The sequence below is a fragment of the Trachurus japonicus genome, chromosome 8, assembly GCF_045865225.1.
Source record: "Trachurus japonicus isolate A0001 chromosome 8, Traja_1.0".
Taxonomy (NCBI): domain Eukaryota; kingdom Metazoa; phylum Chordata; class Actinopteri; order Carangiformes; family Carangidae; genus Trachurus; species Trachurus japonicus.
In genome coordinates, this window is record NC_140914.1 from 31123066 (window position 1) to 31195154 (window position 72089).

At 43.7% G+C, this 72089-nt stretch overlaps 3 protein-coding genes across 3 annotated transcripts in view; all 3 read left to right on the top strand.

The window, feature by feature from the left end:
• Positions 1-503: 503 nt before the first annotated feature.
• On the top strand, positions 504-34940 carry trpm4a (transient receptor potential cation channel, subfamily M, member 4a). The gene is made up of 28 exons (XM_085785166.1): positions 504-627; positions 10074-10135; positions 11466-11643; positions 13019-13199; positions 14345-14514; positions 15617-15794; positions 17079-17143; positions 17940-18176; positions 19386-19488; positions 20057-20175; positions 21451-21753; positions 22582-22683; positions 24195-24323; positions 24421-24550; positions 25466-25611; positions 26392-26504; positions 26636-26743; positions 26834-26880; positions 27886-28118; positions 29335-29450; positions 30390-30522; positions 30627-30801; positions 30907-31072; positions 31383-31564; positions 31683-31815; positions 32890-32962; positions 33273-33366; positions 34742-34940. Exons 1-28 carry the CDS (start codon positions 553-555, stop codon positions 34765-34767), a joined length of 3777 nt encoding a protein of 1258 aa, XP_085641292.1. The 5' UTR covers positions 504-552; the 3' UTR covers positions 34768-34940.
• Positions 34941-51672: 16732 nt separating this feature from the next.
• Positions 51673-58583, top strand: LOC146983736 (uncharacterized). Its single transcript, XM_085785167.1, has 6 exons — positions 51673-52517; positions 56467-56606; positions 56847-56915; positions 58047-58098; positions 58196-58232; positions 58313-58583. The coding sequence occupies exons 1-6, from the start codon at positions 52043-52045 to the stop codon at positions 58356-58358; spliced, it is 819 nt and encodes a 272-aa protein (XP_085641293.1). The 5' UTR covers positions 51673-52042; the 3' UTR covers positions 58359-58583.
• Positions 58584-62765: 4182 nt separating this feature from the next.
• Positions 62766-72089, top strand: part of abcc1 (ATP binding cassette subfamily C member 1 (ABCC1 blood group)) — a 33421-nt gene continuing 24097 nt past the window's right edge. The window contains exons 1-9 of the mRNA XM_085785169.1: positions 62766-62907; positions 64262-64438; positions 64550-64678; positions 66865-67002; positions 67145-67270; positions 67490-67551; positions 69431-69562; positions 69668-69895; positions 71733-71910. Of these exons, the coding sequence (XP_085641295.1) occupies positions 62860-62907; positions 64262-64438; positions 64550-64678; positions 66865-67002; positions 67145-67270; positions 67490-67551; positions 69431-69562; positions 69668-69895; positions 71733-71910 (1218 nt within the window). The 5' untranslated portion in view covers positions 62766-62859. The remainder of the gene's footprint in view (positions 62908-64261; positions 64439-64549; positions 64679-66864; positions 67003-67144; positions 67271-67489; positions 67552-69430; positions 69563-69667; positions 69896-71732; positions 71911-72089) is intronic.

Sequence of the window (72089 nt, forward strand, 5' to 3'; positions counted from 1 at the left end):
AGAGGAACTATGAGTTCCAATAGGGAAGTCTGGGGTAAGTTGAGCATAGGGGCAAGTTGTGAGGTAGGTTGTAACAGTGGCACTCCTTGCATTTGACATCAAATAGTGAATTCTTGTTTTAGAAGTTTAAGGCACTGCTATTTGTAGTGGACAAATGAGGGTATTCTGTGTCAAAATGTGAGAGCCCTACCATGAACACTATGCAATTTATAGAAAATTGGCCGCTCAGGTTGCAGCGGCCAATTTTCTACCACTTCAACGAGTTTAGAAATATTATTTTAAGGTCGAAAAAAAAAAGTTAGACTTTTGGAAACAAAACTCAAGTTTAAGTTCAGTTTAACTATTTGTATATTTAAATCATTATATGAACCTGAAGTCCAAATTTATGAAAAAGTATAGGCTATGCAGTGAGAATATAAGTTGTTGCTATAGGCATATTCGGCGCCATACATGACGACACGCAGCTGAGGAGCACGCGCCTGTGTGCGCGGCGCGCGGGGCGGAGCAGCAGGACGCACAGCGCAGCCGGACCCGGCGGAGCAGAAGGAGAGGATGCAGCACAGGATGAAGGAGCTGGAGAGAGACGGAGGGGGAGGAAAGGCTGGAAGTACGAAAGAGAGGGACCAGGTACGAGTCTGTCAACGACCGGGACACAAACACACAAACAAACACACACACAAACAAACACACACACACCACACAGACACGGGGTTTCTCTGTGAGAGGAGGGAGCAGGGAGAAAGTGTCCCTCGGTTTGCTGCAGAACTGATGAGAAGGAGACAGCGCTGCGTGTTTAGATCAGCCGTTGTGTTCGTGATATTAAATGTACACAACTCCGTTTAAAGTTTTCCTCCGATGTGCGCGTGCTGCAGAGAAGCGCGAGCTCCTGTATCTGGTTAAACACAGATGTTGTTGTACCAGCTGAGACTTGTAAAGTGCCTGGGGCCAGCGGTGCGGTATGAAGTTCAGCCTGACTGAAGGACTTGATGGGAGCATTGTGTTCCTGTGCACACAAAGTCAAGTCAAACCGTAGAAATAAAGGCACAGTCCGTGTGTTTCCTGCTGCACAGTGGAGCAGACTGTCAGATTGGAGCTGATAGAATGAATCCACATTATCAGCTTGATGGGGACTTGTTTGGTGTTTACATCAGGGATGTTTGGTGTTTGACCGGGTCATAGTTTGGGGAAAACATGTTGGGTGCCCAAGCTGCTTCTGTTGTGGAAACAGCGAGACAGCTACAGGACCGACGCACTCGTCAACCTCCAGGATACAACTTTAGAATCTGAACCAGACCAAAGTGAGAGAAACAGTAGCACGCTGCTGGTCTTGTTGTGTATCATATGCTGCTGTATAGATAACATCACTGAGAGTAACTACAACTACAGTGGAATGTGTCTAGATCTGAGGCGTGGTGATAACATGATGTCTCTGCAGGAAGCACTTGGTCCTGGTGTGTGTGTAACTCTCAATATTGCTTTGGAGAGACAAACAGAACAGGGCTTTGAAATGCCCTCCAGACTCCTGTGTGTGTGTGTGTGTGTGTGTGTGTGTGTGTGTGTGTGTGTGGACTGCTGTGCGTGGATTGTTGGTCTCATTGGGCTCTTTGCTGTAAACGTTTCATTAGAACAGATGGAAGAGAACATCTGGAATTCTGTTGGATCTTCAAGAACAACAACAGGAGCAGACCTGTTGTTCAGTTTTTGACATGTGTCACAGGTGGACAGCACATCAGCTGCTGCTACTAACATGTCTGCAGTCACCACTTTTTTTTTAAACTTAGTTTTTATTTCAGTTTCATTCGAAATCATACAGAATCATATTCATCGTGCTGTTTTCTCAAATATTCAGTACAGTGTAGTGCTTTTAGGGACATGGTAACAATTATGGCACAACAAAGGAAACAGAGACTGTGATAACAGAAAGATAAAATAGAAATAAAACAACATAGAATAAAAAGTATCAGATTAATAATATAGAATGGATTTAAAATGTTGTTGGAGGGTCGGGCTTTAACCAACTAACTGTACATTAGATGGCTTTTGTTGTCTGTTGTGTCTGCATTCACATTTCTATGGAAAGGCGGATCCACATGGTTCCAGATCAGATCCAGATGTGTTCTCACTGATTGGATCTCAAATGCCTGAACTTAGAGAGATCATCTGAGACGGATGTTACAGGTCCATGTAGTGTAAAGGCTGATGTTGTTTAATCATAAAGCAGCTCTAGGTTCTATATTATTACTGTGAAAGTTTTAAAGTCTGACTCTCCACAGAGAAATGCACACAGCCTGTATCCTGAAACTGAACCTTAAAACCAGTTGTCAGGACTTGTGCAACTTTGTGATGTCACAGCAAAGCAATCAACATTCCCAGCCACGTCCCATGTCCCCCCACCCCCAGACTCATCACCCAACCCTGCAGGATTTAGTTTCTCTGTGTGTGTATGTGAAATCTGCTACATTTTTTATTGGATCACATAGAAAACAGTCAGCGAATCAGAAGAGCGGCTCAGCGCCATCTGTTTTCTGTTTGGTTGCAACCAGCATGTCATTACCAGCTCCAAAGAGGAGCCTGAAAGAGGAGATGGAAAAGTACAATGAGTCTTTTTTTGGTTCTTCAAACCTAACACACAGAATGTGTGAAGTGTGGAAACTTTAACACCTGGTCTGAACTGGGTCTCACAGCTCAGTCCCCCCAGAAACTGATCCAATGTCTCAGGTTATTATGTTGAGTTGGCAAAGAAACTCCTGCACACTTTCTTCTTACCTGCAAAATTGCAAGTAAGAAGAAAGTGTGCGGGAGTTTCTTCGCCAAGTCCACGTTGTTCTCCTCCTCCGACGCACCTTTCTGTCAGCCTGTGTGCAGAAGTGTTTCCACTGAGGTTATTATGTTGAAAAGTATTGTGATCAAAATTACGCACTAAATCTGTCGTGATTTTCAGATCTTACCGACAGTCAGTTCCAGTGAAAAGGAAATGGGATTAAAATTTAAATCTGTCCATCTACCATGAAGACATCCGACAACAACCTGATGCTGGTGTTGTGTCAACAGCTGTCAGCTTGTGCAGAAAAACACACAGCCAGGATGTGAAATGTACCTCAGGTATTTTAACCCCGAAGTGGTTGTTGATCAGGATCATGGGGGCAGTAAGTGGTCACAACAGCAGGGAGGGGATCACTAATCACTGATCCGTTTATTTACTGTCATTTATTCTGTGTATTTGCTATAATTCTGTTGTCTTTTCATTACACCGTATGATTCTTTTTTATTGTATTTCCTATTTACCTATTTTACTCACAAAGTGCTTCATATGGTTATATGAAGCACTTTGTGAGTCCTCTCTGTGAAAAGTGCTATATAAATAAAATTTCCTTACTTTATTTACTTAATAGAAATTTAAAAGAACAGATGGAGAGGAAGAATGGTTTAGGTACAGCAGCTTAAGCAAGGGATAGTATGAGGCTCTAGGTCAGGTTAGGTTAAGTTAAACTTTATTCTTCCCCAAGGGGAAATTCGTTTGTCACAGCAGCATAAAAGAGAAACAGGACATTTGAGTACTAAATAAAATATGATATATATCATAATCTATATAATATATGATGCTCTATCTGTCCACTATAAAAGAGTGTTAGGGTTAGGAGCCTGACAACTGATGACTCTGTCTCCCATTCTGACAGCAGTAGTAGGGAAATCTAAGATATGATGGTGGATCACTGGTCATGACTTTAAAGGGAAACTATGCAAGTCTGATCTCTTTTCCTCTGTTTTGCTAACCCTCCTCCCAGCCATGCATTTGATGTTAACAGTGAGAAATCAATCCATGGAGCGGTGGATACGATAATTCATCATAAACGTGTTATGACGTGTATATTTGTGAAGCCCTGTCTATCATAAACAAGAGATTATGGGTTAGGACTCATGGATTTACCTGGAACCATGTGACCATGTAGAACTGAGCCTCAGGAGGTGCAGTGATGTCACTATAATGTGCAGGAAAACACGATGCACTTCAGCTAATATCACAGAGAGTTTTAGTGACTGTGTCTTTGATTAACGTTGGAGTTACTAAACCTCAGCTGCTCTGTGTCTGGTTGAGTCAGTGAACCTTGGATTTAAAGAGAACTATGCAGGAATTGTAGCTCAACTTTGCAACATTTTTACCTTAATTAAACAGCTTTGGAGTAATTGTGATGGTTTATATAAACAGCTTAACTTGTTATGAGGGAGAATGGAGGATCTCTGCTTTCCGCGTGTCTCTGGTGTCTCTGGTGTCTCTGGTGTCTCTGGTGTCTCTTGGCTGAAAACCAACTTTGTAAGATCAGAGCCTCCGACCCGGACGGTGTCCCAGCTCTCATCTCTGCAGCATCGTGTCACAAACCTGTCATCGCTTAGTCTATGTAACATTATTTACTACTCTATTGATTACTTTTTCTTGCCGGCATCATTGTTAACAAATGCACTTGTAGATTTAAAGAACTACTGAAAGAACATCTGTTAGCCAAACAGCTCTCTGTGTCTGCTGATGTTTAGTTGAGGCTACTGTACTTGGTACAATCAATTAGTGTGATCCAAATTCTGTTTTTGTAAATGTAATAGCCTATAATGGAATTATGTCTAATGTATGTTGATATATAGGCTACCTGACCATCTGACTATTTAGGAATTATGTTAAAAGCTACATTGTGAAAGGTGCTAATTTGAATTAGGTCCTGTAATATCGCTGTAAGATTGTTTTTGTTTTTCATTTGTTTTTGTGTGCGTGTGTTTTCTGTTGTGTGATGTGTTTTCTGTGATTGTGTACTGCAGTGGAAGGATAATTGTGTTGGGTGTGGACTCCAGGAAGATCAGCAATGGCCTTAGCCAAAACTAATGGAGATGGACCGGGAGGAGGGTCAGCAAAACAGTGGGAGCGTGACGGGACTTGCATAGGTCGTCTTTAATAACTGGTTGAACCTTCTCTGAAACCAGCTCTTCCTGTAGCTGCTGATCAAACCTGCTTCATGTTCAGGAGGAGCTTCTCTCAGCTCAGCCCACAGCTTCACTCCTGGATTCAGGTCTGGGTCCAGACTTGACCCCTCCAGAAGGTGGATTTACTTTGGTGTTCAAGGTCATTGTCACTCTGTCACACTCTGACAGAGGAGACCCAGGCTGTCCAGGTCCAGAGGCAGAACCATAGACTGTAAAAAGAATGGTTTTGGGGAGTCATTTTTGTGACTCCAATATGGCGGCCTGAACAGCGCCATGTTGGATTGGCCGGCCGAGAACCCGCCCACTGGCCTCGAAGCAGCTGTCCACGGAGCTGCTCGCCCTAATTGGCCAGAATTTTAACCTAATAACAGTAAAACGGTAGAGTTAAAAAAAAATTCACCCCCCTCAGAGTGTGTGCGGGGGTAGAAACTATCGATTGAGACGAAAAAACGTTCTGACACCAGGCTTTGAACATGTTTACTGAGGATGTAAAGTCGGCGATTTTAACATGGGGGTCTATGGAGAATGCTCCCTTCTGACACCAGCCCCCAGAGGAAGAAGAGGGGATTGCAGTTTTTTGAACGCGGAAGTGAGCTTCACTTCTCAGACCGACAACTGCCCCCTTGGGCAGAACAGACTAGATCATGGTGCTCTCTCCACTCTGCTTTTTTATTTTATTTTATTTTATTTTATTTACACTACACATGTTGTCTCAGCTCCACTTCTAGTGAGAGTAGCCTGTTAACTGACTCATCATCATCATCATCATCATCATCATCATCATCATCATCATCATCATCATCATCATCACCATCATCATCATCATCATCATCATCATCATCATCATCAATGCACTGCAAAAACTGCAAAAACTTTCCAAGAATATCTGTCTTGTTTCTTGTCAAAATGTCCAATTTCTAGTCTAAACTGATCTCTTTCCACTTAAAATAAGACTCATCACCTAAAAATGAACTTGTTTTTAGATCATTTTCACTTGTTCCAAACAAATTTTCACTTGAAATAAGTAGAAAAATCTGCCAGTGAAAGCATGTTTTTTGTGCTCGTAATAAGGAAGAAAAACTTGCTCCACTATCAGATTTTTCTACTTATTTCAAATGAAAATCTGCTTGAAAGAAGTAAAAAAGTGTCTAAAAACAAGCTACTGTTTAATGTGATGAATCTTATTTTAAGTATAATGAGATTTGTTTTGACTGGAAATGACATTTTGACTAGAAATAAGACAAATATTCTTGGTAAGATTTTGAGTTTTTGCAGTGTGTGTACTGCCTGGATCAGATGATGTGTCTGTTCAGGACTACCGAGGCTTTGACCCTGTTGCAACTCGTGATTCTGAGGTCATCAGACTGTCAGCTGAGAGTCCAGACGGAACTATGACTGTAGTTCAATCAGGACAGACTATTAAGAATGTAATAGACGGGATGTGAAGCAGAAAGACATTTATTGTGAACAAATAATATTTTGGTGCTGAGGCCCCAGGGAGCAGATCAGCTTAGAAGACAGATTGATGAATGTGAAGAGGACTTCCCCCCGGGCCCAGACACTGGTGGTGGTGGTAGGGATGATGCTGATGCTGACATGGAAGATGGAGATGCCTGGATCCTGATTGAGGAGGTGAAGGGGAGGCGGAGGGTCAAGAGTTTTTGCGGGCTGGTTGACAGCTGAATGAGAGTAGAGAGAGAGCACTTTGCTGATTGGAGGAGGAGAGAAGGTGGCGGATTGTGATTGGATGAGGACGAGTGTTGAGGGAGGTGTTTCAGAGGGAAGTGGGAGAGATGAAATAGACTCAGTGGACATGCTTGGAGGGATAGTCTTCCTGTTTGAACTTTCGCTAAGCTTCATTTAGCATGAGCAAACTGAACTAGACTAACGCTGTTTTCATAACTACTTGTGTGTTTGTTGTGATGCATAAAAAGCATTCAGCATTCAGACTTGAAAGCACATCAATGACAAGAAGCCACGCCCATGACGTGAATTAAATAAAGATGAAAACACTTGGAGGGAAGTAACACTGATAGATGTGGAGTATGTTAAGTATTTTGGCAGGAACTGCGGGCAACGTCCTTGACTGAGACACCGACGCATCGTATTTCCACCATTCAACAGGTTCTGTGTTGATAGCGTAGGTCGTTGTGTCTAGATTTGGAGACTTGTTTTTGAAAGAGACTGGCAGTAAACCTGGTTCCTGACTGGCCTGTGTATGGATGACCACCAGATTCTAAGGAATATGCCCGGTGTCACGGGCAGTCTGCTGAGTATCTCCGGTTTGCTTCCTACTCAAGAGATTCAAGACGGGACAAGTTTATTGGTAAGATAAGATAAGATAATCCTTTATTTGTCCCACGATGGAGAAATGTACATTGTTGCCGCAGTGAAGGAATATAGAGCACAGATAAAAAATAACTTTGTAACTTTGTTTAAAATATGTACATTCCAGCAGTGTGTATGACAATACGCACAAGAAATGATTCATTCTGTACAGATACACAATGGGTGTCTATGTGTGTTTGCTGATTTTGATAGCCTAGGCCTTACACAGCAGGCTCTGCCCTTAGACCTTAGACCAGTGGTTCCCAACCTTTTCTGGCTCGTGACCCCATTTTGACATCACAAATTTCTGGCGACCCCGTCAATCAAGATGCACCAGCTCAGATATTTTTATATGCTGCATTTTATTTGAACTCGATTTAAATTTAAGGAAAGTGAAAGTATATAATACAGTTGTTTAGAATTGTGTGTGGTGTTTTTAATCATATTTTTTAAAAGAATAATAATTAGTTTTAAAAATATTTTTATCAATAATTTTTTTTATTATCAATTACTAGACATTTCAGGCGACCCCATTTGAATTCCAGGCGACCCCACATGGGGTCCCAACCCCAAGGTTGAAGAAAACTGCCTTAGACCCTCACACTGACTGAGGAAGAAGTGAAAAATTGAAAAATTCTTAAGGCGAGACACTACAGGCAAAAACAGGTTTTTTCATGCACTAAACATTTTTGAGATTTTGGGCAATTTTTCTTCCTTAACATGTATTCTTACAGAAAAGCCGAAAGAAATGGTAGAAAATCCACATTAAGGTGGTTATTTTACTTCATTTTCTCTTTTTCGTCGGTAGATTTCTCCTAACTGGGAAAAAACCTAAGGAGAAGAGTCATTGCTAACTGCAAAAAAAAAAAAAAAAAAGCATGCACATAACAGGAATACAAGCAACAAGGGATTTGACAACACTCTTCCTGCAACACAGCGATAAAAGCCCTATTATGGTGTAAAGTTACAAGATTTCCATCCAATGAAACACTGGATGGGCTTTTAATTTGTAAAGATTTGACCAGCTCTGTTTAAATTGTTTTGTGAAGACTCTCAACTACTTACCTGGACATGTGATGTATGCATTACACAGCTCTGTAGGTGGAACAAGATACTCATTCATTCATTCACAGTCCAGGCTGTTGTCACGGCTCTGACCCACTAACACCGACGTTTGAAATGACTGAGGTTTATTGAGAGAGGACACACAACCGTCTGCACATTAACTGCACGTTTACTTTGGACTGGGTGGGTTTTTCCAGGAGTCTGTGTTGCGGCGGGGGTTTTGCATCTTTTCTCAGAGCGAGATGTTTCCATTGCAGACACAGTGGGCTTTGAGTCCAGTTCTCTGTGGACTACAATGCAGTGCAGCTATATAATGACGTATAGGGTCTGGGTGTGCAGGTCCCAATGGACAGAATAAGGGAAAATGAATCCTGTAATCTAACACCAGGTGTATGCTGCATGAGGAAGGTGGTGAGCAGTGAAGAAGTTCATGGAGAACAAACAGTGGACAGGTTAAACCAGTCCTCTGTCTGTGAAGCTGTAAGATTGTGTTTCATTTTAACCTGCCTCATCTGTTACAACACATAAACCACACACACAAACAGGTTGTTTTCATACTTGTGTTATAGAGCGTGTCGGTTTCTCTTTTCAGACCTGAGGCCTATATACAAAGCAAATTATACTTACTAAGGAGAACGGATGGATGGATGGATGGAAAGATAGAAGGATGGATGTTTGAGCTACGACTGTAAACTAGCACAGGCCTATTAGCAGAGGTCTGATTTCTGCACGAGTGGATTGTTCACTAACCAGGTTACTGGTTACGTTCCTTCTCTGAGTTACGGGGGGGTCCGCGCAGCAGTATTTGTCCATATAATGGTTGTGAATGGATTCATCCAAAAAGACACACCAAAAAACATCCAAATACCTCCATACTTCTCATCTGTAATGTCCCTCTTGTATTGAAGCCCCGACATGAGAAATTGTTCCAAAAAAAATTAAATAAGTCTATATTTTAAGCTTGTTTGTAGCGGAAGCTCCCAGTGTCTCAGTTCACTGCTCTTCCTGTGTCAGTGCAAATCTCGCGTGATTTGCACTGAACAATTTCTCATGTCGGGGCTTCAATACCAGAGGGACATTACAGACGAGCAGTATGGAGGTATTTGGATGTTTTTTGGTGTGTCTTTTTGGACGAAGAAAGTTGGTATCCATTCACAACCATTATATGGACAAATACTGCTGCACAGACCCCCCCGTAACTCAGAGAAGGAACGGAGGACTCTGAAAATTCTCACAGCTCTTAGTCGACATGAGGGTGAGTAGATAATGAGTGAAATTTGAATTTTGGGTGAACTATCCCTTTAAATGAGCCTGGTGTCCTGTGTCCTATGTGAACACAGGACTCATGGGAAGCAGGACATGGAGGGAAAGACCCCGATAGAGTGTCAGTAACAACACAGACAAGCAGAGACAGATGGCCGCGGCTCCGATTGTTGTTATATCGAAACAAAGCAGGTAATGGGGGTTTCTTATGCAGCACCATGGGAATTGAACAGTGACCGTGCCGCGCCGTACTGTGCAGCGATTTGAAGGTCAGTGTTTAGGTTCTTAACGGGAGGACGTTTCACCTCCGTTTGAAACTGGAAGCGTGTTCTTCCATGTTAGTTTAGGCAGCAGGAGAGTCAAGAGACCTGTTTGACATTTCTCTGTTGTGTTTGTTTCACTGTGTGTTGTTGATATATGTTAATGTTACACTGTCCTTGTTCTCACAGAGCTGGATTCCCAAGATCATCAAGAAGAGAGTGTGCACCACTTTTGTTGAAGACTCTTTCAGGTAATCTCTCCTCCTCTGTCTTTTCTCAAACACACAAATATGTTCTTAATGTGCATTTGATGACATGATTCTTTCCTGTCAGACTGTTTAACAAGACTTTTGACAACCATACATTGTCCACGTCCCCTCTGAACTCTGGAGAACCTCTAGACTCTGTCCTAGGTCACCTTCTGGTCTGATGATACCATGGACTGTGAGATGGTTGTTAACCAGACAAACAGGATATGTATATTCTATAAATATTCTGTATTCAGAACATGAAGTGCTGCCTTCAGGGAGACGTTATAGAGCCGACACAACACTAACGGCTATAAGCTCTTATTCCTGCCTACATCCATAGCTCTGCTCAACAAACCTGCTCTATTCCTCCCTTTAGTAAGGTCAATCCTTATTCAAAGCCTTATTCTACCGGTTTATCCAGTTTCTGGATCATAATGGTTTTATGCTTTTGGTTTTGGTTTTTATCTCTGTATGAATTCATATGATTCTGATTTGGTGTTAATCTGCTGCTCCTTGTGTTATTTTAATATTCTTGTCATTATTTTATTCCTGTTAGGCACTTTATCCTTATTCAACTAGACTGATGTGTGTGTTACACATAGAGGGACTACGGATGGAAAGTAGCTAATCTCGAGACTAATGTTATTTTGTACATTGTCCCTGATATAAATAAACTTATTAAACTTAAACTTAAACATGCAACGTGCAATGGGCTTTATGCACAGTTTCACTACTTCCTGAACTTTAGCCAGCTCCTTTATTTCCTGTTTTACATTATTGGACCAACTGATTAATCCAGGTGTGTATGACCATTGTTGTGAGGTCAGACACACCTGGATTAATCAGTTTTTCCAATAATGTAAGACAGGAAATATAGGAGCTGGCTTATTTCAGGAAGTAGTGGAGCTGTGCATAAAGCCTATTATAGAGACTGATGCAATTACTAGGGCCAAGATGCAATAATCTGGAAAGATGCAAGTGCAATATAGGCTCACTCCTGTACTGTGAATTAAAGGGCAGTTTTGAAGTTCAGACAGAGCTGCTGCACCGTCACCATCTTGGCAGTGACTGACTCCACCTCCAACAATCCAACAATGGTCAAAGAGAAGAAGTGTGTAGCAACACTTTGGTGCATGCCGCTTTGTGACAAGCATACGCTCACTCACCTATAGACAAAGCGCTCAGTTAGTCATAACATATCAATAAGCTTTAACGAAACAGGAGTTTTCATTATCGACTGACATCATCATCACTGTAAAAACTCTATCATCATGTCCCAGGAGATTTCAAACACAGAATAACACATTTGTGTGTGTGTGTTGTGTGTTAGTAATGGAGCCTTGTGTCAGTGTGGCGGTGTCCGCGAGGTCCACGACTCCGTGGCGACAGGGGACTACTTTGGAGCAGCCATTGTCACCCAGTGGGACAGCAAGCAGCACTCCTCAGAGTGTCCCACCGACGCCTACGGAGAGCTGGAGTTCGCTGGTGCTGGACGCAGACACAGTAATGTGAGTAGAGGAAGGTCCCCATGAGACCGCCATGGTAACCAAGGTAGATCCATCACACATGAAGCTGGTGGTTCTGGCTTAATTGAACTTAACTTTGCCAATCCTGAAATCCTGTAGGTACTGGTTCACCTGGCTCAGTTAACCCAGGCTTCACCTGTGCAGGCTGGAGCATGTTGATGTGCAAAAGTTCAATGTATGAATGTATCACGCTGATTGCAGTTAAACCAGTCCTCTGTCAGTGAAGCTGTGAGATTGTGTTTTATTTTAACCTGCCTCACTTGTTACACATACACACACACAGGTTGTTTTTATACTTGTATTATAGAGCATGACAGTTTCTCTTTTCAGATCTTTATACTTACTAAGGAGAAGGGATGGATGGATGGATGTCTGAGCTATGATTCTAAACTAGCACAGGCCTATAGCAGAGGTCTGATTGCTGCACAAGTGGATTGTTCACTAACCAGGTTACTAGTCACTTAAAGGGATATGCCAACATTTTTTTTCTCGTGTCTTGCCTCACTCCCGAGTCCATGACCAGCAGATAGACACCATCCTTTCGACTGCGCGTGCAGTAACAAGGGAGATACGGGCAGAGCTGGCACACCGCTAATTAGCTCAGCTCAAACGCTGGAAGTGTATAGGTAGTGTTAGCCTGCCTCCTACCCGAGCTGAAATCAGCAGTCAGAAGCTGATTTCATTTTAGCTCTAAACTCTGTAAATATATCACTTTATCGACATTTCAAACATTTTAAGGCGTTAATATGTCTAAATACCAGCTGTTTACAATTTTGTTGGGATGAATTCGGCGCTACTCAAGCTAGCCGTTGTGACCAACGCACTTCCGGTTACTTTCACAAAATAAAACACCCGTTGCCCTTTACATACAGAAAACCATGACGATAGAATTTGTGCTTTTACTTTGAAATAGGAAGCTAACCTACCCTCGATGTAGCTAGCTTGAACCAAAATAAACCGTCTTTGCTTGAACCCTCCGTTTTGACCGATCTCGTCCCGTTACCGGCATTTGACCGCTCAAGATGCCTTACCGGAGAGTTTTGTCAGCTCTGAGACGAAGATCGGTCCGTTTAGAGTTGCTGAAGAGTTTCTCTGATGACTTTAGGCGGAGGCAGGACACTACCTATGCACTTCTAGATTTTGAGCTAAGCTAAGTAGCGGTGCGCCAGCTCTGCCCGTATCTCCCTTGTTACTGCATGCACAGACGAAAGGATGGTATCTATCTGCTCGTCATGAACTCGGGAGTGAGGCAAGACATGAAAAAAAATGTTGGTGTATCCCTTTAAATGAGCCTGAATGGCCCAGTAACCTGGTGTCCTGTGTATGAATGTATGACGCTGATTGTTTTTCTGTCCAGTTCCTGCGGCTGTCATGTGACACGCCACCTCAGATCATCTACACCCTGATGACGGCTCACTGGGGGCTACCCTCTCCCAACCTGGTGGTGTCGGTGGTGGGGGGCGAGGGCCATGGAAAGATCAAGACGTGGGTGAGAGACGTCCTGAGGAACGGGCTGGTCCGGGCCGCACAGAGCACAGGTAAGAACCTGGAGAGAGCACTGTCTGGGACCAGTAGAAAGCAGTGAGAAAACAACATGGAGAAGTTTATATGAAGAGATTTTAAAGGGCCCACATTATGCAAAATCCACTTTATACTGGTTTTGTAGCGGTTAGCCTGTATGTGTTCCCGTGGCCTAATCACATGCAAGTCTGTGTTGAAAAAAAGGAAAGAAAAACAGGAAAAAACTGCTTTCCATAAGAGAAATATCCTAAATCCAAGAGAAAAATAAGGAAAAAACAAGAAATACATTACTGAAGAAACATTTTTCTGTTAGTGAAATAACACAATCAAGAGAATTAAGGAAAAAAAAAAAAACACATGTACAGAATAAAGATAAATACATCCCATTTAGAAAAACTATATGTTGGGACATTCTGAACAGATCATATCCAAATGTACTTTTGCACTTAAACACATCAGATATGAGACGTTCAGGAAAAACACACAATAGGCAATACATATTCCCAAAAATGAGATCAGATCAGTTGTACATCAGCCAATAGAGGCATCATTAGCAAAAACTGAATCTGATCTACACTTCAACCTGTGACAAAGGCCGAATGGGCCGAAACGTTGTCTAATAAAACTCTCTGCAACTGGAGCTGAGTGTGCGGCGTTCCTCTTTTTCTTTCTTCAATTTTATCCATCGCCAGCACCTCTACAACCTACGGTCTGCGTTGTTTCTCATCTGAACATATTTTTTTAACTGAGCATCTATTTGATCATTAGGAATGATTGCCCATCCCTATTTCCAATGTCAACAATAGCACATGGTACCTGTAGCGAAAACCACACCCTCTCCCCATGACGGGTGTGGAGTGGACGTGGTTTACACATCTTATTTGCATTTCAAGGTGCAGACACAGAAACGGCTCGTTCTCTGCAGAGCTCTGGAGAGACACTTTTAGATTACTGAGATGTAGAGCTGCAGATTGATTTGGGGACAATACACTAGGAATACTATATGGTTGGACAACTTAGACCTATGTGAAATGGTTGAAAAACAGCATAATATGGGACCTTTAAATAAATATTTTAATTACTGTAATTTCTTTATTGATATTTATATATGAGTTTGGTATGTTTTCATATATAATACGCTGTGACCTCCTCTGCCGCCCAGGTGCCTGGATCTTGACGGGGGGTCTGAGGGAGGGGGTGTCGTGCTGTGTGGGGGAGGCGGTGAGGGACCATGCTGCTGCAGCTCCAGCTCTCTCACAGAAGAAAGTGATCGCTGTGGGACTGGCCCCCTGGGGCCTGGTGCACAACAGGCAGCAGCTCGTCAACGCCCAGGTACACATCACACACATCACACACATCACAGCGCGTGGTCCATCACACCCACCCAGTAACAAGATAACACCCAGTAACACAGCAGTATATCTGCACCACAGGAATGAAGCCAGCAGTGATGGTTGTATTACTTTAACTCTCTCCAGTTAAATGGTGATGAAGTAAAAATGTTAAATTTCATACTTGTCACAAACAGAAGAAACAAATACATGTATAAATTCTAAACACAGAAAAAGGTCACACAGGTGTATTACAGGAAAACAGCTGCTCTCTCTTTAACTGGACAGGATCTTAATCCCAACTTTCCCATCATTCTCTCACTGTCCCTTTCAAATTAAAAGTTGTGGTGCCCTGACATTAAAGCCCCAGGATGTAACTTATTTGGCTTTTTATTAGCAAAAATCAAATATGTCTTCCATAAATCCGTATTTCACTGAAGTGGAATCACAGCCGCATACAAATGAAAGCTTTCTGGTACCTTAGAATGAGTTGTTACAAGTCGTTACAAATACATAAGTGGGCGACGCACCGAACCGAGGCGGCCATGTTGCATCGCCATTTTTTACGTTGAGTGGCAGCGTGACCGTAGGTAACCATAGAAACTGACCGGAGCTGTCGGCTCGGGGAGAAAGTTTTCCAGGTAGCGCCTGTTAAAACTGTCACCACTGTGTAGTGTGAGGAAGGACGGAGGCACTGATGTTGCATTCAGGTGCAGTCAGGCAGACGGCCGTCGGCAAACCAAAAATATGGGTTATGTATTCTGCGATTAGAGGCGCTGCTCCAGTTGATTGCTTTGTATCCATAGCAAGGAGAGCACCAATGACTTCATTACAAGAAAAGGAAGACAAGCTAAACAAGCCATCCTGGGTTATAATCCAGATCCATCGAATCCTGAACAAAAAGGTGGCCAGCAGCAGCAAAGTGCTCATTAAACTCAATATAGATGTCTTTTCAGTCGGTTAAAATACTGTGACCATTGTCAATATGAGTTAAGAAGGAGCTGTTAGTTCTTCTGAAGTAAAAGTAGAATTTTGAAACTGATTCTGAAACAGGCCGGTAGCTTCTCTTGTCTCTGACTCTGGTTGCTCTGTGTGTCTTTAAGGGCAGTTTTCCCGCTCGCTACTACGTCCAGAACACGTCACGTGACTCCTTCTGCCTGGACAACAACTGCCAGTCTTTCCTGCTGGTGGACGACGGGAGCGTGGGCCGGCGGGGGGGAGAGACCGCCTTTCGTGCCAGTCTGGAGGACTACATTTCCCACCAGCGCACAGGCATCTGGGGTGAGACAGAGACACAGAGACATGGTGCTCCTTCAGGCTGCTCGAAGCCGTTTTGATGTTTTTTCATGTAGAACAAATGGATCATTTCCATGTTCAGTTCAGACATGATCATGATTGAACCAGAGGCAAACACCTTCATAGAAACTTCTCATATTTGGCATGAACATGGACCAGGACTCCAGGATGAACTGATTTGATTTTGGTGGTCAAAGGTCAAACTGACCTCCCCAAAATGGTTTTGGTTCTTTAAAGACCACCTTGAATTTTTGTTTAGATTTTGCACTACGTTTGACACAAGTATGAACTAATTAGATTTTGGTCTTCAAAGGTCAAAGTTTAACGTTATCTCATGTTCTTGTCAATGCAGTGCAGGGATATTAATATCCAAATGAAATTCCATCACCTCTGTCACACTGTGACCTCACAAAACCCATGAATGTTTTTGGCCATGACGTACAGATTCATTAATTAATTATGGCGGAATTTATTTCAAATTTCTATAAAGATAAAATGAGGTGACGGCAATTTTATATCAAATGATCATTACAACATCATAATGTTCTGCAAAAACAATTATTGCCATTATCCAGCACTGTAACTCAGGAAGGAGAGACAGTGACCATACTTCCTGATACTTGACTGATTGGTGGAGGAGGAAGTGGAACCATCATCCAGTTATGCAGACTCATGGGAATAATGTTTATGGTCGGAACTACAACTGTATCTGATCATCTTCGAACCTCCAACTTTCATTTTTGATGAATGAAAACATTCTTGGAAAATGCTTTCGCTTTCGTCCGTCTTGCACCGGTCCAAGAATTTCAGTGTGCGCGCGGAGGCTCATGGGAAATGTAGTGTGAAAACGCTTTGCTTTTCGAAAGTCCTCGTAGTCCCTTTAATATTTTTAGAGCTTAGTAATTAACTCAGCACATGCCTTTGCAAATGAAATGTGAAATTGCAGCAATAATACTCATTGCTCAGACGCGCCAGGGGAGTTTCAAAGTATAGGTGCATCTTACAAATGATGATATATGAATTGATGTCTGATTGATGTTTTGATTTGGGATCGATGTCACTGAGCCATTGACCATGGAGTGAATATATGGCTGTAGATTGACCTGCACCTGTCTACACTCTAGTGGTGAAGGTCTGACCTGCACAGCACATCACGCTGTGTACCATGTGTGGATGATTGTTAGATGTACTGCATGTGTCATAAAGACAAACAGTTTGATGTAAAGAGAAGCTTCTCTAATCTCACTCCTTGTCTTGGACCAACAACAGGAAGCGGCAGTATTGAGATCCCAGTGCTGTGCATGCTCATCTCAGGAGAAGCCAACATGCTGGAGGTGAGGAGCACTGGTGCACACTCTGCAAACACACACACACACACACACACACACAGCGACTTTTAGACAGCTGAAATTCAGGACCACGGATCAGTTTGGGGCAATACATTTTGAATAGGCTACAGTGTAGTTGGACGTCTGACAGCTGTGTGAAATTGATTGAAAAGAGTAGCCTATAATATGGGACCTTTAACACTGTTTGCCAACTGTGTCTAAGATTGTTTGTCTACATGTGTTTTTCACTGTTTTTTTATTTTATGCCTGCAGCACTATGTTGCCCAAGATACATTTCCTTGTCGGGACAATAAAGTGTATTTAATTTGAGGAGGCCTATTGTTTAAAAACACTTGCAAACAGAATCAGGAAAGGTGGTTTTAGTTCCTGGATTTCAGCAGAACTCTGCTCTCGGTAAAAGTGAGACCAGAGTCAGGATTAAGAAAATATGGAGAGGAAAATGAATGGAGAACACATGTATCAGATCGTATGCAGCAGGTTTTTAAGGAAAGTATTGATGTTGATAAGATAGAAGAAGAAGTCTCAGAAACCTGTGTGTGAAATATGATACAAATGGTTTTAAAGGGTGTGACAATGGAAGTTGTAATATGTTTGATCTGCACTTGCACATCGCTTACATAAACATGTTGGTGAAGGTAGATCCGTTTGTTTCAGTGTGTGAGTGAATATGGCTTCAGAGGGTAATACAACTGTAAAAGAGCTGCAGATGATACACTGATTGTGTGTGTGTTGTGTAACATGACTCACGAATGAACAAACATATCTCTATTTGTCCCTCTAGAGACTAGATGCCTCTCTGAAAAAGGCCACCCCCTGGCTGGTTCTGGCTGGTTCTGGTCCGGCTGCAGATCTTATCAGCGAGCTGCACAACCTGTCCGCCGCCCCCCTCAGCCCCACCTCCCCCCCCGCAGAGGGCGAGGTGGCTCAGGGCCTCAGCTCGGAGCTCCGCGACAAGGTCCGCGAGAAGGTCCGCAAACACTTCCCATCCGAAGTCGACCTGGAAAGACTGGTGGACAGCGTGAGTAACTTTATTTATTTTATTTATTTATTTGTTTATTTAGATGGGACGCTGCATATTAATGGACAGTGGGTACATGAGTACTCACTGTAAATACACCGGATTTAGCACTAATGCTAAATTACATCCGTAGTCCCCAAACAATACAACAATTAACATAAAAAGTCCATAAAGACAGATGACTGATAGATAAAAATAAGTACATTTACATAATTGCAGGAGGATTGGACATGATTTGTTGAATTATAAATATATATACAAACATACAATTACACATGCTCAGACTAGATATAATTACTTTAACCAGACTGAGCATGCTTACATGATTGCACCCTGACTACATTATTGCACACGTACCGGCCATAGACATTCACACATAATAACTATACCTACATTATTGCACACGTACCGGTGTCGTGGAAATTTTTAGCTGTTTGCTGTTGGTGAATAATGAAATAGAGACTTCTGCCGGCCGACAAGTGTTTTATTTCCTTCCAAGGAAAGGTCAATTCTCACCCGAGCGGTGACGGTAAAGAAAAGACTCAGAGAATGGGGAGACCTAAACATTTATACCTGAGGAACGCCCCCTCAGGTACAGTATATTCCACACCCCTTTGTCTGCTGCAGGGGTCGATCCTCTACTCAGACAGTGTTTTCACACTCTTTTGTCTGCTGCAGGTATCGGCACCGACCCCCAAGGGTGTGTTTCACACCTGGGGCATCCTGCAGGGTGAAGGTCTAGACATTTAGAGTAAAATACACAAATGGGTAACAAACAAAAGGAGTTCTGATATCTTGGGGGTGTGGGGACATCTGAAGTGATTAAAACATAGGAAGATTGAAACATTTGCACATAATAACTACATAGCTCCACTATTGCACACGCACCGGCCATAGACATACAACTGCACACACCCAGAAAGACCCAGGTTAAACATGATTACAGGTGCTCACAAGTTTGTATGTCTAATATCCAGTCTGTGGCAGCAGAGACTGGTGTGTCCTGCTGTTTTTGGACACGTAGCTGAACCTCTCATCCAATCAGAAATGTTTAATCAGTGACAGCATAGATGTGTTAGTGAGCAGGAGACAGGAGGAGTCTTGTGTTTAATCACTGTCATTCTGTGGGAAACATGAATGATGTGAAATCTGTGTGTGTGTGTGTGTGTGTGTGTGTGTGTGTGTGTGTGTGTGTGTGTGTGTGTCCAGGCCCTGAGCATCCACCAGAACAAAGAGCTCATCACTGTGTTCCACGGAGAACAGGAGGGCTCTGATGAGTTTGATACAGTTCTTCTGAAAGCCTTAGTCAGAGGTAAGTCAAGTTAATTAGCTCCTTATTTACTGTGTCACGCAGAGAAACTCACATTATGAAGACAGACTGAAGTCAGCTGAAGTAGTAATCCATAATTGTAAACAAATATGACCAACAAGCAAAATTAAACAAAAAAGGAAGGACAAAAAAAAAAGAAAACAGTAGCAACAACAACAAATTATGTATAGAGAAAAAACAATCACCAGGTTTAACTGTACAACCATAAGAACCTGTAGCACAGCGACTCCATTTTCCAGGACCAGGATGTAGATTTAGATGGGACACGTGGAAAAGGATCAGGGACTCACAGGACTCAGATTCTCATACATATTATTACTGGTCCACCTCATTCATGGTTCACTTGCAAATCCACTTTCATCATAAGAAACCAGAATAATCCATAATGAAGGGTGGGGGAGGGAGAAGAAGCAGACGGCACAGTATGTTGAGGGTGTTTTCTCTCTGACTTTAGACACAACGTTAGGGTCAGCATCAAATAACTGTCTTATGTATCCTGTGTCTATGATTGTACAAGTTAATGTTGCTTTATGTGTGTGTGTGTGTGTAGCTAGTAAACGTATCTCCAGCACAGCCAGTGAGTGCACAGAGGAGTTGAAACTGGCCGTGGCCTGGAACAGAGTGGACATCGCCAAGGCCGAGCTCTTCAATGGAGACATACAGTGGAAGGTGAGAGGAACACATAACAACCTGTTCACCTGTTCACCTGTTCACCTGTTCACCTGTTCACCTGCTCACTTGTTCACCTGTTCACTTGTTCACTTGTTCACCTGTTGACACTCAGGCTGAGCTCCTCCTTCAGTCTGCTGTTGTTCTAAGGTGTTGCTTCTTCACAGTCAGGATGTGCAGAGGAGCTCAGTAAACTCAGTTTGAAGAGTGATTAAAGACAGCTGACTCACTGTGAACCATCAAACTCGCCTCACATTATATTTTGTGTAACACATGACCAACATGGTTGTCATTTTGAGAAAAAAACAATTTTTTTTTAGAAATATTACACACAACAATCAAATGGGAGGAGCATCAGAATCAGAATGCCTTTACTGTCATTACACAAGTACAACCAAACTGAGGAAGAGGCCCTCGTAATTAGTGCTATAGACACAAACAACAGAGAAAGAGACACAGCAGAGTTAAATTAAAAAGAAATCAACAAATAGGTAAATGAAGTTTACCGATTTATGCAAAAAAAAAAAAAAAAACATATTTCATGGTAGGATATTGCAATAGTAAATAATATTTAAATAGTATATTGAGTATTTAGTCATTTGAATACGTGTTTTAGATTTAAAGTGTAATGTTTTGGATTTGATGGACCTGAAGTGTCAGTCTCTGATGAGCCTTTTTCAGTGTTTATAGTCCAAGTCAGTGCAGCCTGAGCTGCTTCTGAGTTCATCTCCAACTTAACTCATGATCAAAAAAAAGAAGGATCTCCATGACAGGTGAAACCTGTGCTGAAGTAAAATTTAAGAGCATGCTCCATGTTCCTCATTTTAAAATGTGAAAAAACACAAAACCTAAAATGACCACTTTATTTTCACCATATTATGACTTAATTCTTCTAAATTAAACTTTTGGTTTGAAACATGTTACTCTTAATTTTAACATGTCATCAAGTCGTATCATCAAACCAGATAATAAGAGAAAAACAGATAGACAACTTAAAAAAAAGAAAAGAAATAATGATAACTAGAAAATTAAAAATAAAATAAATTAAATAGATAAATAGACAGCAGTAGATAAAAATAGACAATAACAGCAGTAATATTAATAAGTTTGTCTTCCCTGCCCTATATGCACCTTCCCCTATCCATGACTTCTCCTATGAACAGTATCTTTTAATGGGATGATAATAACAGTGTAAATTTAAGATTTTATTTCCTCTGTGGCCCTTAAATACTCAACCGTAGTCACACGATGCTGATGAGATGATCATATTTTCAGTACGATGACCTGGAGGACTCCATGACGGATGCGCTGATCAACGACAAGCCTCAGTTTGTGCGTCTGTTTTGCGAGAACGGCCTGAACATCCTGGACTACCTGACGTACCGGCGGCTGGAGGGTCTGTACCGCTCCCTGTCCGACAGCTCTCTGACCTACACGCTGCTGCAGAGGCGTCTGAGCGAGAGGCAGGCCCTGGCCGGGTCCCTGCACAGCCTGGACCGGTCCGCGTCGTCCCCCCTCAAGAGTCCTCAGAGCGCCCTCACTGGACCGGCCTCGGCAATGGAGCTGAGCCTGTACGAGGTGAGGAAGAGGAGGAGGAGGAGGAGGAGGAGGAGGATTAATCACACTGTTAATGATGATGAAGCTGCAAACAGTAATTACATCTTGGAGCTTGTTTACTTTAAAGGGACATTGTGTAGGAATTACTCCCATCTAGCGTTGCGGTTGTATATCACAAGCAACTCAATCGTATTTTTCTTTTTTTTTTTTTGTAATTTATTTTTTATTGACATTTAGAATCAGACATTCACAACATATACATCATGTGAGCATATTTCTTGCATCTGTTGTCTGCCCTAAATGCCGAAATATTTTTTTGGTCTATATCTATTATTATATATAAGTGATCTTTCTCATACATCACAGCCACTGGTTTGTGAAAATAAAATCTGGCCTATGAGGAGTGACATATTTGACCCAGTTTTCCCAGTATCATGCAAATTCAATCGTATTTTTCATGCTGCATTCACGTGAAATCAGGCAGACGGCAGACGGACGACAGCCGCTGCACGTAACGGCATAAACAAGCCTCTATGTAAACAAGTGGTCCGTCAGCACGAGGCAAAACAATATACGTGACAATATGTTGTCATGGCGATGTGGTATTGTTTACCTGACCCACGTTTTACCGGCTCTCTCTGGACTTCTGTGACTAAAATGACATCTGGTTTGTTAGCGAGGGCCGTCTGCCCGACTTCACAATAATGCATAATCGATTTTCGTGAATAGATAACAGGAGAAGTTACACAATGTCCCTTTAATGACTTCAGTAGATGTAGTTCTGTAACCATAGAAACAAGCTGTTGTGAGGACATATCAATGCCTGCTGACCTTGTGCTGGTGCTGCAGGTCTCCCGTCTGCTGTGGGACCTGCTGGGTGACGTCTGTCAGCCTTTCTACTACGGACCTCTGGACCTGGACCCAAGCTCCAGCTTCAGGAGGACTCTCAGGGTGGGTCACCTGGGACCGGAGTCTAGACTAGCCTACTGCTCAAGAACTTGGTCAGGTGCAAACATGAGGGACCTGGCAAACTGCAGCTGGATCAGAACAGAGCAGCTCGGCTTGTCCTAAAGGGATAGTTCAACATTTTGGCAATTTGGCCCATTGCCATAATCCCTATAGTCATAGCAGTACGTTCATTACCTTTTATTGTCGGTGCAAGCTGTTTTTAGAACTGTGGAGCAGAGCCACGAGTTATTTTCAAGGTAAATTCATGCAAAACAGCTGATGTGTGTTCCCGTTGGGGGCAGTTTTTCAGCAGCAGTCTCTGCATTTACCTTGAAAACAACTCTGTCTGGTAACGTTCTGTTATTATCTCATAGCGTGGTGAATGTGCAGGTCACAACTTGTCCACCAGAGCGTTTTGGAGTTGTTGGATTGTAGGGGTGGGAGAAAAAATCAATTCACATAAATATCGCAATATCTTTTTTGACGATTTTTAAATCGATTTTTTTTTTCAAAAAACGATTTTTATTTATTTTATTTTTTTAAATATTGTGCAATGTGCATTTGTTAGCCTTTTTACATACAGAGAGTCCAGGTTTTCAAAAGGGTTTAAGTTCACTTTATAATGGAGTATGTTAATTTATAGGCTCCTACAGTATTTGTGTGCAGATAAATGTTAAAAATGCAGACTAAAAATCGAGAGAGTAGGCAATATCGTAGAAACGCAATTTAAATCGAATCGCCATCCAAAAAATCGTAGAAGAATCGAATCGGGAGAAAAGCGTATCGTCCCAGCCCTATTGGATTGTGTATTTGATGAGTTTGATGAGGGAAACCTAGAAATCCTAATAGCCTCTGTAGCATAGAGCAGCTCGCGGCTCTGCTCCGCCGTTCTAAAAGTAGCTTGCACCGACAAATAAAGGTCATGAACATACTGCTATGACTATAGGGATTATGGCAATGGGCCAATTTGCCAAAATGTTGAACTATCCCTTTAAGCTTTGATATTTTTTTTTATTTTTTTATTTTGCCTTTATTTAACCAGGTCGGTCCCATTGAGACACAATGGCCTCTTTTTCAAGGGAAGCCTGGCCAAGACAGCAGCAGAAAAGTTACTACACATACATGACACAGAAATCACACAACACACAGATAAAATACAATACAAGATAAAAGCAACAGGACTAAAAGTTCGGATTCACATTAAAACAAGAACAAGTGCGATATGAAGCTGCTCCAATTTCTCTCACACGAGTTTTCAATATACATCATGCATATGAAACAAGGCATGCCGCAAAAGGTTATCAACTGCCTAAAGCTAAAAAAGAGTCAAAGCAAAGGACAGTGTTGTATCATGGATATGGAGATTCAGTTGTATGAATGTAAGGTTTAAATGAAAGAATATTGACTCCTTGGATCCTAATAAACTTAAACTTAAACAGTGAGAAAGCAGCATAAACAAATTGTACTTCCTGAACATGTGTTTTTGACTCCCTGACTGTGCCTCTGTGTCCCAGCAAGTCAACAAGCTGCTGCTGGGGGAGTGTCTGTACCGGGAGCAGCGCTGCCTCTCGCCCTGGGCAGCCCTCTTCATCTGGGCCGTGCTGCAGAACCGCAGAGAGATGGCCGTTTACTTCTGGGAGATGGTGAGACTCGGCGATAACCAACCCGCACATCTGGTTTGATGCGAGCCGAGCCGGTCTTCACTGGCAGCCTGTCCCTGTCCCTGTCTGTGTGTTGCAGGCGGGGGAGTCGGTGCTGTGTGCTCTGGGGGGCTGCAAGCTGCTGAGGGAGCTCTCCAAGCTGGAGATCGAGACGGAGAACAAGCTGGCCATGAAGGAGCTGGCTCAGACGTTTGAGGACCTGGCACACGGTGAGTCTCTGTCCTCTAGCCCCTCCCCCTCATTAACCCACTGGCTCCAACACCTCTTTTGCCTCGTGACACCATTTTGACGTCACAAATTTCTGGCGACCCCCGTCAATCAAGATGCGCCAGCTTAGATTTTATATGTTGCATTTTATTTGAACTCAATATATATTTGAGAAAGTGAAAGTATAGAACACAGTTGTTTAAGATTGTCTGTGGTGATTTTAACCCTCCTCGTTCTGGCCCAATCTGTTCCCTTCCTCCATCCTTCCTTCTTTTCTTCCTTTATTCCTTCCCTTTGTCCTTACTTCTTCTTCCTTCCTCTTTTGATCCAATTGACCTGATCTCTTCCCTCCCTTCATCTTTCTTCCCATCCTTTTTCCCCTTCCTTCTTTCCCTTATTTCCCTTCTTCCTTCCTTCCTTGAACAAATCTGTTCCCTCCGTCCATCTTTCTGTCCTTTTCCCACAATCCTTTTCCATTCCTTCCTTCCCTTCGTCCTTACTTCTTCCTTCCTTTTTTGACCCAATCTGTTCCCTCCCTCCTCCTATCTTTCCTTCCCTTTTCCCTTCCTTCTTTCCTCCCATCTTTCCCTTTGTCCTTCCTTCCTTCCTTCTTTCCCTTCGTCCATCCTTCCTTCCTTCCTTGACCCAGGAGGACAACAGGAGGGTTTTTACTGTAATCATCATTTTTAAAAGAATAATAATTAGTTAAAAAAATATTTTTATCAGTCTTTTTTTAATCAATTACTAGACATTTCAGGCGACCCCGTTTGAATTCCAGGCGACCCCACGTTGGGTCCCGACCCCAAGGTTGAAAAACACCCCCCTGCATATCTGACTAGCCCCTCCCCCTCTGGCTTATTTAGACTTTTTTCGACTGCAGCAATGAATTGAAACAAAGTGTTTTGCTGTATGTTCAGATGTGTTTGGAGAATGTTACCAGAACAGCGAGAGCCGCGCCTTCACTCTCCTTATAAGGAAGTCTCCGGTGTGGGGCGGGGCTACGTGTCTGCAGATGGCCACGGCAGCTGACGCCCGCCTGTTCTTCAGCCACGATGGTGTTCAGGTACAGACACTCCAGCTTTGATCCAACATCAAATCAGATCCAGGTCTTTGTCACATGATCTAATACAGGTTTTAGTTGTCCACAGGGCCGTTGCTAGGAAGAATACTAAAGTGGGCCCCTTTCCCCTGACTTTTCCACTTTTTTTCATAGACTACATATCTATTATCATTTTTTATTTACTTTGTTTTGATGCTAATGCGGCATTACTATGAGTATTATTAGTCAGGGTCTTATGCAGAATAATTCAGTCATATAAAGAGTAAACTAGGGTGTTTTTGTGGGCCCCACTGGGCGCTGGGCCCCTAGAATTATCAACACCTTTCTCCCCTATCCACCTTTTTCCGAACGTCATAAACGTAGCCTGTTTTGCCGGTTTTGCTCTTCCGGTGGAATTTTATGTTCTTGTTTCCATGGTTTCAGTAGTCGCGGTAAATGCATGAATTTCTTTTTTTTTTTTTTTCAATGAAAATCTGTAAAACGCATGGATCATCACACCAGCTTTTAACAGTGGATATCACACAAATTGACATCCGTGTTAAAAGCCAGCGTTAATAGATCCATGCGTTTACCGCAACTATGACAACGACTGAAAACCATGGAAACGTAAACGTACAATTCCACCAAACCGGCAAAACCGGCTTCCGGTTTTGACCATAGATGACGTTCAGAAACTTGTGGATACAACGGCCCTGGTCGTCCAGGTCAGAGTGTGATTGGAGGCCGCTGTGAGCACTGTTGGTGATGATGATGATGAAGGTGATGGTGATCTCTCTGTTGTAGTCTCTGCTGTCTCAGATTTGGTGGGGTGACATGGAGAGGCAAACCGAGGTCTGGAAACTGGTTCTCACCTTCTTCCTGCCCCCCCTCCTCTACTCAGACCTCATCAGCTTCAGGTCAGTGTTCTGAGTCCACCTCAGGTTTCAGCTCTCCTGTCCTGGGGTTCAACAGAATCTGTGATTTGACATCATCACAAGTTTCAAAGGACGTCTGTAAATGATCGTCTTTGTGTGTCCTCCTGTCACAGGGAGCAAGAGGAGGAGGTGAAGTCAGTGGAGCATTATCAAAGCAGAGACACAGACAGTCTGGATGGAAATGATGCCACCGTCTTCTCTCTCGCAGACATCGTACAAAAGTAAACACACACATTCAAACAGAAAGAGATGATGTTGTGTTGTCAGTTTTCCTCAGGTTTGATTAAATTCCTGATTGTCTGTTGTTTCAGTGAGGAGGAGGCTGAAGAGCTGCGGGCTCTAAAGGAAAGACTCAAAGGTGAGATGCTGCTGTTTTACATCAACCTCTCAGTGAATCTCCTGAATCCTCCTCATTTAGCCAAGATTAGACTTCAAGAAACAAGGGTACGACTATTTCCTACATGGAGAACATACAATTGAACATAATTTGCATTTTTTAAAAAAAATCCAGTTGGGGCGGTGCGTGGCGCAGTGGTTAAAGCGGCCGCCCCATGTAGAGGCTACAGTCCTCACCGCAGGCGTCCCCGGTTGGAATCCCGCGTCGGGCAGCCCTTTCCTGCATGTCATTCCCCCTCTCTCTGCCTCCCCCTTTCCTGTCTATCTCTACTATGGGCTATCAAATAAAGGCAAAAAAGCCAAAAAAATATAGTTAAAGGGGACATATTATGCAAAACTCACTTTTTCATAGCTTTAGTATGTGTATTTGCGTATCCAGAGCGCCTCCTCACCCCTTAAACGTAAGTTTTGACAACTACATCAACATTTTGTAAACTGCCATAGTCAGAAAATGTGTCTCTTAACAAGCCGTTTTAATTTCACCCGGCTTATTACATCACAGGCCGGGTGATTTGAATATTGAAGCCCTCGCTCCCGTGGTTACCATGGTTACCTCAGCTACCAGAGCGAAGATTCTAAACCGACCGTTTAGAGCAGGGCTGTGAAACTGGTGTGTAGAGAACCCAGCTGTGCTCAATCTTTTGGTTTTTCTGACCAAAGCATGTCACTAACATTACTTTTAGACATCAAGGTACCATGTCAAGAAGCAGAAATGAGCAGAATATGTCCCCTTTAAAAAAAAAAAATCATCATTTTATACCAGCATTGTTTTACAATCTGAAGTCAGAGCTGAAATGAGAAGAAATGATTTTGGTGCAGCACTGGTATGAATGCAGTCAGTCCAGCAGAGGGCAGCAGGAGACCAGGTCCCTGTAAACCAAGAGGAGTCAGTTGTGAGGATACAGGTTGATACTAGTGGATTTTTAACCAAAGGTTGATAATCGTTGCTGTTTCCTCTTCTCTTCAGACTCTCTGTCGGCCACCTCCAAGAGACCGTTCATTGTGTCCCGGTGGAGACAGTTCTGGTTCGCCCCCGTCACCTGCTTCCTTGGTAACGTGCTCATGTACTTCCTGTTCCTCTGCCTGTTCGCCTATGTTCTGCTGGTGGACTTCAAGGGCCCGCTCCCCGAGGGCCCCGCCTCGTTGGAGCTCGTGCTGTACTTCTGGGTTTTCACCTTAGTCTGCGAGGAGATCCGTCAGGTTGGTCCATGATGCTCCAACACACACACACACACACACACACACAGGGCACAGGGCCGCTGGAAGTCATTTTCAGCAGGGGGTGCTGAAAAAAATCGCCTTTTTTTAGGACGACATCCCCCCACCCCCCCACCCCCACCCCTTATGGAGAAATAAACTCCCAACAGAATGAACGGAGCCCTGATTCGAAGCGTACAATTCAGAAAAAAAACAAATCTGCCCACGTTTTGTGTCTTATTATTAACAAAGTCTTATTATAATAACAAAACTGGTTGGGATTTTAATAGTCCTATACACCTAAATAGACTAAATGTAAAATAAATAAATAAGGAGAAACAATAACAGCACTTCCTATTGTAGCCAGAGAACGAGAGTTTGTAACAGAAGCAGTTCTCAGATGAATATTGTGTTTCTTTTAATTAAACTTAACAATAATGCAATAATGAACTAATACCTAGGTCTATATTTATCTAAACCTGAGTCTCTGTACCATCACAGTCTATGACACACGCAAAAATCTGTTTAGGCACACCATAAGGAATTATTATCCAACTAATTACACGTTGTTTAACAGCTCTCCTCATAGGGCTGGGCAAGACAGACTAGTATAGTAAAATCTCTGATTTTTTTATGAAAAAATCCGTTTCAGGATATAAATCGCTTTTTCCCTCTTAAATCCGTTACGGTGAGAAAGTAACATTTCAATGAACTTTCTCTAGTTTCAAACTGGCAGTGACACAAATACAAGGTAAAAACCACACAGCCAATTTACGAACTTGGTAAAAGAGCTGTTCACGTGAAAGACGACCAGATGACAAACTCACATGGACATCTGTGTGTGTAAGGACGGCTCCGCTAAAAAAAAAAAGAAAAAAGAAAGAAGGTGCTGCGCTCTCCTGCCGACTCACCTGCAGCTCACTGAGAGCTGTCAGGGAGCTCTGCTGTTTCTCTCAGTGGGAAGATTACACACTCGTTAGGTCTATGAAGAGTTCAACATTGGAAGATCTAATTAGTCACCAAAACATTCAACATAAATTATTAATAGGCTACGTATTCATAATTATTTGAAATATTTTTTTTCCAATCTCACTCTGGCCACTAGGAGTGCTGCAGCACCCCCACTTCCCGTGGCCATGCACACACACACACACACACACACACACACAGAAACACACTCTCAGCAGTCCCCTCCCTGACTCCTCTCTCTGCCTCACAGACCTTCTTCGTGGGCAGCACCTTTGTGCTCCAGAGGATGAGAAACTACATCCAAGATGTGTGGAACAAGTGCGACCTGACGGCCATCATCCTCTTCATATTGGCTCTGTGCTTCAGGTGGGTGCAATAGTATATGGCTGCAGATCCGGAGACCTGCACAGTCAGACCCCCGCACTTGTGGACCCGCACGTTCAGACCGCACTATGGTTTTTTGACAGGGCAAAATCCAAATAAAACACCAAGATCTAATTGTTTGTGAAGCTTGGAACACTTTAAAACTTTTTTCTAATAATAAATAAATCAAGTAGTAAACTAGTAAATAAAATAAAATGCTTTTAAATGTTCTATTGCATGGGGTTACTATTGGTTTTGTATTCTAATGGATACAGATATGACAGATATGAAATATGGACAATATGGATGGTAGTAGGAATGTGAGTATCAAACGTGAATCACATTGTTCGTTTAATGTCATAAAAGTTTTTGTCGAAAATGTATCTGACAGTGTGGGCCAACGTTTCCACAACAGTATGACATTTTATATTTTATGAACATGTTGGCCCACACACATAGCCTATAATTGTATTTCTGTTTAATTTAAGCACACAGTATTAAAAGTATCTCGGTTTCATTAACTTAAACAAAATGTGCCGGCCAAGCGAGCTTCCAAAAAGATCAATATTATATTACTGTATTTGACGTGCATATAAGACCATCGTAGTAAACGTATTATGGTCAAACGGTCGTTACACTGTCAGATACATTTTCGACAAAAACGTTTATGACATTAAACGAACAATGTAATTCACATTCGATGCTCACATTCCTACTGCCATCCATATTGTCCACATTATCTGTGTCCATTAGCATACAAAACAGGTGGCGCTGTAGCAAAAAACTAAGGGGTCTGAATGTGTGGGTCCAAAAGTGCGGGTCTGAATCTGCAGGTCTCCGGGTCTGCAGACACATGCTCCTCGGTGGGTGAGACACTGACTGGAGGACGGACACTGTCCACTGCAGCACTGTGTGATGCTCACCCCTGACCGTCTCTTGCAGGATGTTTGAAGTGACCTATAATGTCGGCCGTGCCGTCATGGCCATAGACTTCATGGTCTTCACTCTCCGTCTGATCCACATCTTTGCCATACACAAACAGCTCGGACCCAAAATCATCATTGTTGGCAAAATGGTGAGTGTGAAGAAAAGTGACACGGCTCGAGTAACAGACGTTAACGTGTAACATCTGGATTAGAAACAGAACTCTGAGTGAATCTTTGTGTCCCCTCCCCCCAGATGAAGGACGTCTTCTTCTTCCTCTTCTTCCTGGCCGTGTGGCTCATGGCCTACGGCGTGGCCAATCAGGCTCTGCTCTACTCGTACGATCCACGTCCAAACTGGATCTTCCGCAGAGTCTTCTACAGACCGTACCTGCACATCTTTGGACAAATTCCCATTATTGAGATGGACGGTGAGAAGCTTAGTCCGACTGTTCCAACCTCTGCTTCCCCAGGTGTCCCTTAGTCTTCCCTCAGTGTACCACAGTGTTTTTCATCCTCTCTGGTTCTCCACACAGCCGACAAAATAGAGGAGAACAACTGTACAAATGACGCTGCAGAAATCGAGGCTGGCATGGAACCGTGTATCAGCACCTACGCCAACTGGCTGGTGGTCATCCTCCTGGTCATCTATCTGCTGTTCACCAACATAGTGCTGGTGAACCTGCTCATTGCCATGTTCAGGTACAGTATTGATATTTATGACGGATTTCTACTATTTAAAGGGATAACTGATGTTTTTTTGTTTGTTTTTTTTATATATTTTTTGGCTTTTTGCCTTTATTTGATAGCACATAGTGAGATAGACAGGAAAGGGGGAGGCAGAGAGAGGGGGAATGACATGCAGGAAATATCTGCCTGACGCGGGATTCGAACTGGGGACGCCTGCGTTGAGGACTGTAGCCTCTACATGGGGCAGACGCACCGCCCCATAACCGATGTTTTTAAACATGTTTTCTGTAAACAAATCATGATTCTGGTTTACTGTCTGCAGTTACACCTTCTCCAAAGTTCAAGAGCGCAGTGACACCTACTGGAAGTTTCAGCGCTACAACCTGATCGTGGAGTACCACTCGAGGCCCTGCCTGGCTCCGCCCTTCATCATCATCTCACACATCCACCTCTTCATCAAGAGATACATCCGCCGCATCTCCTCCGTCAAGAGTAAACACTTTGGTGAGCAGTAGAAGCTGAACCTGTGGTGGCCTCAGAGATCAGGGTCTGTGCTCCTGGTCTGGGACCGAGCTTGGTCTACACAGATAGTATTCTCTGATATTAACTCCTCTGTCCTCAGTTCTGGAGCTCCGGGGCAGGAAGGCCAGCCGCCTGAACACATGGGAGGCCATCCAGAAAGAAAACCACCTCTCAGCTCAGAATAAGCGCCAGAGAGAAACTGACACAGCTCGACTGAAACGTACATCTTTCAAGTAAGTGGTGTGGTGGAGATAAGTCCTGATGCTCTCTGCTGCCCTCCACACCACCAATGTTGGTATCTTTAAAGCCCCAGTATGTAACTTATTTGGCTTTTTATTAGCAAAAATCAAATATGTCTTTCATAAATACGTATTTCACTGAAGTTGAATCACACCCGCATACAAATAAAAGCTTTCTGGTACCTTAGAATGAGTTGTTACAAGTCGTTACAAATACATAGGTGGGCGACGCACCGAACCGAGGCGGCCATGTTGCATCGCCATTTTTTTACGTTGAGTGTCAGCGTGACCGTAGGTAACCACGGAAACTCAGCGGATCTGTGGGCTCGGCCTGTTAAAACTGTCACCACTGTGTAGTGTGAGGAAGGATGGAGGCACTGGTGTTGCATTCAGGTGCAGTCAGGCAGACGGCCGTCGGCAAACCAACCGGATGTCATTTTACTGGACGAGAGAAAGACAGTAAAGCGTGGGTCAGGTAAACAATACCACATCACCATGACAACATATTGTCAGGCCTGTATTGTTTTGCCTCGTGCTGGCGGACCACTTGTTTACATAGACGCTTGTTTATCCTGTTACATGCAGCGTCTGTTGTCTGTCTGACGTCTGCCCCATTTCACGTGAATGCAACATCAAGAATACGTTCAGATATGCAACCGCACCGCTAGATGGGGGGAATTCCTACATATTATACCTTTAAAAGCGAAATAAAGACAGTTAAGACAGAATTTAATGTATCTCACTAATTTCTTTCCCTGTATTTAACTTGTTATTTATCTCTTATCCTATGTTTTAGCCTCTTTTTATTTTATTTAGTCATTTATGTATTTGTCTTCTATGTACGTATCCTTATTTTATTCTTGTTTTGTGTTAAATATCCTTTCTTACACACATATACTCACATATTTCTTTTATAACTTTGATTTATAGATTGCAAGTCACAGGCATCTAGTGTGTTTAACATTTTACAAACTTAAATATACACAGATACATATACAACATGTTACCAGAGACTCTCTCTTCACCTTGTTTGCATGTGTGTGTGTGTGTATATGTGTGTGTGTTTAGGGTTGACAGCGTGCTGAAGCAGATGGCAGAGATCCGTGACCACGACCGACGGCTGCGGCTGCTGGAGACAGAGGTCAGCAGTTCTTACAGTCCAGATCCAGGGTCCAGGTCTTTCTTCAAGGCCTTTTTTTAAAATAAAATCTAATTGGGAGGTGTTTCTGACGAGGGAACAGGTACCCCAGCAGGCTTTGGGTGCTTCTTCAGCCCAGTGACAGACCTGAATGTGTCATTGCAGCTGATTTGTTTTTTGTTTTTGGCAACTTAGCATTGGTGTGTGTGTGTGTGTGTGTGTGTGTGTTGTGTGTCTGCCTGTGTGTCTGGTTACTGTGCAGCTGTCCCCTCTGCTTGCTCAGCACTCATCCATCTCTGTCTGTGTCTCCCAGCTGGAGTACTGCTGCAGCGCCCTCAGCTGGATGACAGACGCTCTGTCTCAGAGTTCTCTGGTGAAGGCCGATCGGCCCCCTCCACTGCTCCGAGGTAAACCACTAAACTCTGTTTGATGAGATGATGAAGCAGAGTTTAGGATGTAAACAATAAAAATATAACATTTGAACTAGGGCCGGGACTCAATTAAAAAAAAAAATCGAATTAATTAGAGGCTTTGTAATTAATTAATCGAAATGAATCACATTTTTAATTGCATATAAATATTTGACCTCAGAACAGTGAGAAGCAATTTTTTTCACATGGATTTTAGTATACCATTGAATAATGACTGAATACATAAGCTTAAACAACAAAACATTGTTTATTTTTTTTCAAGGTGGTACTTAACCAAGACCAACAGACTGGGGATGCAAATTATCGATTAATTCATTAATCGCTAGTTGATGGGCCTCATCGATCGATTAACGATTACGCGATTTTCTGAGAACCTAAATTTAAAGGGACAACAAGGAGTTTTGGAAAAGTGAAGTGTTTTCTCACTACATTTATGAGCCTCCGCACCGTGAAATTCTTTGACCGGCGCAAGACAGACTCATGTTTTCATTCATCAAGAATTAAAGTCAGAGGTTGGAAGACGATCACATACCGTCGTAGTTCCGACCATAAACGGTGATTCGGCGGCGTTATTCTCATGACTCACTGCGAAACCGAAAGTAAAGAAATGCTGGTCGGCTCGACCAGCATTTCCGCCACCACTAATAATAACAAAATAACCATAGAGACAAAACAATATATTTATCGAAAATGGGCCCATTAACAAGTGTGGGTAGCGGAGATTCATCCACATTAATATGAGACTTTTTTATAACCAAATAGAAACTCCTCGTTGTCCCTTTAAGGGGAAAATTTAAGCTGAACATTCCTTATACAGGACTCTACACTAGTATTTGTTAGTTTATTTTTAGAGCACAGCACAATGAAAAATGTTTAAGTAACACGTTATTTGTCTTTCCTGCCACTACACTATGATGATTACTGTATTTAACTTTTTTTTTTTTTTTTTAATGAAGCTCCGGTAGCGACCGGCTAAAATCCGGGAGGATACTGTAAACCAGCGCGGATCCGGTGTGTTTATCAAAGCTTGGTCGCCGTGCTGAGGCACCGGGTCGGTTTGAGCTGCGTTCAGGCTGCATTAAAACTCCTCAGGCAGTGATCAGTGTCGGCGGCTTTTTGACTCGTTAAATAATTGTGCTCCAGTATAATCAGTACGCCTGAAACTCATCCAGTGAGAAACGTTCCGCGGTGCAAAAATAAGTGCAATTAAAATGCGTTAATTTTTTTAACGCGTTAATTTTTGTGTAATTAATGAATCTTAATTAACGCGTTAAAGTCCCGGCCCTAATTATAACTAATCATCACACCTTTTTTTTAGCCTTTTATAATGAGTGTCTCTCTTCTGTTGTAGATGTGACCCCATTGTCTCCAAGCTGAAAACTGAACTCCAGTATCTCACACACACACACACACACACACACACACACAGTTTACTCAGGGCCGTTGTGTCAAACATTGTTTGCAGATATATTTTATTGTAATATGTTGTGTTTAATGTTTTTGCAGTAGTGTCAGAACACACTGCTGTGTTCCAGTTCCTCCAGTTAAAGGATAATTACCGTTTTTTACAATCTGGACCTCATTCTAGCATAAAATACGATCATTTACTCACCCAGATAACTTTGGTGTCATTACAAGTAGTTCTGACGAAATTAGCTCCAGTCGAGAGCTGCGTATATCCGTATAATGCGAGTATATGGGACAGCGCAATGCAGCCGCGAAAGTCGTTCATTCACCAATATTTAGTTCTGATAGGCTAGTGCTATTCCCCTCTGAGTCCGGGGTTAGCTGTTACCAACATCCGGGGTCTGTAGGTTGACCTACTGACCTCTGACCTGGATGATGTCATCTCTGAGCACTGTTCGGCTCATTCTGATAATAATCATTCCGTGAATAGCACTAGCATATCATAACAAAATATTGGTGAAATGAACCAGTTTCGCTGCAGATAATGTGTTATTTAGAGGCTGCATTCTGCTGCCCTGTAGACTCACATTATACGGATATACGCGGCTCTCGGCTGGAGCTAATTTCGTCGGAACGACTTGTAATGACACCAAAGTTATCTGGGCGAGTAAATGATCGTATTTTATGCTAGAAATGAGGTCCAGATTGTAAAAAAAACAGTAATTATCCTTTAAGATGTAACCACAGAGTGCCTTTTTAAATGATCTGTTAATGTGATTAAATTAGACACTTATCGTTTATGATAAGACGCTGCTACATGATTAGAGAGATCAACCTACAGTCCGTGAAGCTGTACTGAGCAATACTTTAATATCAACAATGGATCAAATGACTATAATGAGAATGACTTCCGGTTCCCTCAGCTCTAGTTACACTCTCTCTGTCATGTCACATTCAGATTCAGGCTTTAGATAGCAACTATAGTGGAGGTCAATTTTATGTAACGTTGCTGGTATGATGTGAATATGATATCGACAGGTCTTTTCACTGTCTATTTCTGTTGCGAGATGCAGCCGCGACGCGGGAATGTGTGTCAGGCAGCAGGCAGTGTGTCCGCTCTAACCTGCTAACACACCAAAATCAAAACACACCACACAACAAAAACAACAGCACAAATATGAATTGTCATTGGGGAAGAAAAACCGCCTGTTAGATTCCAGTAATATCTGATGCACACTTTTGGAGGCTTGCTCACATTTAGTCACCAAAGACCAAAAACCAGCGCATAAGTCCTTGACATAATTTAGAGCAAGGTAATGAAATCCTATGAAGCTGATGAGAAGAATTTTAAACTCACAAAATGTAAAACCACACCCCAAGAGACAGTTACTTCACTCAGGAGCTGGTGGAGACCAAACACTGAGCAAAAAGAGGGGGAATGTGGACCGATGCTGCGTTCCAGACAAGTTGGAACTCAGACCTTTCCCAGTTGAAAACTCTGAGTTCCGACTTCAAAGCGTTCGAGACGCACCACGCCAGAATAACCAAAAACATGGCGGACCAGGACAAACTTTGCATTCAAAGTGTTTCACAAAAGGCATAAAAACATTACAAAGGGCACAAAAGCAATTACAAAAGAACATTTTAATTGTTGTTTGTGCCTGTGCACGGGTGAAGATTGTTGTGGGACGTCAGACAACTGATTCTCGGGGAAGATGGGGTAGATTCTTTCTCCAACTTCGACAAGTTGGAGCTCCGACTTCAGGTGCCGTTCGATTGCACTTTTTCAAGCCAGAAGTTGGAAAGAGCCAAGTTCCGACTTGTCTCGAACGCAGCATGAGACTCATCAGGTGACACAGATGTTGATGTGGATGTGCACAGTCACCATGCTAACTTAACAGGATGATGTTTTAGATGTTGTTGTCATCTTGTTCAGTTGTGGCAAAACAGTAACTGCAGCTTTAATCCTGTTGAGGTTGGACTGACGTCGTTATAGTCAACGTTGAATCCATGTTTAAAACAAAAATGAGCAAAGAGAGAGAAGATCCAATCGGACTAGGTGAAAACACCACAAAAATCAATGCAAAACACTCTCTTGAATGAAGACATTCTGGTGGATTAAAACAGCAGCAAACGTTTCAGTCCATCAGCTGCTGACAGGAGTGTTCCACCAAACACAGAGACAGAGGCAGGTTCCTGACCAGTGGTCAATCAGCCAATGTTAATTAGCTGCAAGTCACTCCCAGTCCCCCTATGATCTGCATGCACCATCATGACTCATCTGTGCACTAAATTGTAGAGTTCGTCATGAGAGTCTACTGTTATATTATAAACTATATTCATTTTTTCCTTCTGCCTTCCAGAATTTTGAATTACACTGATTTTATATTTCAGCATTTATATGACATGAAATCCAAGCTGTGTTGTTGACCTGGTGGATGGAGTTGGTTTCAAATTCAATTCAAATTCAAATTCAAAAGTACTTTATTATTCTGTTTGGAACTTCGTTGCGGAAGGACATCAAAAGTGCAGGTGCAAAACAACGATCCACGCATCCCTACATACCACAGACATACCCAACACAATAATAATACACATTCCTACAACCACACATAAGTACAAGTAGTTAAAAACAAAGGACACATACAAGGATAAAAATGAGTTAAAAACAGGTTAATTAAAGAGGAAAACGTTCTGGTGGAGTTAAGTGTTTAGAAGTCGGATTGAGGTGGGGATGAAACTCTTTCAGCTAATTAACAGCACCAGCACCAATCAGCTGGCTAATTAGCCACACCTGGTCAGGTACCTGTTGTCTCTGTCTACTGTCAAACAGTCAAACAGTTTTTCACACTTTTTTTTCCAAGAATAAATATGCAAAGTAAATCAAAGCAGTACAGTTAACAGAATATAAAAAAAACATAAATTGAGTATACTATGTTGGGACCAAGACGGACCAAATAAAACACTGATGTAATGTCATGTCCACTGCCTTCGCCTAGTCAGTGTTTAGATGTGATGTTTTTATATAGGGGGGGGGGGGTCATAGTTTATATATTTTTCCTTTTTTTTGTGTAAACCAAAATGTACCATTTATCAGACTGTGATTGATACTGTTCTGTGTCAGGATTTATTCAAACTGCCAGACGTAATAAACAGTTTGTCTACACTGTGACAGTGACGATACCGTTTCTTTTTTTCTACAGTGTTTTGCCTTCTCTTTAACATGCACATGTATTTCTCTCTCTCTCTCCCTCCCTCCCCCTCTTTTCCTCAAGATGGCCTGTAAATGATAAAGTGCTGTGGATAGAGGTGTTAAGCTCTATAAATTCAGATATGTCCCTCTGACTCATGGCGTGTCTACACGGGCCACTTAGTGAAAGCAACAAGTCAGCAGAGCAGCAGCAGCAGCAGCTAAATAAAGGTGGATGGAGCCTCCATGACATCACCCACAGGTTTCTGAGGAGCAGTTTCAAAGCTCAGAGTGAGCGTCTTCACCGCTGCCATCTTGGCAGAGCCTGAGTCCGCCCCCGACTCCCAGCTGATCCAAAAATACTTAGAAGGCGGAGCATAGACTTGAGTTCATACCAGCTGGTGGCAAGTATACACCCACCTGTCACTCAGATGATGCCACACGTTTCATTATGCCTGACTTCAGACCACCCTGTGCAGTCGTCATGAAGGAGGAAATCAGCCATAGAGACCTAAACTGTTTTTGCACCAGGCTGTAAACATTTTATTCCTGCTGTAACGCTGGACATTTTAACATGAGAGTCAATGGAGACTGACTCACTGTTGGAGACATGCTCTAGTGGCCATTAGAGGAACTGCAGTTGTTGGTTGTTGTAAACAGTTTTTCAGTGTCAGAGCTGGATGCTTGAACTGCTTTCATGTGACACAGCCACACAGGATGTGTTCAGGTGCAGCACTATTGTAGGAAAACAGAGATGAACACACACTGTATTGATAGATAGATAGATAGATAGATAGATAGATAGATAGATAGATAGATAGATAGATAGATAGATAGATAGATAGATAGATAGATAGATAGATAGATAGAATTACAGTGGAGCAGCAGCATTACACACAATAACAACACAAAGAATAAAAAGAACAACCTATACATAATAAATAGCTATATAAAATATAAAATGTAATATAAAAATGTATATACAACAAATAGGCAGTGTGTTCTGTGTGTTAAGTGGAAGGAAACAGATTTTGAAGTATTACAGTGCGTTCACACCGGGCGCAAGTAAAATTTTCGCCTTGCTCTACTCGCTCGAGTTTGCCCGCTGGAATATTTGTTTTTACTCGCGGCATTCGTGCGAATATTTGACCTGAGTTCAATATTTTGAACTGAATGCACTGTTAGAAATGGTGGGGTGTCGTATAGTTCACTGGGTTGAGCAGGCGCCCCATATACAGAGGCTATAGCCCTCGCTGCAGATGGCCCCAGTTCGAATCCCCCGGTGGCACTATGCTGCGTGTCATTCCCCCTCTGTTTCTCCACATGTCCTGTCCTATCAATTAAAGGCAAAAGCCCCCCAAAAGACTTTATATAAAAAAAGAATAGCCTGTAGTGTGATTAAATCATCTGGGCACAGCTGCTTGGTTGAACTCATTGATTTGAGAAATATTAAGGTAAACATTTATTCACTTTGGCACAGTGGGTGGCACTAAGCTGATATTTGATATTCATATAATACAATATTAGTGATCTGCAAACATGGCTTCTACTGTGTTTGTAGACAGTATGAGGCATATAGAGGTGTGTACTAACAATAACAATTAGTACTAATCACAGCATCTCAGCAGCACAGAGCCGAGGCTGAAGGGTGCGTCATTAGTTCTGCAAAAATGTGGTCATGATGGAAAGTAGTGGACACATTAACATGTTGACCTGATGGTGGAGCTGGAGGAAAAGTCACAGGATCATAACAACCAGATGGCTCAACACTCAACTCAAGTTGGACTCACACGGTGGGATATTAGGGTGTAGAAATATTTTCCTTATGTTTATATTTATTGTTGAGCAGCTCCTTCATATATTTTTTTTGCACTTTGTTGTTTTATTTATTTTCCAAAATGGGAATTGACAAAAAAAAATGAGATCAGCTGAAAGTCTTTTATCAGATCATCTTCCAGTGATGTAACCTAAGTGACATCACCACTGGGTGTGGCGAGAGGTGCTTTACCTTCACCCTGGTCTTGTTCGCTGCCTCAGCTAATGCGGGAAGCCTGAGAGCCGGCCACAGCTGGTAGAGCCTTCAGGCCTGGATCAACTGACACCTTCGAGCTCCTAATATTCTTCCTTCTCACACTTTCATCCCTTGGGTCATTTACAGCCAGCTAATTAATTTTGAAATGGAGCACATATAGCCTACAGTTAATTATGAATAACAGTCTGACTGCCTGTATCTGACTGAACTGAATTTACACTGTTGCACCTCCCATGGTCCCGTATTAGCCTATGTATTTGTGTTTTTTTAATATGTGGTGATTTGATCATTGCTGCAAATGTGAACCAGCTTCACTAATTATTCTTTTTTTTTCTCCAAAATATTTTTATTGAAAAATACAATAAGATACTTCCAATTACAGGGATACAGGTATTTTTATATACATATATGCATATGTAAACAGTCACATATACACATACAAACGAAAATGAACAAAAACACACTCTGAGGAAAAATTATTAAATTAAATCACAGAGTGCAGGGTAAAAAAAACAAAACAAACAGTGAACACCCCCCCACCCATGCCCCAACTTGGCTCATCACGGCCAACATACTGGATATTTATGCAATATAAAATGTACAACGGTAATAGGCAGAAATTCAATCAGGTAGTAATTAGTGAAATAGGAAATAAAGGTTTGCCATTTGTGAAAAAATTTGACTGTACAAAAAAACATCATGTCTTTAAGCCACCGGGAGATAGAAGGATATTTAGCAGACTTCCACTGTAACAATAATAAATGTCTTGCAAGTAAGGATGTGAAAGCTATAATATCCTTTTGTGTAGAGTTGAGTGCAAGTGAGGGGTTAGGAATCCCAAATATAGCAATCAGAGGGCAAGGTTGGAGATTTACACCAAGAACAGTCGACATACTAATAAAATAACCCGCACAAAAATCTTTCAGACCATGGACAAAGAAAAAACATGTGGCTGAGGTGACAAGGAGAGCCATGGCATCTCACTAATTATTCTTGAAGAGTGTTAAAGGTTGTAATATGAAGTGAGTAGGAGGATGGAGAGAACAGATCACAGAGCAGAGCTGGCTCTAATGAAACTCCAGAAGAACCACACAAAAGATCATTATAGCACGACCACCATTAGAGCTTTAAATTAATCTGCTAACTCCCTCTCCCTCTCCCTCCCTCTCTCTCTCTCTCTCATTCTCACACACACACACACACACACACACACCGTCCCCTGTGGTAACTGTATCGTGGAAAGCGATGTCCCTCTTTAGACAGCCCTTACATGGACAGAGCCTGTGCTGGATGTGGCTCTGGATCAGATTCAGGGAGGCAAATGAATCCTTCTGAGGAATGTCAGATCTGATGATGAATAGGTCGATGTAGTGAACTCGCTGTCATCTCTTCACCTTACAACACCTTCTCCGACACCTTCAGCAACACCCATCCTCTGACCCCTCTTTTTCCTCTTTATATCGACATGTTGGGTTTTAAATGGAGGGAGCGTCTTTACGCAAGGGTCGACGTCTCCTCCGAGGCTAAAACAGCGTCAGATGTGCTCCGGCGATTTTTCCAAACTGCCGTGTTTTCTTGCAGGAGGAGCAAGAATTAAACAGTAGACAGAGTTAACTAAATGGGTCAAGTAGGTCAGTGCAGGCAGAGTCAGTGGTCCAAACTAAGAGAGAAGAAATGTCTTTGGCATGTCAGAGCTCATCTCCACTTTCAGCCACTTTGCAGTCTTCATCTCGATCTGATCTCCTCTCTCATTCTGTCCTTTGCTCTTTCCAACTCAGCTGTTCCTCACTGCCACTAGTCTGTCACCGGTAGAAACTTCACCGCTGCTCTGCTCTCCAACCTGTGGTGCTGGGCCCTGTGTCTAAAGCTTTAAATAGGGACTGATACTAGCGATGATGTCAAATCTGATCAGTTAATACAAGGATAAGCTTCCCCTTGGGTGAAATGCACTGGGGTGATATTTGTTGGTTGTGCAGTCATCTGGGACACCTGTTTAACTAAACTGAAGGTCTTCATGAATCTAGACCCACAGGCCTTCCAGTATATGATTGACTACTTTGTTTATATTGGATTGTTGCATATAGCATTTGCATATAGGCAAGGCAAGGCATCTTTATTTATATAGCGCATTTCATACCAAGGCAACTCAATGTGCTTTACATAAAGACAAAACTTTTTTTTTTTAAAAGAACAGCATAAAACAGCATAAAAACAAAAAAAACACAGTTAAAAGCAGGAGCAAAGAAGAATAAAATAAAATAAAATAGATAAAGTTAAAAGTTCTTAAAAAGAGCTCAGCTATAAGCACATGTGAAGAGAAATGTTTTTAACCTGGATTTAAAAGTGCTCACAGTTGGGGCTGATCTCAGTTCTGCTGGTAGTTTGTTCCATTTGTGAGCAGCATCACAGCTAAATGCTGCTTCACCATGTCTGGTCTGAACTCTGAGCTCCACTATCTGACCTGAGTCAGTAGATCTCAGAGCTCTACTGGGTTTAGACTCTACTATGTCATTCATGTATTCTGGACCTAAACCATTCAGTGATTTGTAGACCAGTAGCAGAACTTTAAAATCTATTCTGTAGCTGACTGGGAGCCAATGTAAGGTCTTAAAGGGATAGTTCAACATTTTGGCAAATTGGCCCATTGCCATAATCGCTATAGTCATAGCAGTAGGTTCATTACCTTTAATTGTAGGTGTAAGCTATTTTCAGTACGGCGGAGCGCAGCAGCTGGCTGCTCAGAGCTACGCTATGGAGGCTAACGGAATTTCTTGGTTTCCCTCATTAAACTCATCAAATTCAACATCCCAAAACTCCACAGCGCTTTTGTAGACAAGTTGTGACCTGCACAACCACCACGCTATGAGATAATGACGGAACGATACGAAACGGAGCCGTTTTCGAGGTAAATTCATACAAAACCGCTGATGCGCGTTGCGTTCAGGGACAGTTTTTCAGCAAGCAGTCTCCGTATTTACCCTGTATTTACCTCGAAAACGGCTCCGTTTCGTATCGTTCCGTCATTATCTCATAGCGTGGTGGTTGTGCAGGTCACAACTTGTCTACAAAAGCGCTGTGGAGTTTTGGGATGTTGAATTTGATGAGTTTAATGAGGGAAACCAAGAACAAGGACTGACCCCTGAGGAACTCCACATGTCATAGCCACTCGTTATAGCATGCATTTATCCCTATGATGATTTTTTTCAATACACAGGGCTGTCAGGTACAGATCGGGGCACAAACGAGGAACCGGAGGGCTCAGGCTGAATCAGAGTCATTTATTACAGGCAGGGGTCAAAACCAGGCAGGCAGTACAATAGGCGAAGGTACAGGTAATTGGCTGGCTATACTCTAGGTTGCGAATCAAAAAACTGGTCATTCACAGGGAGGTACTCAAGGAAATTATACGCTGGAACTCTGACTCTAAGGACAAGACGATCTGGCACAGAGGGGAGGGGAGACACGTCTTATATACAGACAGACAATGAGGGGGAAGACAATTAGACACAGGTGAAACACATTAGGGAGGGGAAAGCAATCACACAGGCGGGAAACTTGACAGGAAGACAGGGGTAAGACAAGGACTTCAAAATAAAACAGGAAGTGGCACAACAAGAACAGAAAATCAACTAAAACCCTAACAGACACTAACGGACCCGGACAGTACCCCCCCCCCCCCCAGGGCCGACGGGAACGGTGAAAGTCCCTAATGAGGTGGGGGTCCACGATATGGCGAGAGGGCACCCAGGATCTTCCCTCCGGGCCATATCCCTCCCAGTCCACAAGATACTGCAGGCCCCGGCCCCGCCGCCTGACTGGTGGCTGGGACAAGCGGGCTCTCCTTGAAAGGCTTAATGCAGCCGACATGGAAAGTGGAGTGGATCTTGGAGGACCTGGGAAGCTGCAGTCTGACAGCAGAACGGTTAATAATCTTTGAGATGGGGAACGGTCCAATAAATCTTGGAGACAACTTACAGCACTGGACTCGGAGAGGGAGATCACGGGAGGATAGCCACACCTTCTGACCAGGAGCGTAGTCTGGAGCAGGGCGGCGGCGGCGGTCGGCAGACTTCTTGTAGGACTGGGAGGTTTTCAGGAGAGCTTCCCTTGCACGGACCCACATGCCTCGGCACCGACGGACTAGGGCAGCAGCAGACGGCACCGGAACATCTCTCTCCAGAGCTCTGAAGAGAGGAGGTTGATATCCGAAAACCACTTGAAAGGGGGTTAAGCCGGAGGATGAAGAGGACAGGGTGTTGTGTGCAAACTCAACCCAAGGTAGGGGCTTGGACCAATTGCAGGGATTCTGAGAGGTGAGACAACGCAAACCGGCCTCCAATTGTTGGTTTACCCTCTCCGTTTGGCCGTTGCTCTGGGGGTGATAACCAGAAGTCAGATTAGCTTTAGCCCCAATTAGCTCACAGAAAGCCCTCCAGAATTGTGCTATGAATTGGGGCCCCCGGTCGGACAGGATGGTTCGTGGGAACCCGAAATCTTTGAATACCCTCCTTAACAGAAACTCAGCAGTTTCTTTGGCGGATGGGAGTTTGGGGAGAGGAATGAATTTCACCATTTTGGAAAACCGGTCAACAGTGGTGAGGACAACAGTGTGACCTTGGGAGTCTGGCAAACCTGTGACGAAGTCTATGGAGATGTCCGACCAGGGGCCTCCGGGCAGAGGATGAAGGAGACCAGCAGGGGGAGCATTGGATGACTTCTGTTGGGAACACACAGAGCAAGCAGAGGCAAATTCACAGACATCCTTCTTCATCTCTGGCCACCAAAACCTTTCGGCCAGGCGAAACAATGTACGTTTAACCCCGGGATGGCATGATAAGGGGGATGAGTGTCCCCAATGAATAACTTCACTCCGGAGATTTGGTGGTACAAAAAGCCGGTCTGACGGAGGAGGAGGGTTGCTGCGGTTGGCTTCGATGACCTTAGTTTCCACATTCCATGTGAAGGCTACCAGAACCCGTTTTGGGGGCACAATGGGGGTCTCTTTTCCCTCTGCATCGTCATGGGAGAAGATTCTAGAGAGGGAGTCAGGCTTCTTGTTTTTAGAACCGGGTCTGTAAGACAAGACAAAATTGAAGCGGGAGAAGAACATTGCCCACCTGGCCTGACGTGGATTTAGCCTCTTGGCAGACTTGATGTACTGCAGGTTCTTGTGGTTGGTCCAGATCAGGATCGGGAGGGCCGCCCCCTCCAGCCAGTGTCTCCATTCTTCCAGCACCACTTTAACCGGCAGCAGCTCCCGGTCCCCCACAGCATAATTTCTTTCTGCAGGGGACAGTTTTCTAGAGAGGTAAGCACATGGATGAATCTTTCCATCCTTACCCAACCTCTGGGACAGGACAGCACCAACCCCCACATCCGAGGCGTCCACCTCAACAATGAATTGTTCGGCGGGGTCGGGCAAGGTGAGGACCGGGGCTGCTGCGAAGGACTTCTTCAGGCGCTGGAAGGCCTCCTCTGCAGGCGGAGACCACTGAAAGACAGACTTGGAAGAGGTTAGAGCATGGAGGGGGGCGGCTACAGAGCTGAACCCCTTAATGAACTTCCTATAGAAGTTGGCGAACCCCAGGAAGCGTTGCAACTCTTTACGACCTCTGGGGGAAGGCCAATTAAGTACATCCTGTACCTTTGAAGGGTCCATTTTGGCCTGACCGCTGGAGATGATGTAGCCTAAGAAGGTCACCTGGCTCTTGTGAAATTCACATTTCTCAGCCTTCACATATAGTCCATTTTCCAACAGACGAGTAAGAACCTTTCTGACCGTGGCTACATGTTCGTTCATGTTTCGAGAATGTATCAAAATATCATCTATGTACACAAAAACATCTTTGTTAAGGAATTCTCGGAGGACTTCGTTGATCAGGGACTGGAAAACTGCGGGGGCATTGGTGAGACCGAAAGGCATGACTAAATATTCATAATGGCCAACGGGGGTGTTGAATGCCGTTTTCCACTCATCCCCCTCTCGACTCCGGACCAGGTGATAGGCATTGCGAAGGTCTAGTTTGGTATAAACCTGGGCACCCTGAAGAAGATCAAAGGCGGAGGCAATGAGTGGAAGTGGGTACCTGTTCTTTATTGTAATATCATTAAGGTGGGTGTAATCAATACAAGGTCTGAGTGTTTTATCTTTTTTCTCGACAAAGAAAAACCCAGTGCCTGCAGGCGATGAGGAAGGACGAATCAAGCCTGCTTGCAGGGAGGCCGAGATGTATTCCTCCATGGCAGTACGTTCAGGGGCAGACAAAGAATACAGACGACCTTTAGGGATAGGGGCAACAGGTAGGAGATCAATAGCGCAGTCACCTTCCCTGTGGGGAGGAAGAGATAGAGCCTTAGACTTGCTGAAGACATCTCTTATATCATGGTAGCACTCTGGCACTAGGCTGATATCAGGGGCGGAGTCAGAGAGGGACAGTTCAGGTGACGGGGAGCTTTGGGTGAGACTGGGGAAACAGTTTTCCTTACAGGTGGGTCCCCAACCCAACACATTACCAGATACCCAATCCATGTGGGGATTGTGACTAACCAGCCAAGGGTAGCCGAGAATGAGGGGGTGAGTGACTGAGCGGAACAGGTGGAAGGTGAGTTGTTCAGAGTGGCCATCTGAAAAGGTGAGTGCAACCGGTGGTGTTTCATGTGTGACCTGACTCATAAGCCTGCCATCCAGGGCTGTGGCAGATAGGGGCTTCTCAAGGGGAACAGTCCTTAGGCCTAGCTGGTCTGCTAGCTTGGAGCTCATTAGGTTTGTGTCAGCCCCGGAGTCTACTAATGCCTTTACCGAGATGGAGGTGGTGTCTGAGGTGAGTGCTAAGTCAGTTAGCTGGCGGTGTGTTTGGGAAGTTAACTGTGTAGCACTCACCAGAGACGTTGGAGCATTGGAAGGCCTGGAAACCCGAACCGGACAGTGAGCTATCACATGGCCCAACTGAGCACAGTAGATGCACCGGCCCTCGAGGAATCTGCGCTGCCTCTCAGCGGGGGTCAGCCTGGTCTGCCCAATCTGCATAGGCTCAGGAATAGTTGTCGACGCGATGTTATCTTCTGGGGAAATGGGAAGTTCCGTGGACCTGAGAGCAGGTGGCCTGTAGGGATGAGGAGATGGTCTGCCTCGCTGGCGTTCCAGGAGCCTCTGGTCTATCCGAGAAGCCAGGGACACCAAGGCGTCGAGCTCAGAGGGGAGGTCCAGGGGAGCGAGATGGTCCTTGAGACGTTCCGTCAAACCCTGGTGAAAAGCATCTACCAGGGCCGGCTGGTTCCAGCCACTATCAGCAGCCAGGGTACGAAACTCAATGGCGTAGTCTATGACCGACCGTCTACCCTGCTTAATGCTGACCAGTGCCTTAGCCGCCTCTCGACCGGGGGTGGCAGAGTGGAAGATCTGTTTGAAAGTCTCTAGGAAAAGGGGTAGTGAATCACACACAGCTGAGTGACGACTCCATTCTGAGGTGGCCCAGGCGTTGGCTCTTCCGGACAGGTAAGACATGATGAACGCTATCTTAGCTCTGTCAGAGGGGAAGGCCTTAGCCTGAAATTCAAAATGGAGCTCGCACTGGGTGAGGAATGGACAGCAGTCACCTGAGTCCCCAGAGAAGCGTTCCGGGCTCGACAGTCTGAGGGAGCGGAGCTCAGGGAGATTGGCCTGTACAGGCTCGTCAGGAGCGGCGGCAGGTGGTTCAGGTGGTCCAGCGGAGGTGGTCGTTGTCAGTCTCTGAAGCTGATCGATGACGTGGGCAAGTTGAGCTGAGACTGTAGCACACTGCTCCTCAGAGCGGGAGGTGACCTCGGCCAGGTCATGATGAAGCTGGGCAAACTGCTGGTCTTGCTCAAACAGTTTCTGTCCCTGTGCCCTCAGCGCGGTGCGGATCTGGTCCGATTCCGATGCGTCCATGTTTGGCCAGATCATACTGTCAGGTACAGATCGGGACACAAACGAGGAACCGGAGGGCTCAGGCTGAATCAGAGTCGTTTATTACAGGCAGGGGTCAAAACCAGGCAGGCAGTAGAATAGGCGAAGGTACAGGTAATCGGCTGGCTATATTCTAGGTCACGAATCAAAAACTGGTCATACACAGGGAGATACTCAAGGAAATTATACGCTGGAACTCTGACTCTAAGGACAAGACGATCTGGCACAGAGGGGAGGGGAGACACGGCTTAAATACACAAGGAGGGGGAAGACAATTAGACACAGGTGAAACACATTAGGGAGGGGAAAGCAATCACACAGGCGGGAAACTTGACAGGAAGACAGGGGTAAGACAAGGACTTCAAAATAAAACAGGAAGTGGCACAACAAGAACAGAAAATCAACTAAAACCCTAACAGACACTAACGGACCCTGACAGTACCCCCCCCCCCCAGGGCCGACACCCGGCGGCCCAGGACTTTGGGAACGGTGAAAGTCCCTAATGAGGTGGGGGTCCACAATATGGCGAGAGGGCACCCAGGATCTTTCCTCCGGGCCGTATCCCTCCCAGTCCACAAGATACTGCAGGCCCCGGCCCCGCCGCCTGACCGCCAACAGCTTCTTCACGGTGTACACCGGGCCCCCACCAACGAGCCGGGGGGAGGAGGGGGTCTGGCGGCTGGGACAAGCGGGCTCTCCTTGAAAGGCTTAATGCAGCTGACATGGAAAGTGAAGTGGATCTTGGAGGACCTGGGAAGCTGCAGTCTGACAGCAGAACGGTTAATAATCTTTGAGATGGGGAACGGTCCAATAAATCTTGGAGACAACTTACAGCACTGGACTCAGAGAGGGAGACCACGGGAGGATAGCCACACCTTCTGACCAGGAGCGTAGTCTGGAGCAGGAGAAAGCAATCACACAGGCGGGAAACTTGACAGGAAGACAGGGGTAAGACAAGGACTTCAAAATAAAACAGGAAGTGGCACAACAAGAACAGAAAATCAACTAAAACCCTAACAGACACTAACGGACCCTGACAGGGCTCTTAAACTGATATATTAGCTACAGCTCACAGTTTTTTGAGGGAGCTGCAGGAAGACACTTTGCATTCAATTTGAATAAGCAGATGGAGACAATAGATAAAGATAAAGATAATAGATGACCCAACCAGGACTGGTGAGCCTGTTAATAAGAGCCACTGACAGGAAAAGAGAAAATCTAATGAAACCCTCGAAGAATTGAGCCAAATCTCTGCAGTGAAAAAAGATAAATGTTTGAGGTATCATATTGCTTTTTCAAGTTAATGGAGTGAAATGACTATGGCTGCCGTCACAGCGGTGAACAAGAAGAAGCGGAGAGCATGTATTTATTGAGGTTAGTTTGGTTTAAGAGGTGTTTCAGGGGGTCCTATCATTAACCTCTATCTTCATGCATGTGTAGGTGAGAATTTGTGTGGGATACTGTGCTGGTCCCACTCAGACAGAGCCAAGGGGGCTCACATTACACTGACTCTGACAGTGTTCAGTTTTAAATAGAGCGGTTGTCAACTCCCCCTCACACAAATCCATCTATTTTGGGGGGGCAGTGTGTAGGGGGAGGGACGGACAAGAGATCGGTGTCTGGGCTTGGCCTATATGCTGGGTAGTGCATACGCTCAGGCTGCATCAGCAGAGATGCCAATACTGGAAGTAAAAGGCAGACTTTGGAAAACCATGTTATGAAAATGCTGCAGTTCCTGAGACCGACAGTCTGAGGCCTCACTGTGCCCACTACACACACCGCTGTGCCCACCGCACTCAACAAAGTGACAACTTAGCTATTCTTAGAGCTGAAGATGTTTGTCCCGGGGGCAGTGAAAGGTCCTAGAGTCGTAAAAATCTGAGAGATTTATCCTACCATGACTGCGCTCAGCAGATTTCATGGCTATCTGCCCACTAGAAGGGATGTTGGAGGGGTTATCTCAGGCTAGTGTATCTAGGAATTAAATCCATTGGACAATAGTGCACAGCACCACTAATGTTCAAAGCCAATGTTAAGTGCCAATGTGGGAAGTAGGGTAGTCTTTAGCCAGGTGGGTGGTAATGGGGTCAGTTCTCTGTAAACATACACCCATCTCCCATAACATTATAACAGGTGACTGGCTCAAATGTTGTCACTGAGCTGTGTATTTATTTAACTAATTTAAATCATGGAGCTGTCGAAAAGAATTTAAACTACAAATTAAGTTTCAAATCAAATAAGTAATGATTGTGAATTAACTTTTACGGGCCACAGAAAAAAACATATATACAAAAAAATATATATTTTAGATGGGACCATGACAGAAGAAGGCTCAGACCTGGGTCTGACACATCCACTCACACTGTGTTCAGTCAGGTCAGTCTAAGAAACAGTCTGAAAATATTTTTCTCCTTTAAACAATTATGTTTCCCTGTTTCCCCTTTCTCTGACAACAACCATGATGTGACTGGATAACACAAAGTCGTTCTTCTTCAATATGGCGCAAAGCTCAGGGTGCTGGACATAGCATCTCCAGCCTGGAGACTTGGTCCTCTATAAACCATGTGACTGATGTTAGCTTGTTGTAACCTCTCTGGTGTTGTAGTTGTCTAACATTAATACCTTTAATGGGCTATTTGTTTTTTTCTGTTGGTTTCTTGTAGTAGTGCTGTTGATTGTCACTTGTCGGCCACCATTGTTGTCACAATAGAGGTTTGCATGTGTCCTCTGAGCAGCAACTTCTGGAAGACATATTGGAGGGTAGTGACTACCACTATCAGAAACTGATGATTCAGTAGAATAGCTGCTAATGCTAACACTATTAGCTATGTAGGAACAACAAATCTTAAAAATGGCCCCTTTGGCCTTTAAGAACGTTTGATTAGAGCAAGTAAAACATGTTGGCTCTTAACCTTGACAACAATCAAACATAAAGCAGAGTTTTGTCCTGTCTGACTGTATGTTAAGTCATCTCTTTACTGGGGGATGGTAGAACAAGACATAGCCTATCCAATTTGATGGAAGGACGCGGGCTCTGTGGTATTTTTTAGTAAGAAGGATTGTCATTAAATTTGAAATGAATATTCAAGAAATAATCCTAAAAAGACATTTGCTTTTTGAGATAGCTGGTTGATCTGACTCAATGCTAAACCCCTGTAGCCTACTCCAATGGAAAGGTCAGGGCGTCATTTAACTCCTTACTAATCATCCTCAGAGAGCAAACATACCACATATCATAGTTTAGATACCTAACTCTTCACTACCTTGGACAGAAAGACAAACTCATTCCTAAGCGCTGTTGCTAGAGGGTAAATGTTTAGCTTCCTGCTTCAAAATGGGGATGCTGTAAAAAACTGTCCGTCTGTATTGTGAAAAACTTTGTGTCCAATGTCGTCCCAGCTCTATAATAACCCATCCTTGTGCTTTCTTTCACAATATATGGCCATTTCTCCTGGATCCTCTCTAGTGTTAAGCTTGAACATTTGTTCTAAAGTTAAACTTGAACATTTGATGATGATGGAAATCACTCCCCTCTTGGAGTAACTTAACTTATGGATAGTGCAGGCCTGCCCACCAGCATTTGCCCCTGTCAGTCAGCCTGACTACCCCCCCTTCTTCTCAGCTTACCCCATAGGTTGGTCTCTCTCTTTTTCTGTCACTCTCACATTAGTCCTGTCTGTGTCCCCGGCGTTGACTAGTTACTGACGGTGCTCCTCCCAGCTTCTTATTGCAGTCTTGGCCGACCACACAAGAGCTGCTCTGGACTAAGAGACATCTTGTCTTGTTGCTGTCCTACAGTGAAAGGGAGAACCCCTCTTTTCTAAGGATCGCTTTTTCCAGGACTTGGGAACAAGTTGTCTGGATCTCAGCTTGGAGTATCATCTCTGCATTGGAACTTGTCTGTTGGATGCCATTATAACTGTTTTCTCTACCTTGGCATACTGTTTGAGTGTGTGCACCTCTGAGTGGGCTTGAATTTGAATTTGAATTTGTGTGTGTGTGCAACAAATAGGCAAGGAGTGTCGCTGCTGGACTCCTGCAGTGATTCCAGGGTAGATTCTCTCTCGTCGGCTCGGTCTCGGTCTCGGCTGTGAACATGGCTTCTTTGAGAAGTCTGATTCTTGCGGTGCTTCTGGCGCTGCTCTGTTCTTTCCACACCCCACTGGCCCCCTCCGCCAAGGCACAAGACCTGCCGTCCCGCTCTGAACAAGGTCTGATGGCCGATCACGATGATGACGATGACGATGACGACGATGACGACGACGACGACGACGACGACGACGACGACGATGATGATGATGATGATGACGATGATGATGATGATGACGACGATGACGATGACGACGATGATGATGACGATGATGACGACGACGATGATGATGATGATGACGACGATGATGACGACGACGATGACGACGACGACGATGATGATGACGACGATGATGACGACGATGACGATGATGATGACGATGATGATGATGACGATGATGATGATGATGATGATGATGACGATGACGACGACGACGATGATGATGACGACGACGATGACGACGATGATGATGATCATGAAGGTCAGTCACCCTAAACACGCAGCAGCTTCTCTTATGTTTCTTTGTCTAGTTAGCATAAATGTTAGCATATAGCATCTGCATCTGAAGGCCGTTGTTATGGTTACAGTTAAAGCATCAGCTGTCACTGGATGTTTATGACATCATGGTATTAGTTCCAGGCCAGGCTGTGATTGGCAGCACGCAGGTTATTGTAAAGTCCTGGTGTCGGTGCTGGCTGATGCTTTGACGTGGCCTACAGCTGGCGATGCCTTTCAGGTAGAAACATGTGCATGTAGCTACACTACGGGGCAGTGTGCGAAAGGGGAGGAGCTAAAACAAACGTTAGCCACTCCCCTCTCGTTAATGTTCTTACAACCTCATCATCTCTTTGTCAGTTCTTATGTTAATGTCTCAGAGCTCGTAGGTAATCAAAGTCCCTCCTCCACCCCTTTCCAGCTGTCCATTTCCCTTGCTGTCTCTGACACTCTGTTCTTTTCCCTACTTAACTAGAGTTATGAGCACTCTGGGGAAATTGAACTGGCCCATCTGAAGTCCGACTGTCCGAAGTCCTTCGTACAGTATGCTAGATATGAACTTGGGGACTACAGAAGCATTGATTTGAGAGAGAGAAAGATTGCAAAACCAATTTCACACAAACCAAGCCTGACTTGGGAATCAGCCATTGGGGTCACTAGTCTGAGATCTTTTGATTTGTGTTTCGTTTGAAAGAATGGTTCCTCCAGAATGGTTCCTCCACTACCATCTTCCTTTCTCATTTGTTTTGGATCAGACTGACCTGCATTTGTGTCTTTATGTGAATCTACAGAGAAAGAAAGAGAGACAGGGATATTGGGGGTTGGTTTAGGGGTTTGGGATATTATAGAAAAAGACAGAGGGAGAATCAAGCTCAAGAAGAGGTGCAGGAGGGCCACTACCTAAATTCATTTGTACCAACAAATATCAAGTTTCTCTCTTTCTCCATATCTCTTAATCTCTTTCTTTCTCTGTGGAGCAGTCATACTGCTGTCTGTTGGAGAGGCGTGTCATACAGAGAATTTAGTTTTCAGGTCTGATGTGTGCACTTGTAAAATTGCTAAACAGAGATAAGATAATAGACGAATTTTCAGTGTATCTATGAACATTGTAATAATCATACCTCTTTGTATTTTCTAAAAAAAAGTGATGTTCTGAACCACTAGATAAAACCCTCAGCAGCTTACATTAATGGTGAATATTTGTTTAGAGTTTGATGCAGTTTCCCCTCAATTCACTGCTTATTTGGCACTGACATGATTGATACAAGTATCTGAGTCATTTGTGATACTAAGCTGAACATATTTGTCCAACTGCTCATTTGTTGTGAAACATTACAACAGTGTATTTTCTTCAGGGAGAGAGTGTCTGGGAAAAGAGAGAAATGTCTCTTTGTGTAGAGGAAGTGAGAGAGCAGCAGCTCTGCCAAATATCATAATGTTCAAGAGATGAAATGGTTGTTTCTGCTTTTCTCTTCTTCTTTAGTTAAACTGTGAACTGTCATGATGTGACAATCACCACTGTCTATATGTCTTTAACCTACTTTCATTCATTAAATAAATCAAATGATCAAAAACTGCTCAAATGTATATCTGTCAAACCAAATACAGACGATTTGTAAAACAGCATGGACTTGAATGCTTGGTCATTTGACCTATACATGTGTTGTGAATGATTGATCATGTGATTCCTTTGAAAATCTTCAGTCATGTGACCTGTATGAATATTTGGTTGTGGCTTGTATGAGTTATTGGTCAGGTGACCCAAATTAATTTTTAGTCATGTAACCTGTACTAATGATTAATCATGTGACCTGGTACGAATGTTTGATCATGTGACTGTAAATGTTTGGAGATGTAACTCATATGAATGATTGATAATGTGACTTGTACGACTTGTATGTTTAATCATGTGACACATGACCAATTTTTCTGGTCATGTGACCAGTACAAATGTTTAAAGGGACTACGAGGAGTTTCAGAAAGCGAAGTGTTTTCACACTACATTTCCCATGAGCCTCTGCACGCACGGTGAACTTCTTGGACTGGCACAGGACGAAGCGAAGCGAAAACATTTGCCAAGAATGTTTTCATTAATCAAGAATGAAAGTCAGAGGTTCGAAGACGATCAGATTCCTAGTTCCGACCATAAACGGTGGTGTTATTCCCATGACCCGCCGGGCAGCATCCGGGAAACCGAAAGTAGGAAATGCTGGGCGAGTCAACCACTAAATAATATCAAAATAACTAGATAGCTCGTTTACGAGATAGCTGGTTTACGAGCCCCACAGGGGGAGTAGCCTACAGTGTTAGCCTCGTAAACCAGCCTCTCCCGGAAATGCATTTCATTTCATTTCACAGGGAGGGTCTGGCCTCATTCATGGCCTGAAACCCTCAGAAGGCCGAGCCAATCAGCGTCGCCGCTCAGATTTCTATGATTGACACAGCACGTTGGCCAATCAGGGAGCGACTGGTGCAAAGCCCCAGGTGATAACGTCACTACACTGCGTGACTCTTACCCTTTATACAGTCTATGCTCTTGTGACAGTGGTGGTCCTGTCACTATGCCTCCAATTGATCATGTGCCCTGGCTACTTGGCCAAGGGGATGTCCCTTTGGGTGACTGGCAAGCGCGTGACTCTTACCCGGGAGGTGTGGGTTCAATCCCTGCCCGGGCCCTCTTCACCTTGCCACACTCTTACCACAACAAACATGGCGGAGCTATCTAGCAGTAGCAGCCTAAAAACAGCAATAAGGGAAGTTCTTACTGAAATACCATCCATTACAGCAATTAAACAAGAGCAAGAGTCGGTGCTTGTTGAGTTTCTTGAAGGAAAAGACGTTTTCGCTGTTCTTCCAACTGCATTCGGCAAAAGTTTGATATACCAACTTGTTGATTGGCTGAATGGGGTTGTCGGTCAACGCTACTCCTGCCCAGCTCCCGCCCACCCCAAACACTTACACAGGGAATGAGGCCAGACTCTCCTTCAGAAATGAAATGAAATGCATTTCCGGGAGACGAGGCTAGTACAGTGTGGGACCGGGAAAAAAACCTCAGCAACATAAAGCACATATGAGCACACTTTACAACATAACAACTCAAAAACAACTTGCACCGGGGGAGGGGGGGAAGGGGGAGGACTATAAACTGTTCTATAAAGACAAGACAATATATTTATTGAAAAGGGACCTATTAACAAGTGGGTAACGTAGATTCATCAACATTAATGAGACTCTTTTATAACCAAAAGCAAACTCCTCGGGGTCTCTTTAAGCATGTCACCTGTACAAGTGTTTATTGGTGTGGTTTGGTCATCTAACCTGTATGAAGGTTTGGTCTTGTAACCTGTATTTTATTGTTTCATCATGTGACTTGTTTGAATATTTGGTCATATGACCAGTTTGATTGTTTGGTCATATGACCAGTTTGATTGTTTGGTCGTGTAGTTTGTATGAATGTTTCATCATGTGACCTGTACAGTATGAATGTCATGTCACCTATTCAAATGGATCAGTTTGGTTAATTGGTCTGTACGACATTTGGTCATGTGACATGTACCAGGACCGGAGTAACACACACCTGTGAGTATCTGCTGACTGCAGCATGTTCTATACCAGCCGTGCCCTATTAATGTGTGCGAAGGTACTTCTGTTTTATGACAAATAACTGGTAATTGCTAATAATGCTACTAATAATTACAAAGAAAATAAAATTACATCATAAAATGTTTTTTGAAGGCAGATAAATATAAAACTGACATGTCTTTAATCCAGTGGAGACTTCCAACACACCCTGTCCCATCATAGTTTTACCTTGTGTGGACTGAGGTCACTGTAACTTTATTATCACAGCATGTTGTGTTACATATTGTGATGTAGAAGTGTTAACTATCAGAGCTGAAAGTCATATATTTATTAATGATATTAATGTAATACAGATGATGATGACGACGACGACGATGATGATGACGATGATGATGATGATGACGACGACGACGATGATGATGATGATGATGATGACGATGATGACGAGCATTATCACAAGGGCTCTTTGTGCGCATATTGTGAATTCTGTGAGGTATGTCTGAGGTTACATCGGTGAAACTTGTAGCTTTTCACAATGAAATTCAACACTGTTAAGCGATGGAAAGCACCTGTATCGAAGGTGAATTAGGAAGAATTTTGTTACGTGTTGAAGAAGAAGATTCGCCCTCCACATCTGTCCTCACTGTTAAAAGTTTATCGCATCATATCGTATCATAAAATCCTCTGTGGTGATCTGCTCTCCTGTTAATTAACTGATTGTGTGTTCTTCCAGCATTGTGACAGCTGTGATAAATGTCCCTGTGAAGAAGGAGACAAGTCTGCACACTGCGATGAGTGCAAGGTGAGAAAATACTCAGTAATACGTACACCATATATAACAAGAGGTACAAACTCTCAGGATGATTAGAGTGGTTTAAGGCTTCAAGATTCTGACCCAAACAACCTGATACAAAACCCATCCCATGACCCAACTTTCTTTAGTCCCACTGTTCCCTTTCTTTTCACCTTGAGGCCTGAAGGGGTATCCTTCCTTGAAAGTGGAAACTGTTCACACTATACAACAAGATGTAATATTGCACCATAAAATGAGTCTAGTATTTATCATGAGTCTGAGGAACCACCAGCCTTTATTATTTAACTTGACTTGCCACATTGAAGTCTTTATTGACCTAAACAAGATTTATTAAATCAAAGACAACCTTCTAGCCCTGACCATGCACATGGTGAGCACATAGTCTGTGTACATAATAGTTTCTTCATTATTCACATTTACAGATTGCTGAACCCTTACTGTCCACAAAGCTTAACATTAACGCTAACAAATTTAAGCTAGACTTTAAAAAAAAAAAGTTTTTGTATTTTTATGTTTGTCAAGCCGAAATATTCTCCCTGACACAAATGGTCTTCCATACATCTGATATGTGCACATAAACATGCAGATGTTTTGCAGCCGTAGAAATCTCTTGTAGTCTGACCAATGTTGGAAATGGACATATCAGGTCCAGAATAGTGGATTACACTATCTATTACACTGTTATTCAACCTTGGGGTCGGGACCCTAAGTGGGGTCACCTGGAATTCAAATGGGGTCACCTGAAATGTCTAGTAATTGATATGATTATGATTAAAAACACAACACACAATCTTAAACAACTATATTCGATACTTTCACTTTCTCAAATATAAATCGAGTTCAAATAAAATGCAGCATATAAAAATATCTGAGCTTGCACATCTTGATTGACGGGTCTGGGGTTGCCAGAAATTTGCGATGTCAAAATGGGGTCATGAGCCAAAAAAGGTTGGGAACCACTGCTCTAAAACACAGTACAATTGTGGTTTGTGACCCTTCCAGCACCCTAACCATGTGGCTATAATTATTATTGACCAACCATATAGCCATGAAGTACTTGTTAAACTATGGAGCTGTTTACACTTCACATCCATCATTTTGTTGGTTTCTTGTTTGTAGATGTGCGGTTTCTGCCATGTGTGTCCTGCTTGCCACACTCTGTGCCAGCCCGGTGAGTGAGAAACACAATTATTCAGTTTCACAGTAAGGAAGAAAATGGTGTTGTTGCTCATTGAACTCATCTGGTCTGGTCTGTGCTCTTTCTTCAGGAGGATTTCTTGATGAGGTGACTGGATCGATCTACAAGTAAGTCTCATTTACACTGGACTAGAATCTGTTCACACGCTGGAGTTTGTGTGTGACCACTGTTTTTTATCCCCCCACAGGACTGTAGCCGATGTGTTTGATGATGATGATGATGATGACAACTAAACCATATCTCGCCACCATGTGGCTAACTGATGTTTCACCTTCACCTCAGATTTACGTTGTTATTTTTGTCTTTTCCTTGAGAACGTTACACGTTGCTCACCAATTGAAATAACTTAATATATTTGTGTACTGTTGTTAACTGAAAAATCATACTTTGAAGGAAAATGATATATAAGTCATATGTGGATATGTTCAATAAAAAGATGGGACATTTTTATGGATTGATTTATTGTGCTGGATTGGTTATTGATTCTTCTATAGGACTTTATGAGCACTGCAGAAACACAGGTGAAGGTTTTGAGTGCTTAGACTGAAACTGACTTTAACACTATGGCCTAAATTTGGCATTATATAGAAGGGTGTCAAGAATGTCAAGTGTCATGATGACTCAAACGGGGCGAGGAAGGGAAGAAGAGACGTCATAGCATCTGATGGAAAGGGTGCAGCAAGTGCAAGTGTCTGTGGTAAGGTAAGCCTTGTTCTGAGGCTCTGTGGCCATTTGGACAAAACACTGTTTATTGTTTGTAAAGAAATCATCACAACAAGGAAAAAGTGTTTGTTTCTGTGGCGGGGAGAGCAGGCGCTCTGCGATCGGATAGTAATGTCGGGAGCGTACCTATCTTCACTGGGTCCTATGTTCCCCAATCGGGGAATATCTCTGGCCTGTCTAGCCTCTACCTGGTCTTTTTACTGAACTGAACCAACCCCTTTCTTCATTGCCTAAACCCAACCAATGGGACAATTCCACTTCTCGCTCAAAGTCACAACTCAACTTCTCACTCAGAAATAGGTTGCATGTTCCCCGGGTCCTTTTGGGAAAAAGCAGGGAACATGGGACCCTTTTTCTAAAAAAGGGTCCTATGTTCCCCAGTCTGGACACAGTGGGGAACATAGGACCCTTTTGGGGAAAAGCAGGGAACATAGGAATCTTTTTTAGAAAAAGGGTCCTATGTTCCCCGGCCCCGTACAAAGTGGGAAACATAGGACCTGGGGAACATAGGGATGATCCCGTAATGTCTTTCCAGGATGTTTCAGAGTTCGGCTGTCTGAGGTGAGTGACTACATGCAACAACACAAAGTTTGTACTGTTTATACTGTACACTATATGAGTTCAGTGGTGTGTCATAAGGATTCCAGTCATGTACCATAGATATTTGGTTGTTTTTTGAGTGTTTGTTGTGGTTGAAAGAATTGCCCCCATAGGTTAGCGTCCCTAGCGCCGTCTAGCCATGGTGTAACTCTGGTTTGCCTGCATCAATTTCAGTCGCGTTTCTTGCTCCCCCCAACATTGGGTGACCATCAGGACAATGATTTAGGGGTCAAAAATGACTGGAATTCTCCTTTAAGTTAAGGTTTTCCTTAAAGTGTGAGTTACAGATTCCTTAACATAAAAGCAGCTGCACAAAACAGCCCTAAGTTTTGTCCTTACAATTTCATCCAAATGTTACTTAAGAAATCTGTTGCATGAAAGAGCTTAGAAACCAAAGTAATGGAAAACTAAAAGTAGCCTACATCTGACTTTATGTTAACTGCAACATGACAAAGTTTATAAATAATGAAAATTAAGATAATGATGTGATGAGATACTGAAATGAGATATCGGGTGGATCCATGAGGACACCCATGGCAACATAGTGATGCACTTCACTCAGTTCGTAAAAGGCATCAGGTAGCCTACCTACTAGGCCTAAAGGCAGCAAATCAAGAGTCTCCATTGAAACATACTGCTGTAAAATCTACATGCCCTAACTTTTCCTGATCCAAGTACACTTTTAAGAGATTCTGTACATCCCTAAGTAAATGCCTCAGCCAATGAGAATTAAACCTTGTGTGTCATACTTAAGTACAATACACTACTGGAGCCTGATCAGCAGCAACCACTGTGAGAGAGTAACATTGAGTACAAAGACACATTAAAATGTCTCCAGACTGATCCATGAGCCCAGTTAATGGTACTTCAGTGCTGTGGATGTTTCCTAGTGGTCAAGGTTTGTTGGACCTTGAGGATGAGATACCTTGAATGACCTGGTGCAAAGGCATAGGAACTCCACCAGACCACAAATTTGCAAGCAAACTGACTGAAGTGCACCCACACACACTAGCTCACATTAGAGAGACATGGCCGGGCACCGAGACCTGAGGTGAGGAGAAAGCCACCGTTGTATTTGGGGGCCATCCACCCTGAGAGGGCTCACAGTCCAGGACTACAGAGACCACCCTGACCCGGACAGACAGGAGGGTCCACACCAAGGTGCACAACCCTCCACTGGACAGCACCCCCATCGGTAGACCAAAAGCCACTCCCAGTGTGGTAGGCCCCCATGAGGAAACACTATAGATAAAAACTGAGAGACTAAAACAGTAGCCTAGAATAAGATAAAATGTATAAAATGATGTACTACAGGTACAGTGGGCACCTTTTTCCACATAATTTGGGAATGCCAAGGGGTTGCAAATTTTTGGAAAATGGTGCAGAGTGAACTGTTTTTGCTATTGTCCATTCCTATCCCCCTGTCCCCATCTGTTTTTATTTTAAATGATCTCTCTTAATTGAAACTCACTAAATCCCCAAAACGTGTGTTTCTGGCTGGTCTAACTGCAGCTAAAAAGATGATCACAACAAGATGGAAACTGTCCCAAACTAACTCGGCGACAGTGGCCGCTCAACTTCATAGATGTTGCACTTCTGGAATTGTCCACAGCACGCGTCCCCTGGTCCTGTTTTCTTTGGTTTATGTTCCCTGTTTGGGTTTTTACTGTGTACTGCAAATTGTGGATGGCATCTAACCATTTGATAGATCTAACTAGCACTTTTTTTCCTTTTGCGTTTGTGACATTTTATGTTTTTTTTTTTGCCTTTTGTATTTTTATTATTTATTTATTTGCAGTTATATCTTTATTTTATTTTTATTTTTTCATTTTATCATTATTATTATTTAGCGTGTATGTGTCTATCTGTGTGTGCGTACATGGTTATGTGCATGTTTATATACAGTAATTATTACTTTATGTATGTGCTGTTGAATGATGATGATTGTTGTCCTTCAAATCCCAATAAAAATTTGATCACACAAAGAAAGGTATAAAATGAACAAAATAGATATAATGCTCTTTAGCTCATAAAATTAAAGGGACAACGAGGACTTTTGGAAAAGCGAAGCGTTTTCACACTACATTTATGAGGCTCCGCGCGAACCGTACATTTCTTTGACCGGCGCAAGACGGACTCATGTTTTCATTCATCAATAATTAAAGTCAGAGGTTCAAAGAGGTTCACATACCACCGTAGTTCCGACCATAAACGGCGATTCGGCTGCGTTATTCTCATGACTCGCCACGAAGGAAACGCTGGTCGGCTCGACCAGCATTTCCGCCACCACTAATAATAACAAAATAACAATAGAGACAGAACGATATATTTATTTAAAATGGGCCCAGTGTGGGTAGCGGAGATTCATCCACATTAACGTGAGACTTTTTTATAACCAAATAGAAACTCCTCGTTGTCCCTTTAAGTTAGTAAACAGGTAAGGATACTTTAAAAAAAACAGGCATTAAAACATGTGACTAAAACATGTAACTAGAATAGCCTAATATAAAATAGCCTAAAGATTAAAGCAGAAGTAAGTGATATATTTGTGTTAATATAAGTCTTAAATAGTTGTATCTTCCGACAGTCCAGACAAAAAAGGGCCAGGAAGTTATGTTTTCAGACCGTTTTAGTGGAGCAAAATGGCAGACCTATTCCTGAAAGTCATGTGATAAATTAAAGCATTGTTATTGGTTCTCTATGGTCTTCTCTCCTTTTTAAAGTACATTACAGCATTAAAAGGGATGCATTGTGGAGATGTGACAGGCCAAAAATTGGTATGTTGCCTGAGGGCAACACGGTACAATAGAGGGTTAAAGGAATAAAAGAAATCAAAAAACTACCTTGTGTTGCTTTAAATGAGAAAATCGAGGCTCACACACAACAGAAACACAGTGTAGACTGTAATCATATTGTATTTTTATCATTATGTCAATTAATGAATGAAACATAAAGTGACAGAAGTCTTTGCTACTGCCATGAGCCGACAGCTGACCCTCTGTCAGGTGAGTTTTCCTGCAGCTAAACTCCATTGTCAAATAAATCTGTATTAATAAATGTGTTGTTTATTATTATAAAGTACAGGTGGAATGACCTGGTGTTTCTCCAGGCTCAGGTCAGAGTGGGGACGGACCTGGATGTGTGACAGGAGGTGAACTACTTTGAACTTTAAAAGACGTGCAGTTCTCCCTGTGGTCCGGCAGGGGGCAGTTCCCTCTGTGGTCCGGCAGGGGGCAGTTCTCCCTCTGGTCCGGCAGGGGGCAGCAGACTCTCCGTTCACATAGACTTGGATAAACAGCCTAGAAGAAGAGGAAGGTGACGCCTTCCGGTCCTCAGTCAGGTTATAAAACCAAAGCCGAGACAAAAACATCCCTGACGGTCTCAACCGCGACTTCCACTGCGTCGCGGCGAATGGGGTTGGACAAGTTCTGCAGTCTGGACCGTTCCGATCCGTTCTGGGTGAGTTTCCCCTCCTCAGCTGTTAGTTAGCCCGGTGCTGTTTGTCACAGTCTGCCCTGTTGTTGTTGTTAGCTACCGGCCGGTAACTTATGCTAACAGAGACTTCCGGCCGCTCACATAACGTGAAGTTAGCCTGGCTCCACGGGAGAACCGGCTTCAGCACACAACCCCCCCCCCCCCCACGGCCCCGCGGCTCTCAGCTGACCCCGGTACAGCCGTCCCGTCTGGGACACAACACAACCCGAGAGCCCGGTCCGCAGCAGAGACCAGCCCGGACTGAGCCGGAGCACACAGATGTAGGACAGAGCTGTTACACAGACATTACTGTGTCCCAATAACACCACAACACCACAACACCACAACACCTGTCCCCAATAACATCACAACACCACAACACCACAACACCTGTCCCCAACAACAAAGACTAGATTTACTCTCTGTCTGTTGAAGGGTCTCTAGTGATAGTTTAACAGTCCAAACACTGATCTGAGACCTGCTGAGAAGCTGCACTGGTCTCTGTTAGTCTCTGTTCACACACTGTTCCAGCTGTGCTCAATACTTATACATGATCCAGACCAGCTCTGACTGAGACCCCAAGCATGGTCCAGCTGTGATCTTGACCTTAACATGTTCCAGTTGTGACTGAGACGTAAACATGGGCCATAGGCTATGTGATGGAGAACCTGAAAGTGATCAAGATATGATAGTGAACCACACATGATCCAGCTGACATCTCAAACATATAACAGTGATGAAGATCTACACATGTTCCAGCTGTGATCCAGACCCAAACATGATCCAGCTGTGATCTTGATCTAAGCTTGTTCCGATTGTGACTGAGACCTAAACATGGTCCTGATGTGATGGAGACCTGAAAGTGATCAAGATGTGATGGAGAATCAAACATGATCCAGCTATGATCTCAAACACATATAACAGTGATGGAGATCTACACATGTTCCAGCTGTGATCCAGACCCAAACAAAGACCTGATCCAGATGTAATCCTGGCCCTGTTGTACATGTAAAGAAAAAAGGGAATATCCGCACACTGGATTAAAGCTCCCATTTATTGGATAGCCTACTTGCTTGCTACATTTGCCTGAGGAAGACCACATCAGTTGAAACGTAGCAAGCAAGTAGGCTATCCAATAAATGGGAGCTTTAATCCAGTGTGCGGATATTCCCTTTTTTCTTTGCAATTATCCTGACTGTCCGACACCTGGCCTAAAATAGGCATTGGATGTGCACACAACCACCCTGCTTTCCTGTTGTACATGTAACCTCCTGTGGATGACATGTCAGTGGTTTTGAACTGTACTGTGATGTTTCTCTCTTTCTCTGTCCACTACCAGGATTGGAACCGTACATGGCACACTGAGAACCCAGACCTCACTCAATGTTTCCAAAACACTGTCCTGGTGTGGCTGCCATGCCTCTATCTGTGGGTGTGCGCTCCCATCTACCTCATCTACCTCCGCAGCCACGACCGGGGCTACATATGCATGAGTCACCTCAACAAAGCTAAAACGGTGAGTAACGATGGTGTGATGACGTGCAGCTCTGATTGAGCCAGTTTTACTTTATATTAGGAAATCACTGACTCAAACATGACTTGTCCCCCCCCCCCCCCCCCCCCCCAGGCTGTTGGTCTTCTGCTGTGGATCATCTGCTGGTCAGATGTTTTCTATTCTTTCTGGGAAAGAAGTCATGGCAGCAGCATCCCAGCCCCCGTCCTCCTGGTCAGCCCCACGCTACTGGGCCTCACCATGGTGAGTTCTATCAGTCTCTCTTTTTTTTTTTTCTCTTTCATGACCTTTATTGAAAACGTTGTACATACAAACGGATGTACAGAGAACAGGGTTGTACATACAATCAAACATGAAACATCAGACAGGTGCTCCAATATGTATCAATAAACATAAATAATAAATAAATCAAAATAAAATAAGGTTATTGTAAGCAGTGTTAGAAAACATAAAACAGACAGGTGTCTCAGTGAGGAGTCTGAGACCTGGCCAGTTGCAGTTTCATTTTATTTCACCTGTCACGAGGATTAAATCTACAATTGGTAAATCGAAATTATGGGGTTTGGTTGGAAATTTCAAAAGGATACAGTGTTCAGGTCCCTCCCCCAACCTCTGCGCACGTGCACAAGCTAGGGAGCAGGTGTACTGTATCCATAGCAACTGGAGACTCCAAAACCATCTTAGCATGATGCAACACACGGGTGAAGTTAGATAACTGGAACAACAACAGTCTTCTTCTTACTGGTTTTACACTGTGGGAGTCGTTGTCAACGGGGGAATCAGCAGTTTTATCTTTTTCAGCTACTGCTGAGTGACAGATAGAGGAGCAGCAGAGAGCTGTAGTGGGTGTGGTTTAAAAACAAAAACAACATGTTTGGGTTGTTTTATCTATGATACATTTGTCATAATTTCTAAGCATGTAAGAGATTATTTCATAGATACGTCAGAGCCATAGACTGCACATCTTTAAATCAGACTTCTGGGGGTGAGATAGTAATAAACATAGAAACACACTGGGCAAATGTACAAAATAAGGCACAACTGTCGAAAAGAACACTTATGAATGGGACGGGGGAGGGTTCAAGGGGGTACTCAACTTCTTCTTGAAATTTTACCACTCTTTTTTTAAAATTAATTAATTAATTTTTAGAATTTTTTCCCACATTTTTCTAGAATTGTTTTTGAGAAATTTTACCACTTCTTTCTCAATAATTTTTGAACTTTTATCTTAGAAATCTTGCCACTCTTTTCCAGAAGTTTCTCCACAATATTTCCAAAAATTCACGTCATTGGCCTTAATTTGAACGTACATTGACTAAAAAAGTTCTTCAGTCTCAGAACAAATATTTGTGTATTTCTGGTGTTTGCTTCAAAATGTTGTCCAATAGGGGTCCGTGGTCTAATTTGTGTCAACTCAGGGGTCCTTGATGCAAAAAAGTTTGAGAACCACTATGGTGTGATGACAAGTCCTAGAAAATGATTTCAAGGAAAGAGTGGGAACCCTGAGTGACAGTTCCAGTAAATATGACTAAATAACTGTTACCAACTGTAGCTTTAAAGGGATATGCCAACATTTTATTTGTGTGTCTTGCCTCATTTCCAAGTCTATGACCAGCAGATAGACACCATCCTTTCGACTGTGCGTGCAGTAACAAGGGAGATACGGGCAGAGCTGGCGCACCACTAATTAGCTTAGCTCAAATGCTGGAAGTGTATAGGTAGTGTTAGCCTGCCTCCACCTAAAGTCATCAGAGAAACTCTTCAGCAACTCTAAATGGAAACCGGTGGGCCGATCTTCGTCTCAGAGCTGACAAAACTCTCCGGTAAGGCATCTTGAGCGGTCAAATGCCGCTAACGGGACGAGATCGGTCAAAACGGAGGGTTCAAGCAAAGACGGTTTATTTTGGTTCAAGCTAGCTACATCGAGGGTAGCTTAGCTTCCTATTTCAAAGGAAAAGCACAAATTCTATCGTCATGGTTTTCTGTATGTAAAGGGCAACGGGTGTTTTATTTTGTGAAAGTAACCGGGAAGTGTGTTGGTCACAACGGCTAGCTTGAGTAGCGCCGAAGTCGTCTGAACAAAATTGTAAACAGCTGGTATTTAGACAAGAGAGCTAAAAGAGCTAAAATGAAATCAGCTTCAGACTGCTGATTTCGCCTCGGGTAGGAGGCAGGCTAACACTACCCATACACTTCCAGCGTTTGAGCTAAGCTAATTAGCGATGCGCCAGCTCTGTCAGTATCTCCCTTGTTACTGCACGCACAGTCGAAAGGACGGTGTCTATCTGCTGGTCATGGACTCAGGAGTGAGGCAAGACACGAAAAAAAAAAAAAGTTGGCATATCCCTTTAACGTTGACTGCATGTGTCCTCGGTGTGTGGTCCATTTGAGTCTGTCATGTGTGATGTATAAATGTGTGTGCGCTCCAGTTGCTGGCCGCCCTGGTGATCCAGTACGAGCGGATGAAGGGGGTCCAGTCGTCCGGGGTGATGCTGATCTACTGGCTGCTGGCGCTGGTGTGTGCCACAGTCTCCTTCAGGTCCAAAATCATCCAGGCTCTGGACCAGGTGAGTCCTGACTGAACAGAACTGCAAAATTCTTTAATGGAGGAGGATAACAACAACAACAACAGATGTAGGCTACCACAGCGGTGAAGCCGTCCTCTGGCAGGTCCTGTGGTTTAAAAATCGGTGTGTTTTCTCGTTGCAGCCTGGAACGGTGAGCGTGTGGCGGTACGTCACCTTCTACAGCTACTACGCTCTGCTGCTGGTCGCTCTGTTCCTGTCCTCCCTCACCGACCAGCCCCCGCTCTTCTCCCAGGCCGTCAAAGACTTGGTGAGACCCCCCCCACCTACACCTGTCTCTGTCTCTTGCTCTGATCAGCCACAAACCAACAGGAGAGGAGTTGATCAGATGGTCTGTTGTCGTATCAGCTGCATGTGAATATGTTGTGTCCAGTGTCCAGAGTCAGCCTCACCCTCTGCTTCAGTTAAAGTCAGCTGATGTATTTCTAATGGACTGTTTAGGTTTTGACTGTCCTGTCTCTGTCTTCAGAACCCCTGCCCTGAGCCTGGGGCCTCCTTCCTCTCCAGAATCTCCTTCTGGTGGATCACCAGGTGAGCGCACACAGTGCATGTGTGAGTGGTGTGTATGTGTGTGTGCTGACAGACATGGCAGATAGTTGAAAACAGTAGAAGAAGCTTTTCCTTCCCTAAACAAACGCTGTCAAATTGTTCCTTCGCTCACCCCTCTCTCGGTGCTGACCCTCTCTCTCCTAGGTGCCTGTTGCCTCCTCTGATCTGTATCGTGTGCTTCAAACGTTACTTTTGTTTCTGGTTTTCCCTTTAAAGGGATACGCCAATTTTTTTTTCTTCGTGTCTTGCCAGCTCTGCCCGTATCTCCCTTGTTACTGCATGCACAGTCGAAAGAATGGTGTCTATCTGCTTGTCATGGACTTGGGAGTGAGGCAAGACACGAAAAAAAATGTTGGCGTATCCCTTTAATTAAGCTGCAAGTACAAGCAGCTTACACTTGAGATGAGTCCGTTACATGCTGCAGTTTTATTCAGATCAGCATTTATTCCTATTTTATTCCAGTTATTTGTGTAGCTGTTGGTCACTGTGTTAGTTGTGTTTATCATGTGTGTTCATACACTGAGAGTTTTTTTTGGCTGTGGAGACCTCCTCCTTCCCCGTAGACCTTCTCTGTCATTCAGGGATGTAACTCTCCTCCTTCATCCCTCTCTCGAAACCTGACCTCCCTGATCTGAAACATGTGATCAGTGAGGGGGCCTCCCTGATCCTCCGGGGCTCCCAGCGACTATCGGGGGCCCTGACAAACCATGTGACACCAGCAGCTTTGATAACGATCCCACAGAGGTTAATTAGCTGGGTCTCCTCTGCTGTCAGTCAGACCTGAGGTCAACGGTCAACGGGACCAGTGTGGGTGTAGACTGTCCCTCAGACCTGCAGTGGAAACACAGTGATCACCATGGTTACAGTGCTGGTTAAGCGCAGGTTGATCTGAGAGGGCCTGGAAGTTTGTCTGTAACTCACCAAGTGAGCATGTCTTTAAAGGGATAGTTCAACATTTGGGCAAATTCTCCTATCACCATAATCCCTATTGTCACAGCAGTAGGTTCATTACCTTTAATTATCGGTGCATGTTGTTTTGAGATCAGCGGGGCAGAGTCGTGAGCTGCTCAGTGAACACAATGAAGGTGAATGGTAGCCTACAGGTCCAAATTCACCTATTGCCATAATCCCTATAGTCATAGCAGTAGGTTTGTTACCTTTAATTGTCGTTGCAAGCTGTTTTTCGATAGGCAGGGCAGAGATGCAAGCTGCTCAGCTAACACTACGGCAGCTAATGGTATTTCCGGGTTTCCCTCATCAAACTCATCAACGCTCTGGTGGACAAGTTGTGACCTGCACATTCACCATGCTATGAAATAATAATGTAACATTATTATGTTGTTTTGGAGGCAAATTCGTAGCCAGAACTACATTCCAGACACGGCTGCTAGGTGGAGTGATTTCAAAAGCTCAAGTAGTTCTGAGTATTTTCATATGTTACATCATTAGATGTTATCATTTCATAGCGTGGTGAATGTGCAGGTCACAACTTGTCCACCTGAGTGTTTTGGAGTTGTTGGATTGTGTATTTGATGAGTTTGATGAGGGACAGGGGACCTGTACCATTCACCTCCATTGTGTTCACTGAGCAGCTCACGTCTCTGCCCCGCAGATCTCAAAACAACATGCACCGATAATTCAAAGTAATGAACCTACTGCTTTGACTGTAGGGATTATGGTGATAGGAGAATTTAGCAAAAATGTTGAACTATCCCTTTAAAGGGTGACCGAAACAAGAAGATATAGGTGTGTGTCTGGTACCTACATCACAGGACCTCTGCTCTTCCGATGTTCTTCTCCTTCTGTCCCTCGTGTTGTCTCATTAATCTAAACGTGTGTGTGGTCCATCTTGTCTCTCCAGGATGATGGTGACGGGCTACAAGCGCCCGCTGGAGGAGAAGGACCTGTGGTCTCTGAACCCTGAGGACCGCTCCCAGAGGGTGGTGCCCCAGCTGGTGCGCCGCTGGAACACAGAGCGCCAAAAAGTCAAAAGGTCAGAAGCCGGGTATGTGATGCACTCAGCGTTTCCTTCAGAATCTGAGATAAAGAGAAAAAGAAGTCACACTTATTCTGTGTATTTCTTCTCTGTCTCCTCCAGGACGGAGCAGAAGACGTTGTACTCCCCCAGGCAGGTCCCCAACAGTGAGAGCAAAGAGGGCCGAGCGGTGGAAGAGTCTGAAATCCTGATTGTGAAAAACTCCCAGAAAACAAAAGAGGCCTCGCTGTTCTGGGCCCTGTGCCTGACCTTCGGGCCCTACTTCCTGGTCTCCTGCCTCTATAAGATCATCCAGGACATCCTGATGTTTGTGGGGCCTGAGATCCTCCGGTGAGAAGCCTCACTTTCCTCTAAACCATCGTACAGGGCCACTGTTTATCTGAGCGTCATACTTCATGTGCACATGATTTAGAACAGTGGTTCAGAAGCTGGGCCCCAAGTTGAGGGGCCACTTCCTGCAAAGTCTTATGTAAGAGGTCCTGCCTAATATAATATCATCTGCTTCCTTGTTTGTAGACATCGGTGTCCGTTCTTTTTAACAATCTGGACCTTATTTCTGGCATAAAATACGATCATTTACTCACCCAGATAACTTTGGTGTCATTACAAGTCGTTTCAACGAAATTAGATCCATCTGAGAGCCGCGTATATCCGTATAATGGAGTCTGCAGGGCAGCGGAATGCAACCTCTAAATAACACATTATCTGCAGAGAAACTCCTTCATTTCACCAATATTTAGTTCTGATAGGCTAGTGCTATTCCCCTCTGAGTCCGGGGTTAGCTGTTATCAACATCCGGAGTCTGTAGGTTGACCTACTGACCTCTGACCTGGATGATGTCATCTCTGAGCGCCATGCGGTTCATTCTGATAATAATGATTCCAGAGATTGTAAAAAAAAAACGGCAATTCCCCTTTAATGTTTAACAGTCCTGGTTCAGGTGGTCCTTGTTAACCTGTAACATTGGGTCATGTCACATGACCATGACTGGACCATTAAAATGCCCCTAAGTAACAAGTAATAAGATACCGATATGTAACTTAAACAAAAGAAGGGTGTTTTACACAGGTGTTGACTGCAGGTGTATGGTCGGTAGTTTGAGGAATGTGTTAAGTTAGGAGGTGTTGGGTGTCGCAGCCAGGGGAAGATGCGTACTTGGCACATTCTGTAAGACTCATGGATGAACTGGTTTTGATTCTGACACTGAGATTTTTACTGTGACACGCTTTTGGCCAAATCTCAGTATCTGATTTGCTAATTATGGGCTGGTGCATTTGAGCTTTGAAGGTAATTAAAGACTGAAGGTGTGCCCAGAATGAACAGGCTCATCACTGGCAGCATTTCCCTGCTGGAGCAACGGCACTGCCGGCAACGTGAGCCTCCAGGGCTATGCTGTGAGGAGTGTCGGTTTTTGCTATGGGCGATATCATGTGGGCAAGCGCAATCTGTTTAAAGTATGTAACTTATTTGGCTTTTTATTAGCAAAAATGAAATATTGCTTTCATAAATACACATTTCACTGAAGTCGAATCACAGCCGCATACAAATGAAAGCTTTCCCTTAGAATAAGTTGTTACAAGTCGTTACAAATACAGAAGTGGGCGACGCACCGAACCGAGGCGGCCATGTTGCATCGCCATTTTTACGTTGAGTGGCAGCGTGACCGTAGGTAACCACGGAAACTGAGCGGAGCTGTGGGCTCGGCCTGTTAAAACTGTCACCACTGTGAGTGTGAGGAAGGACGGAGGCACTGGTGTTGCATTCAGGTGCAGTCAGGCAGACGGCCGTCGGCAAACCAACCGGATGTCATTTTACTCCACCAGAGAAAGACGGTAAAACAATACCACATCACCATGACAACATATTGTCACACCTGTATTGTTTTGCCTCGTGCTGGCGGACCACTTGTTTACATAAACGCTTGTTTATCCTGTTACATGCAGCGTCTGTTGTCTGTCTGACGTCTGCCCCATTTCACGTGAATGCAACATCAAGAATACGTTCAGATATGCAACCGCACCGCTAGATGGGGTTAATTCCTACATATTATACCTTTAATGTCAAGTTAGCAGAGTGGGCGCCCTGTTTTGTGACAAACTGCAGCGAACAAACCTACAGACTCTACCTTTACACATAATGTTGACTTTCTGCGTTTGATCCGGTCCAGGCTGCTGATCCGCTTCGTGAACAACTCCAGCGCCCCCTCCTGGCAGGGCTACTTCTACACCGCTCTGCTCTTCTTCTGCACCTGCTTTCAGTCGCTCATCCTCCAGAAGTACTTCCACGTCTGCTTCGTCTCGGGCATGCGTCTCCGCACGGCCATCATCGGAGCGGTCTACAGAAAGGTACGGCCTCTGAGGTGGCAGCAGGAACCGGTCTCTCTGGTCCTGCTTCAGACTCATTTCTTTCGCTCTTTGATGTCTTCTATAGTAGGTCCGAAGACTCTGAGGCACCAAATCTGTTCCTTATTAACTCCATGTCCTGTGAAACCTAGTGAGCATGTAAGAAACTTAGGTGTGATTCT

Coding starts and splice junctions, on each gene's coding strand:
- LOC146983736 (XM_085785167.1), top strand. CDS start 52,043: ATGGCTTCTTTGAGAAGTCTGATTCTTGCGGTGCTTCTGGCGCTGCTC. Junction 52,518..56,466: donor CGATGATGATGATCATGAAG/GTCAGTCACCCT, acceptor AATGTAATACAG/ATGATGATGACGACGACGAC. Junction 58,233..58,312: donor GTGACTGGATCGATCTACAA/GTAAGTCTCATT, acceptor ATCCCCCCACAG/GACTGTAGCCGATGTGTTTG.
- trpm4a (XM_085785166.1), top strand. CDS start 553: ATGCAGCACAGGATGAAGGAGCTGGAGAGAGACGGAGGGGGAGGAAAG. Junction 13,200..14,344: donor CCGGGCCGCACAGAGCACAG/GTAAGAACCTGG, acceptor TCTGCCGCCCAG/GTGCCTGGATCTTGACGGGG. Junction 31,816..32,889: donor CTGAAACGTACATCTTTCAA/GTAAGTGGTGTG, acceptor GTGTGTGTTTAG/GGTTGACAGCGTGCTGAAGC.